This window comes from Urocitellus parryii, chromosome 5, assembly GCF_045843805.1.
Source record: "Urocitellus parryii isolate mUroPar1 chromosome 5, mUroPar1.hap1, whole genome shotgun sequence".
NCBI lineage: Eukaryota > Metazoa > Chordata > Mammalia > Rodentia > Sciuridae > Urocitellus > Urocitellus parryii.
The window spans coordinates 178683514-178739634 of record NC_135535.1 but is presented as its reverse complement, the minus strand read 5'-3'; the positions used below and the strand labels follow the sequence as shown (position 1 = coordinate 178739634).

The window sequence follows — 56121 nt, the reverse complement described above, 5'->3', positions numbered from 1 at the left end:
CAAACCTTTTTTAACTTCCTGATTTATGAAAACTCATATAATGTTTAAATATATTCCCTTGTGGAATGTTCAGTTGTCTCCTCTTTAACAAACACATGTATAAAGATTGATTCCATCTACTGTAATCTAATTTACTAATTCTAACTGCAAAAACAGGATATCAGACCAGTGTAGTTAACAGTATAAGCCATCTCTTCACTATTGAAGAAAAAACCTAGGAACAATCAATATTACATTTTAGACATTATACAGAACCAACACTTTATTGTCTGAACACTTAGAAAAACTTGAGTTACTAATTTTAAAAACATCTTTACTCTCATCGGTTTACCAAATTTAAATTGAACTTTTTTTTTAAGTCACATGAACCAAAAGGTATTTGAATCATTTTCTTACTTAAATTTTAATTTATGAATGCTCATTTATCTATATGACAATTGTGATACCATGTGCATGATAAATGGACACAAGCACATATGTACAAATAACAATACAATACACAAGTGTACACACATACACAAAACAGACAGGAAACAAATGTCTTGTAGCTTTTTGTAGGTAGATTCCCATAGGTAGGAGGCAACAGGTAGATCCCCACCAGTAGGAGGTTTATTAAAACCTCTATTAGATTTAACCATTTAGAAATTAAAAGGGAGCCTATCAGACTTTTACATTTTGACTTAAATATAGGGCAATCCTGTATAGTTGGAAATATTAGATGTAAAGCCTGACAGCTATGGCAGACAAAGAAATCAAATATTCAGATGGCCACTTGTCCCCAGTAACTATCAGACTTATTCACAAGACCACCACATCAATTACCATTTAGGATTTAGTGAAAAGAGATTTCCCAATGAATTTAAGAATCAACTCTTGAAAAGTTGGCCTCTGAACAAAGACAGAGTGCAATATCCTCTATAGTTAGATACAGGACTGATTGGGAAAGTATACTAATTTAGGCATGAAGGATCAAATGTGAATTAACCATAAAACCATGAGCTCAAAAGTGTAGAATTTTAGAAAAACAGATGTGTAAAAAAAAAGATGACACAGCCATTAATCATTCTAGTAAAGGAAGATGCAGAACACCTTTATCAGATCAGAGTGTACTTTGGCATCAGATTACAGTCAATCCTGATACTTAAAAGAATGTGAAAGAATTGAAATCCTCAAGTAAAGAAGACTTGTATATATGAGATCTTCCCATTTTTCTCCCTGTGATATAGTATTTATGGAGGAACTCATTAAGAAAGCGGAGTGGTAGAGAGTGAGAGGAGATAGAGCCAGCCATTTAGGCCCCACAGCAGCTTGAATCTAAAAGTGAGACTTTTTGTTCTTTGGTCTCAAATTGTTTTTTTTTTTAAGAGACAGTGAGGGGGAGAGAGAGAGAGAGAGAGAGAGAGAGAGAGAGAGAGAGAGAGAGAGAATTTTTAATATTTATTTTTTAGTTATCAGCGGACACAACATCTTTCTTTGTATGTGGTGCTGAGGATCTAACCCGGGCCACATGCATGCCAGGTGAGCACACTACTGCTTGAGCCACATCCTCAGCCCCAAACTGGTTTTGAATCATTGCCTCTGCAATTTACATTTCAAATGCAAGCCCAGGAGAAACAGAGATCTGGAAGAAGCTAAGAAGTAAGGAGAGCTGCTGTCTTAAGCTTGAGAGGCAAAACCTCATGCATAGAGCATTTTAGCCTTTTATTTATTTATTTATTTATTTGCAAAACCAATATCTTAAGTTGTGGTTCTATAGTTTATGTTTTCTCTGGAGACCCCTTTTTCTTCTTTGTTTTTCATTCCTTGAGATTTGAACATTACTTTAAGCATTTGTATACAAAGGTTCCTCCCTTTGGAACCTGTAGGTTTGGATATATACTTGCAATCCTTACCTTTCTTTATCTGATGTGATTCCTCAAGAGTGTCCCCTCACCTAATCCTTAAAGTTCCCCCTGTGTCCTGTTCAGGAGCCAACTGCCATGACCTGCATGGGTGAACCTTAGAGTTTGGCAAAGGGCAATGGAAGATGAAGAAAGACAAACAGACACTTAGAGAGAAATCTAGAAACACATGGGACACCATACTATGATGGAGAACCAATGACCCATACCTAGCTCAACACGTTTATTATATAGGTTTTATCATCAAAAGGCTCTCTGTGGAAACGTTTCCTCAAAGAAGGCAGTCATAAAGGTCAAAGCACTCACAATCAATTATAATTATCTTGCTATGCTTATGATTATTTATCTCTGGCAGCTGGTGTCTGAACTTAGAGTGGAGACTCATAGTCCCATGCCTTGCAAAGAACTTCCTCATGCAAGGCATCACCATAGCAACTGGGCAAACTTGTCCTGCTTCATCGCACAGAAATTTCCTAGAGCAGTGTAGCTATAGCCCAGAGGCAGTAAAAGTCCATGATCCAAGTCACTGTTATCCTTCTGTATTTAGGATTTTGTAATGAATGTATGCAGAATTTTTTAAAAAATATATTTTCTAGTTGGTGATAGATCTTTTTTTATTCATTTATCTGTATGTGGTGCTGAGAATTAAACCCAGTGGTGCACCCTTATGAGGCAAGCACTCCACCATTAAGCCATAACCCCAGCCCCTGTATGCAGATGGAAGATTTTATTGATGGAATTTACTGCATCAGTGAAATAATCCTGAGATTTTTACCCTTGATTCAATTTATGTGGTGTATTACATTTATCAGTTTGCCAAGGTTAGCAAAACATATGCCCCTGGAATGAAGTCAATATGATCATGGTACATGATTTTTTAATATAATGTTGAATTGGACATATAAGTATTGTAATGAGGACACTGGTCTCTATGTTCCTCAAGGATATTGGTTTACACTTTGTGCATTTTTATACAAAGTGTGCTTGTGTTTATGTGCACACAAGCCATCACATTTGATGAGAGAATAATACTAGATTTATAGAAGGAGTTTGGAAGCATTCCTTCATTTCCTCTTTAAGGAATAGTTTTAGGACAATTTTACTTCTTTTAAAGTCTAGGAAAACTGGGTTGTGAGTCTATCTGCATTTATTACTTCTTCAACATCATTGCTTTTTATTGATATATTTAGGCTTCTTAAAATTTTTTGGTTCCACTTTGGTAGGTCTTATGATTAGAACTTTCCACATTATCCAATCTACGGACATATAATCTGTCAAAACATTCCATCATGATCCTCCAGATTTCAGTGGTATCTGTTATAATATGCCTTAATTACATCTGATGTAGTAAAATTGGATATTCCCTTTCTTTTGGTTAGTGTGACTAAAGGTTCCTCAATTTTGTCTATCTGTTCAGAAAAGAACCCTTTATTACATTAATCCTTCATACTCTGTTTTCAATCTCTATTTCATCTCTTCCTTGTCAAATCTTGACAAATGTAAAAAGAGCAGACACTTTTTGTCCATCTTAACAAATATTTCATTCAAACAGTATTTTTGGAAGTATCAGTTTTGTGACAAACACTTTATTTAGAATTCCTAAAATGGAATGATACTTTTGAATTTGAAATTTCTAAGTATATTTTTTTTAAATAACTCTGTTACTTGTATTTTCTATTCCCATTCTGATGTTCCATGACCTTGCCTTCATTCTTCAACCCTCTAATCTCACCTCTAACAGAATCTTTTTAATCTCCAAAGAACCATGAAAGTTCATCTTTTACATCATGCTAATCTTCTTGTATAAGACACAATTTCCCTTCATTCCATTCAGGACAAAAGTGGAAATTCATGTCCTCTTTACACTCTTTATGATCCCCTCAAGCACTAAAATCTTGCCCTCTTTAGATATCCTCAACATCATACTCATGCTCTTTTGGAACCATGAAACACCTGGAATCATAGTTTTCCATGTCCATCTTAATTTTCTAACCTGTTGAAATGTGAGCACTTGAAGAGTGGTTCCTTGACTTATCATCATGGGATGTAGAGTGCAAGATATAAGGCAGACATCTAGAATCATGGAATCAAGGAAGGAGAGTCCATGAGCAAAGAATCAGTAAACAAATTGCAGATGGGAGATTCAATAGCCAAGACACATAACCATAACTGGAGGAAGAGCAGGATGTTCTGTGGTCATTGTATGGTCTCTTCCTTCATTCCCAATTCTTCCATAATCTCGTGGTTATCAGGCAATTTCTGACATCCCTGACTGAGAACAAAATTTCTTCTGTGGTGGTGAATTGCTTCCTTAAAAATGTCCTGCCTTTTCTTTTCTCCATTATATGTGACTCTTTGAGTCAGTTCACACATCATTAATTATGAAGACACAAACTCCATTATAAACCTCAAGGGGAGTATTATAGTCCAACATCCTGGAAGCCTATCCTGGTAAGCCAGTCAGCCCAGAAATCTTCCCTACCTCAGCACACTAATCACACCAGAGTACAATCAGTTATTCACTAAGCTGCTTCCCTAGAGGCCCTTTGCTATGTGATCTCATGCTTGTGAGACTACCATCATCACAGCAGAGCAAGAAGGGTGTTGAACAGCAACATTTAGACTAACCAACATCATGGAGTGAGATGCCTTTCACTTAGTGGGTGAGGAATATTTAAATGAGACTCACCTTATAGAAGGAAAGCTTAGCAGGGAGAGTACATTGGTAACACAATGGTGCTCTGCTCATGTAAAAAACAAATGTTCTAACACCAGACAAGGCACCAGGTAAGAAGTAGCTGATCACAATTATTTCACTTACCTGCTGAGAAAGCCATGAAGTAGTCACTTTTCTTCAAGTTGCCATGCTCATCCAGAAAGTGCCCAGGGTCGAATATCTCTGGGTGGGGGAATTCTTTGTTGTCATGGAGCACTGATGTCAGTGAGGTCCATATGGCTGTGCCCTGGAAATAACAAAGACAAATCAATTAAAGCAGGAATTCAGGAGCTGAAAGGCACAATGGAAATTACTTAGCTCAATCTGCTGGTCTGAACAAATGGAAACTGTGTCCCAAAACAAGCAGTGACATTTTCAGAGAGAGTAACCATATGACAAAACTACATAGAGAAAAAGGGAATAAAATCAGCAATATCATTTTACAATGCCTTCTGTCTGATATCAGTTCAAGCAAGGAGCACCAGTCAAAGCTAGAACAGTTAGGTGAGTGATTTCATAAGCAGGATGTTTACATAGTCCTGAAGGACCATGATGTGATGTCTATCTCTTACTTATAAGAGCAGAAGCTCTGTAATGGAGAGATCTGTTGGATACCACATTCTTTCCTGAGAAAATTAGCATAAGCTATATTGAATAAGTGACACGATGTGTTCCCACCTCACCATGTGATGCAGTGACACTTTCATTAACATTTATGTAGTGTTCTTCCCAAATTCATGATGAAAATCTAATCCATAGAAAACTACCATACAAAGCCAGCCTCAGGAATGTTTGACTTCTGTCCTGGATTCCTTGGTAAGGTGAACACGATGAAAGGAAACAAACAAGTACAGGAAAGGGAACTACTACCCCTGATTACAGGAGAGTAAATAGAAAAGATAATCACATTACATGTCTGTTCTTTTATTGGACACTAAATTGTACGAGAAAAATCTACAAGAAGATTGTAAAATTAATGGGCTAATTTAAGCATAGGCTTCTGTTAGTATTATAGTGTGAATGATGTCTGAGTATAAATGCAATGACTACTGTGTAGGAGAAAATTATCATTCTTGAAATGACTTGAGGCACCAGTCTATAAGTAAATAGCTTAATGGACAGTATATATAAGTACATAAATATACTTCTAAATTTTATTTAGATTCCAATTTTTTAAAAAAATATACCAGTAGGAAAAATTCAATCCCCTGATATTTAAAAAAAACATAAAAGCATTTCACTCGCATGCACAAGGCCCTGGGTTCAATCCCCAGCACCAAAAAAATAAATAAATAAATAAAATCATGTATCAATTTGATTTTAAAATTCTTCCTTTAAGTATAATTAAAGTTGTGATATATGACAAGGTTTCCTTAAGATGATGGTGGATATATGTTTAGAAAAAGTTGTTTGAACATATGGAAATTCACAAATTAAAAAATGAAGCAGAACAATACCACCATAAGCAAAAGGTAAAAGAAAAACTGGTCAATTAACTAAGAGCTAAACAAAACAACTTTTACAAAAAGACAAGGGCAAATCTTTGAGAACTGGTTTTTGCAAATTCTCTTCAGATAGGACATAAATCCACAAATTGACCTCATATGATTATAGAAAGTCTACTGGAACAGTGTGTCTCATAAGAGGGTTGAACAAATAAGTCCACAAAATGCAGCCTGCCATGTGTTTTCATATAACCAGTGAGCAAAGAATGTTTAAATTGAAAGAAAAAAAGAATATTTTCACATGAAAAAATATTTGTGAATTTATTATTTCAGTTTCCATAACATTGAACTTGGTCATGTTCTATAGAATGCTCTATAGATTGCCTATAACTGCTTCCATGTTGCAATGGCAGATTTCAGAAATGTCAAGAGAATCCTAGTATCCTGCAAAGTCCATATTGGCTGTAGACAACTACAAAAGAAGTTAGTCAACTCCTATTAGAGTGTCATCTCCACTGACATCTTTGATTTCAGCCTATGGAAGAAAAATAATGCATCTAATTGGAAAATGGCAAACAAGGATTGAAAAATTCTATACCAGACTGTTCCAAGAAGAAGAGCATAAATGATCATTCTCTTGAGGCTACAGTTCTATAAACTTCAAAGATACCAGCCATATCATAACCTGCCATTCAGTGAGCTGAATGGGATCATCAAGGAGGCCCCCAAAGCAGATGCATTGGATAAAGAGGACTGACAATCCCTGATTCTTCAGTCTATTTCCCATTTAGTTACACATAAGGAGGCAATCAACCTTCATTAATTTTATCCTCTCATCCCAATAAGAAATAAACACCATCTCCTCTTTGTTCCTCTGCTAGAAAGAGAGTAAATTCAGGTCCTAAACCTTACACTAAATACAAGAGCAAGCCCCATGACCTTCCTTCCCCTGAAGCCATCAGTCTTCTCCCAAGGACAGCCTTTATAGGTGCAACCTAATGAATCTTACCAGATTTTTCCAATGAAAAGACAATTCTTACTTGTATTATTTTCAATATAATAGTGATATTTTCTGATCTCAAATTTTAAAATCTACTCTGTAACAGAAAGTAGGTTTTCTGGATGAACACAGAAAGCATGTGGTAGAAAGAATGTTAGCGCTTCACAGATAAAAATCATCTCAAGACTTCAGCTGTGGATGATGGAAATGAGGCCCAGTGGTAGAATTTTCCCGGTGTGTGCAAGGTTCTGTATTTGATCCCCTGTGTAAATGGATGGATAGATGATAGATAGATAGATAGATAGATAGATAGATAGATAGATAGATGGATTCCATAAATGGGAGACAGAGAAGAAAGGGAATAGCACAATTTGATTGTGTTCACATGCTGTCCTACTAAAGATGAGGGAAGGAAGTGTTACAACCTTCTTTCCATTTATGGGAAAGAAATGAACCCTTTCTGGAAGAATATAAGCTCTGAAATTTTATATTTTTCCCCATGTGATACCCTGTTCTTCACCAAAAAAGATTTGGTATTTCAAGCATATGACAAAGTGGCCATCAGAAGTAAGAAACATACCTACTTCAAGGAACATTTGTCACGTATTTTTAAGCAGCCAGCACTATCTTGATATCTATTATCTAAGAAAGTTTTTGGAGAAAAAATTATTGACAAAAAATTTGTTATAGAAGTCCTGCAGACACCAGCCGCCTTTGCAACCCGCGGGAACCCTGAGCGGCTTAGCCTGCCCCGCCCGAACCGGCGGCGGGTGCAGAAGTTAAGTCCCACAGACGCCAACCACCTTTGCAACCCGCGGGATCCCTGGGCTGCTTGGCCCGCCCCGCCCGAACCGGCAGTCCTCCGCCATACGGGCTCCCCCGGGAGGCCTAGATCTCGCCCTGGGAGAAGCGGCCCCACCCGCCCGGTTTCTAACCAGGTGGCCTCAGCTACTTGGAGATAAAGGTGCCCTCGTGGCGGGTGCAGAAGTTAAGTCCTGCAGACGCCAGCCACCTTTGCAACCCGCGGGATCCCTAAGCGGCTTGGCCCGCCCCGCCGGAACCGGCAGTCCTCCGACATACAGGCTCCCCCGGGAGGCCTAGCTCTCGCTCCGGGAGCAGCCCCCTGCAAGCTAGGCGAACCTTCGACCCATCGGGAGGTTAGGCCCAGCAACCTGCGGAGTGATAGAGGTGCCCCTCGTGCCTGCTGGGTAGGCGGACCTTTGACCGACCAGCAGAGCAGACCTAGGGCCTGCCAGCGTGGTAGACGGATCACACCAATTGGAGGAGGATCACAGCCACTACATGCCCTGCAAGGGTGATTATTCAACTATACAAGAGCAATATAAATAAATAGAGGGAAAATTTCAAAACACAACAGTTTCACCAAGCAGAAAGAAACGCCAGCAGTATGAAAAGACAAGGAAAGAAAGGACCACAGGCAATGCAGGTCAACTCAACTTTAGAAGAGGTAATAGGTGCAACAGATGGAATGTCAGATAGAGAGATCAGGATATACATGCTTCAGATGATCTGGAGTCTCAAGGAAGACATGAGACAGCAAAATCAGATAATGAAAGATCACATTGACAAACAAATCCAGGAAGTAAAAGATCAATTTCACAGGGAGATAGAGGAAATAAAAAACAAACAAATAGAAATACTAGAAATGCAGGAAAAAATAAACCAACTTAAAAACTCAATTGAGAATACTACCAGCAGAGTAGATCACTTAGAAGAGAGAACATCAGACAATGAAGACAAAGTATTTCAACTGGAAAAGAACATAGACAGCTCAGCAAGTCTGCTAAGAAACCATGAACAGAACATCCAAGAAATATGGGACAATATCAAAAGACCAAATTTAAGAGTCATTGGGATACAGGAAGGCACAGAGCTCCAAACCAGAGGAATACACAGCCTATTCAATGAAATAATACGAGAAAACTTCCCAGACTTGAAGAATGAGACAGAATCCCAAATCCTAGAAGCCTACAGGACGCCGAATGTACAAAACCATAAGAGATCCACACCTAGACACATTATAGTGAAGATGTCCAATATACAGAATAAGGAGAGAATTTTAAAAGCTACAAGAGAAAGGAAGCAGATTACATTTAGGGGTAAACCAATCAGGATAACAGCTGATCTCTCAACACAGACTCTGAAAGCTAGAAGATCCTGGAATAACATATTTCAAACACTGAAAGAAAATGGGTTCCAACCAAGAATCGTGTATCCGGCAAAATTAAGCTTCAGGTTAGAAGATGAAATTAAAACCTTCCACGATAAACAAAAGTTAAAAGAATTCGCAGCTAGAAAACCATCTCTTCAAAAAATCCTTGGCAAAACATTGCAGGAAGAGGAAATGGAAAATAACATTGAAAACCAACAATGGGAGGAAGGACAGTAAAGGGGGGAAAGTAGTCAAAGAGGATAACAAATCAGGTTTAGTAACATCAACAAACAAATATGGATAGAAGTACAAACCATATCTCAATAATAACCCTAAATGTCAATGGCTTAAACTCACCAATTAAGAGACACAGGCTAGTAGAATGGATCACAAAACAAGACCCAACAATATGCTGTCTACAGGAGACGCATCTGATAGAAAAAGATATCCATAGACTGAAGGTGAAAGGTTGGGAAAAATCATACCACTCATATGGACAGCGGAAACAAGCAGGCGTGTCCATACTCATATCTAATAAAATAGATTTCAAGCCAAAGCTAATCAAAAGGGATAAAGAAGGACACTTCATACTGCTCAAGGGAACCATAAACCAACAAGACATAACAATCATAAATATATATGCCCCAAATAATGGTGCAGCGGTGTTCATCAAGCAAACTCTTCTCAAGTTCAAGAGTCTGATAGACCACCATACAATCATCATGGGAGACTTCAACACACCTCTCTCACCACTGGACAGATCTTCCAAACAAAAGTTAAACAAGGAAACTATAGAACTCAACAACACAATTAATAACCTAGACTTAATTGACATATATAGACTTTACCACCCAACATCAAGTAGTTACACTTTTTTTTCAGCAGCACATGGAACCTTCTCAAAAATAGACCATATATTATGTCACAGGGCAACTCTTAGACAATATAAAGGGGTAGAGATAATACCATGCATCTTATCTGATCATAATGGAATGAAACTGAAAATCAATGATAAAAGAAGAAAGGAAAAATCAAGCATCACTTGGAGAATGAACAACAGGTTGCTGAGTGACATATGGGTTATTGAAGACATCAAGGAGGAAATTAAAAAATTCCTAGAGTTAAATGAAAACACAGACACAACATATCGGAATCTATGGGACACATTGAAAGCAGTCCTAAGAGGAAAATTCATTGCTTGGAGTTCATTCCTCAAAAAAAGAAAAAACCAACAAATAAATGATCTCATACTTCATCTCAAAATCCTAGAAAAAGAAGAGCAAAACAACAGCAAAAGAAGTAGAAGGCAAGAAATAATCAAAATCAGAGCTGAAATTAATGAAATTGAAACAAAAGAAACAATTGAAAAAATTGACAAAACTAAAAGCTGGTTCTTTGAAAAAATAAATAAAATTGACAGACCCTTAGCCATGCTAACGAAGAGAAGAAGAGAGAGAACCCAGATTACTAGCATACGGGATGAAAAAGGCAACATCACAACAGACACTTCAGAAATACAGAAGATAATCAGAGACTATTTTGAAGCCTTATACTCCAATAAAATAGAAGATAGTGAAGGCATAGATAAATTCCTTAAGTCTTACGATCTGCCCAGATTGAACCAGGAGGATATAGACAACCTAAACAGACCAATAACAATAGAAGAAATAGAAGAAACCATCAAAAGACTACCAACTAAGAAAAGCCCAGGACCGGATGGGTATACAGCAGAGTTTTACAAAACCTTTAAAGAGGAACTAACACCAATACTTTTCAAGCTATTTCAGGAAATAGAAAAAGAGGGAGAACTTCCAAATTCATTCTACGAGGCCAACATCACCCTGATTCCGAAACCAGACAAAGACACTTCAAAGAAAGAAAACTACAGACCAATATCTCTAATGAACCTTGACGCAAAAATTCTCAATAAAATTCTGGCGAACCGGATTCAAATACATATCAAAAAAATTATACACCATGATCAAGTAGGATTCATCCATGGGATGCAAGGCTGGTTCAATATACGGAAATCAATAAATGTTATCCACCACATCAATAGACTAAAAAATAAGAACCATATGATAGTCTCGATAGACGCAGAAAAAGCATTCGACAAAGTACAGCATCCCTTTATGTTCAAAACTCTAGAAAAATTAGGGATAACAGGATCATACCTCAACATTATAAAAGCAATATATGATAAGCCACAGGCCAGCATCATTCTGAATGGAGAAAAATTGAAGGCATTCCCTCTAAGATCTGGTACAAGACAGGGATTCCCTCTCTCACCACTTCTGTTCAACATAGTCCTCGAAACACTGGCAAGAGCAATTAGACAGACGAAAGAAATTAAAGGGATAAAAATTGGAAAAGAAGAACATAAATTATCACTATTTGCAGATGATATGATTCTATACCTAGCAGACCCAAAAGGGTCTACAGAGAAGCTATTAGAGCTAATAAATGAATTCAGCAAAGTGGCAGGATATAAGATCAACACGCATAAATCAAAGGCATTCCTGTATATCAGTGACAAATCCTCTGAAACGGAAATGAGGACAACTACTCCATTCACAATATCCCCCCAAAAAATAAAATACTTGGGAATCAACCTAACAAAAGAGGTGAAAGATTTATACAATGAAAATTACAAAACCCTAAAGAAAGACATAGAAGAAGACCTTAGAAGATGGAAAAATATACCCTGCTCATGGATAGGCAGATCCAACATCATCAAAATGGCGATATTACCAAAAGTTCTCTATAAGTTCAATGCAATGCCAATCAAAATCCCAACAGCATTTCTTGTAGAAATAGATAAAAGAATCATGAAATTCATATGGAATAATAAAAGACCCAGAATAGCAAAAACAATGCTAAGCAGGAAGTGTGAATCAGGCGGTATAGCGATACCAGACTTCAAACTATACTACAGAGCAATAGTAACGAAAACAGCATGGTACTGGTACCAAAACAGGCGGGTGGACCAATGGTACAGAATAGAGGACACAGTAACCAATCCACAAAACTACAACTATCTTATATTTGATAAAGGGGCTAAAAGCATGCAATGGAGGAAGGATAGCATCTTCAACAAATCGTGCTGGGAAAACTGGAAATCCATATGCAACAAAATGAAACTGAATCCCTATCTCTCGCCTTGCACAAAAGTTAACTCAAAATGGATCAAGGAGCTTGATATTAAATCAGAGACACGGCATCTGATAGAAGAAAAAGTTGGTTATGATCTACATACTGTGGGAGCAGGCTCCAAATTCCTCAATAGGACACCCATAGCGCAAGAGTTAACAACTAGAATCAACAAATGGGACTTACTCAAACTAAAAAGTTTTTTCTCAGCAAAAGAAACAATAAGAGAGATAAACAGGGAGCCTACATCCTGGGAACAAATCTTTACTCCACACACTTCAGATAGAGCCCTAATAACCAGAATATATAAAGAACTCAAAAAATTAGACAATAAGACAACAAGTAACCCAATCAATAAATGGGCCAAGGACCTGAACAGACACTTCTCAGAAGAGGACATACAATCAATCAATAAGTACATGAAAAAATGCTCACCATCGCTAGCAGTCAGAGAAATGCAAATCAAAACTACCCTAAGATTCCATCTCACTCCAGTAAGATTGGCAGCCATTAGGAAGTCAAACAACAATAAGTGCTGGAGAGGATGTGGGGAAAAGGGCACTCTTGTTCATTGCTGGTGGGACTGCAAATTGGTGCAGCCAATTTGGAAAGCAGTATGGAGATTTCTTGGAAAGCTGGGAATGGAACCACCATTTGACCCAGCTATTCCCCTTCTCGGTCTATTCCCTAAAGACCTAATAAGAGCATGCTACAGGGACACTGCTACATCGATGTTCATAGCAGCACAATTCACGATAGCAAGATTGTGGAATCAGCCTAGATGCCCTTCAATAGATGAATGGATTAAAAAAATGTGGCATTTATACACAATGGAGTATTACTCTGCATTTAAAAATGACAAAATCATAGAATTTGGAGGGAAATGGATGGCATTAGAGCAGATTATGCTAAGTGAAGCTAGTCAATCTTGAAAAAACAAATACCAAATGACTCCTCTGATATAAGGGGAGGAAACAAGGACAGGGTAGGGACGAAGAGCTTGAGACGAAGATTTTCATTAACAGGGTTGAGAGGTGGGAGGGAAAGGAAACGAGAAGGGGAATCGCATGGAAATGGAAGGCGATCCTCAGGGTTATACAAAATGACATATAAGAGGAAAGGAGGGGTAAGACAAGATAATTCAAATGGAAGAAGTGATTTACAGTAGAAGGGGTAGAGAGAGAAAAGGGGAGGGGAGGGGAGGGGTGGGGAGGGGGGATAGTAGACAATAGGACAGACAGCAGAATACATCAGACACTAGAAAGGCAATATGTCAATCAATGGAAGGGTAACTGATGTGATACAGCAATCTGTATACGGGATAAAATTGGGAGTTCATAACTCATTTGAATCAAACTGTGAAATATGATGTATGAGGAACTATGTAATGTTTTGAACGACCAACAATAAAAAAAAAATAACCAAATAATAATGCTAAAAAAAAAAAAAAGAAATTATTGGGAATAATTTATACATGAATGATCTTCATATAGTCAAGTAAACATTTTCTTTTCCTTATTCTAATGTCCTTACATTTTTTGAATATTACTTTTATTAAATATTTTGGAACAAATATTTTACAATTTATTTAGATTTAGAGAAAGTATTTTGCGACAATTTTTAAAAATTTTAATCCTCAGGCTGGGATATAGCTCAGTGGCAAAGCACTTACCTTGCATACATGAAGCCCTGGATTTGATTCCCAGTTCCCCCAAAAAAGACAAAAAAAAATTAATACTTTAAAAAGTAATCAAACTGAGGCCTGTAGAATTTTTTGTTAAGTTTTGGTTATTATTAATAAACAATAGCTTGTATCAAATAACTATAGATAGCATGAATTCCAAATTAATTTTCCTCTATAAATCTGACTCATGGTTTGAGATTCTTCTATTGTTTCAATTAAATCTGGTGATGTGCTTTGTTTTGTTGGTTTTTAAATAAATTAAATTAACAACATTTAGATGGTGTTCCCATCGTATGTCTAAGGATGATTTTAAGGTTATCACTTTATGTTGTCAGAATATTTCATCTTTGGAAGGATTTAGAAAATGTTTCATATAATCTTTGAATTACCTATCAAAACAAGCACTTGACACTATGTCTCTTAAGGAAATATTCAAGTTTGTGATATGACAAAACAAAAAAAATTTTTGGTTGGTCGGTATTCTAGATGGTAAATCTTTGTTTATCAACCAAGGTGCCACCATTATCTCATAGACATTGCCCTCTAATAACTTTTAAATTGTTTAAATAAAGTTAAGTTTGCTTTTAAAAAAAAAAGTAAATTGAAAAGAAAAATATTGGAGCTAAGGATTATGTCATAATTATTTTTTAAAAAAAGTAATATAAAAATGATTATGTGAATATCTATAGAAGGTGGTCAGGGAAGACTTTTCTGAGCAGATAACATTGAAACTGATTGAATGACAAAGAGTTAGCCATTTAAAACTAAACTTGCCTAGCATGTGTGAGGCACTGGGTTCAATTCTCAGCACCACATATAAATAAATAAATAAAATAAAGATCCATCAACAACTAAAAAAAGAAAAAAGAAAAGAATTTTTTTAAACTAGGGAGAAGAGCATTCTGAGCAGAGTGTGTCAAGTATGAATGAATTGGTCTTGTCCTAGGAACTAATAGTTGAACAAGACTAGAATTGTAGTAGGAGAGAGGGAAAGTGGTAAGAGATGGAGTTTAGACCTCTTTTTTCTTTTAAGGATTTTTAGAGATTCCTTAAGAGCTATTGGGTTGGACAATTGCAAGTTATCATTGAGGAGGAATAGCATTCAGTGACTTCCCCCAAATAATTAACACAAGTTACAAGTCTAGATTATTGTTTACTTTTTTAAACAAAATGCTCATTATAATTTTTAAAAAGATATAAAGAACATTTATATAGATAAGCATCTTAAAATATAAGGTAAAACTACAAAGCAGTATGACAGGTTTTCCTTTGTCACTTGTAAACTGAATTAGAAGGCAGTCCCCAGAATTGACAGGTGTGGAGATACTGTCATGTTAGTTAACAATCAGGATAATCTGCATTCAACTAGGAATCAAGGGATCTGGGTTCTAATTACCGTTTTGCAAGATGTGATCTTGAATACGTCTCTCATCTGGATATCAAACCCCATCACAGAATGCAAGAAGTTAAATAAGGTCTTTTTAAAATATCCTTCCAACTCTGATATGTTGTAATGCCATGAAATCAGAATAACATGTTCCAGGCTGTTTGGGGTCAGAGATTTTAGAACCTGTATTCATAGTACTTTTAAGAATTTTTACTTTTCAAGTGTTATTCTTCTTTTAAATGTGTTTAAATTTCTATGTGTTTAAATCTATTTTCCGATTTAATAGCTGCTGTATTGTTAGCAATAAAAAAATTTCTCAAGGTAAAAAAAAAAAAATTTGTTATAAGCACTGCAGAAAATACATCCAATATCATATAATCTATCCCCCAGATGCTGAAAATCAATTTGTGTACGCACATTCTTGACCAAAGTTTATATGAAATTAAGAGAAGAAAATTTCCCTTATTTGAAAAAGAACATCTACCAAATTGCACATAAAACAACCTTCTCTACAATGAGATAGTAAGCCTCTAACCATTCCTGTAGATAAGAAATAAAAAAAGAATGACTGCAATTATGTATTCTGTTCAATGTGATGGAGAAATCCAAAAAAGGGCAATAATGCAATAAAGAGAAATCAAGGATATAAAAACAGGAAATAAATAAAATTCACTAAGACAAGAGGATAAAAAACACTGACATTTCAAATGTATCTCATACAAACCATTGGCAATTACTAGGAAAGTTATTAAGTTTACTAGATGTAACATCATCACAATGATAAAATCTAATATAATCCCACACACCAGTTAGAAAGATGAGGGAAAGATGTGTTTAAAACACATATCATGAACAAAAATATTTATTTTACAGGAAAAAATAACAAAATATTTATGAGTAACTGAACTGAAAAAAAATATGACTGAGAATATTAAATGAAGCAAAAATAAATTGAGAACATAATCATGAATTTAAAGAATCAACAGGTCAAGATATCAATTCTTACTTAATTTGTCTATAGGTTTATTGTTCTTATGAGGAAAACCTACAAAATCACTTGGAGAATTAACAAACTAGTTTTTTAATCAGAAATTGAATGCAACACTACTTAACTACTGAGCTACATCCCCAGCCATTTTTTATTTTATATTTTGAGTCAGGGTCTATCTAAGTTACTTAGAGCCTTGCTAAATTGCCAAGACTGGCTTAGAACCTGCACTCCTCCTGCCTCAACCTCCTAAGCTACATGAGACACCACACCCTGTGACAACAAAATTTTCAACCTTCGTATGGAAATGTAGACATTTAATAATGGCAAAAACAATGTTTAAAATGTAAAATCAATTTGGAAGGCTCACATGGCCAGATACAGCCACCTCTTAGAAAGCCTTATACCCAAACTAGAAACTGCACACAGGTCATTAAGTAGCCAAATGTTTTGCAACTTGTCTCATGATGTGTGTTAGAGAATTACAATCCTGCTATGGATTTGGGACCAGGAAGAACACTGAGGCCCAGCCCAGAAGAAACAAGCTTACCTTGGGAATGAGGTAATTTCTGAATTTAACATCACAAGTCACTGCATGGGGCAGGTTGACTGGAATTAGATCAATGTATCTCTGGATCTCATACAATACAGCATCTGTGTAGGGCATGCAGCTTCTGTCCTGCATGCAGGGACTTCGGTGTCTGCCAATCACACACTGAATCTCTTCCTGGACTTTAGCTGGTATGACACAAAAAAGAAATGAGGGGATAGGAGAGAAAGGGCACGTTTGTCATAGCAACTGAGTATAATGAGAAGCTGGACAAAGATGTCTCAACAGCATTATGAATATAAATGATATGCCCAGAGGCACACTTACATATATAAACAGTGCCACTAGTGTGTGTATACACACACACACACACACACACACAAACACACACACACTTCATTAAACTACATTTTAAAGTAGATAGAAGCAGAGAAAGTAAATAAAATAAAAAATAGGACCATACTTATAAATTAGCATCCCACAGAATTAATATAAGTAGAACTAAATAATATTTTCAAAAAAATTAACAGAATATAAACACATCAAGGATTTACAGTTCTGGCAGAAAGAAAATGGGAATCAAATACTAAATTTACATGAAAATAATTTATGTTTAATATATAGTACAATAGATTGATATATATGTATCAAGGTTTTGTATGAGAGCAATTTTCAGTGGAACTCCCATCAAATTCCCACATCATTTTTTGATACTTTTTTTAGTTGTTGACGCACCTTTATTTTATTCATATATTTATACGTGGTGCAGAGAATCAAACCCAGTGCCTCACACATGTCAGGAAAGCGCTCTACAAATGAGCCCAATCCCAGCTCTATCCTCCCACATCTTAGCCACAGACACTCAGCACTCTACCACTTTGTTCTGAAATTTAAAGTCATATTCAAATCATGATTCTCTGTTTCTTGTGTGTGCATTATTACACAACACTTAATGATTTCCAGGTATGTGGAAATGAGAGTTTGCATATCTCAATGAGTTAAGCACAAAATTGGGAAAGGACACACACACACACACACACACACACACACACAAACACACACGATTGCCCACCAGACTCTATTCACAAGGATATATTAGACTGCAATTTTTGCTTATATCAACATCCATAAGGTACGACCTTCTGATAGTATACATATACTTTCTGTTATATGAAATTATGATTATTTTACATTGTTGGTGCTTTCTTGCTCTTCTCCCAGTTGCTCTATGTAAGCTCATCATTTTCCAATATTGAGTTAGGATTACTCAAGATGCTCAGGTAGATGTTTTATACTGCAGGAATCATTGTCCAGCTGTAGGAAACCTCAGACTATTCCTCACATCCCTTTTGCTCCTGAGTTCTCTCCTCTCATCTGCATCATCCACCTTCATACTGAAGGCTGCTGCCTAGGTCCAGCACCCAGAGTCTCCCCAACACTCTCATCCCATTCCTGGAGCCCATGGCTTCCTGACTTATAGACATTTAGATGCAACATTCTCCAGGAATTTTCTGAGATATAGGGGTAATGGTATAATATTTTGGCAAATGTGCAGGTCTGAAATACACCTATTCTATGAAATAACAAGATATTAGTTACTTGTAAGAATTCTGGTGCTGCTCTGGTGTTTCACATAAGTCATGGGATATTTCTCTGAATGTTTTAATGAATTCTTCATCCCTTGTGATATGCAATGCTACAACCCTGTGTTTTGGGTGGATGCTTTTATTTCACTCTCTGTGATGGATGACTGGAAGAATATTCTGCTAAGATGGCAAATTATGAAAGTCTTTACACCACAGTTCTTCCCTCCCTTGAGAGCACATGACTTTTCTGATGTTGAAGGAAGAGCTCAGATTCTCCAAAGCTTCCTTTCAGCCCCACACCTCAATCTTTCTTTGCCACTACATAAGGACCCTTAGGAAATGGATTATCAGGATCACTATGTTCCCTTGCAGTTCTTTTCCTGCAAATAAAATATTTGTCACCTGATGAGTGAAGTAGTGAAAAGAATGGTTTAATACTATTAGCTGACAAGGGATTTGCCTGAGCAGAAAAGCCTCCCTTTTCAACCTCACTCTCCCTTCATTGATTCCTGTTATTTCCAAAAAAGAGAATCTTGTTGGAATTTTAAGAACAGAGTTTGCTTTTCTTTCTTCATAAATTTTCCTCTTCTAATATTCAGGTTACCAAACCATCCTCCTTTTAGATTCCATCACCACCCTTGGATCTGCCTTCTATGATTAAGAAACTTGGTGAAGAGTATATAAAGTGTTTATTGTTTTCGTCCTCTCTTGTTTGAAAGTGAATGAGTCTAACAATTAATTGTGTTGCCATCCTTTTAGTGGAATCCTCACACAAGACTCAAAAAAAAGTATGCTTATTGCTACTGCAGGAACAAAATTCCTTTAAAGGTGATTTTAAAGTTGTATTGATAAAACATAAAATTTTTGACCTCCCCTGAAGAAAGGTTCTTACTCCATGAAACACAAGTTTTATGGAAGCAGTCTGTTGAAATGATGAATTAAAAAATTAGGAACAGATCTGCCAAAATTAAAATACCTTTCTGACATATATACATGAATAGAATACTTCCAAGTGAGGAATCATCTCAGGAAGCTTCATTACATTCTAGGATTTCCACCAAGGCTTGAAGAAGGAGTTTCCTTTTCCCTACCCCAGAATTAGAATTATCAGAATGAGGAGAGGCATCTTCAAGTCTTTATCTGCTGAACCAAGTGGTATTGGGGGATACAAACAGGAGACATTCCCATGCCCGTGGATGCTGGCTCTGCGACCACAAATCACCTCCAATGAAATGCAGACACTGCACCAGGGTTCCACTGCCTCTCCTACTGCCATGCTCTCTTCACTTTCTCAGCCCTCCTCCTGATCACACTTGGTGGCAGAGAAAACTAAACAGTGAAGCTTCTCTAAGACAAACAAGTGAGGACCAAGCACTTCTTCCCAACATCTCTCTCAGTTCACTTGCTCCTCATCTGTGTTCATACCTGTGATATGTGGGTGCTTCAGCAGGAGCAGGAGAGCATATCTCAGTGTTGTGCTTGTTGTCTGTGTGCCAGCACCAAACAAATCAGAGGCAGCAGTTACCAAGTTTTCATATGTATACTCCAACCCTTGATTGTCCTTTTCCTAGGAATGATTTGATACTATTACATGTCAAGTCATTTGCCAATGGATGAAAATACAGTGAACCATATTAACTCATAATGTTGTAAAGTTGGCCAACACAGACCCGGAAGCATGCAGTACTACAGCATTAACAGGTTGTTGTGGCAGAGACTGTATATCCGTTGACCCAAACTTCATTTCATACACTCTATTTCCTACCTGAGATTGTTTGCAGTTTCATCCATGAGCTGTGTAACATGTTTCTTTCCCCAAAACAGAAGGAGCATATCGGGTGGCTCTCACCTTGGACATTAAGGCTTAAAAGTGAAAGCCCCAATCTTAAATAGGGAGTCAAAAATGAAAGGCTTTTTTATTTGTATTACAGAAAGTAGGTGAATGAGTACTATATCGTGGTAGATGTTATAAATCTGAACAGTAGTTTTCAGTTCTTTTCTATCAAAAATTGAAAAAGTCTCAATAGAACCCAAAATTTTCATGAAGTGCAAATTATGAGAACACCATGACAGCAAATCCAAGAAGTTATCAGAGGGAAAGAGAACAGGTTCACCAAGATAGGATGGGCCATCACTAATGTAATGAACAAGGGACAGAACAGATATAATGGTCTAGGGGACAAGAATAAGAATGCACTAATTGAAAAGACACTAAACTATAAAGACAAGAAGTTGAGACATTAATTGTCCAAATGGGATATATGACAGCCCAGGGGTAATGAGATGCCAAGGATAAAGTTTTGGACTGAAAAGACTATGAAAATGAATTGAAAACATCATAGCTGTTTAAATACTGAGTAAAGGGGATCATTATTATAAAAAATACATTATTTGACAGCTAGCTCCAGGGCCAGCATGGTACATTCATAATCTCTATGTGGCTGTGTTATGCTTCATATATGTAATTAACACCATCAAAACAAACTAACCTCTTTCAACACACATACTGGGTAACCAAACTCAGTATATGTCTTGGAAATACCTACTTCATATTGAGCCTGTCAAGTCAAATTTCATCAAGTAAGTCTCAAGTTATCAGTCATAGACCAATGTTAACCGGTGTGCTCTAAAACCAATGTTAATGTTTCTAACACCTAGGATGAATTTGGAGAGTTACTTTTTATAGGCACATATGAAATCACAATTAGCCTTGTTTATATAAACCATATTAAAAATTCTTTTATAATTCTTATTTTCATTTTTTTCTATATCTTCATTTATTTTTATATGTGCTGAAGATCGAACCCAGTGCCTCACATGTGCAAGGCAGATGCTCTACCACTGAGCTATAGCTCCAGTCCCTAGAAAATTCTTTTAAAAATAAATAAATGGGCACACAATCCATGCTACTCAATCAAATATTAACATTGTTTTGGAAGCATTACTTAGTGATGTCACAAACATCATAGACCAGAACATCCCAGAACTGGCATTTCCAAGAAAGCAACTGTCAATCTCACTTAACCCATTTAAAGAAACTTCTAGGGAGCTGTGGAGTCTAGGCAAAGATCTTCACCATCCAGCAGTAGTTCATAAGGAAAGTGTCTGAAAAATTACAGTAAATTTGCATTTCAAATAGAAGCTGACACTCCCAATTCCCCAATTCTGGGACAAACAGTTGTGGGCATAGTGTAGTGTGTTTCTGTGCAGCCTGCTTGTTCCTCACAAAAACTAGGAACAGGTTTCTCCAATAATCAGTGTTGCATCTTTTGATTGTTGATGTCCACACAGAGCCTGGCCACTGCTTCAAACATTATGGACTCCAGTGACATCCCCACTGGCAATACATGAAGAATTTAAACAATGATTTCCTCTTGTTTACTTATTGGATCACAGGAATTAGGGAAATCACCATCAGCCTTCTTTTACTGCTTCTGACATAACAGAAATGTGATTGTCTCCAGAAATATAGATTTTGCAAAAATTATTTGGAACAACTATAAAGTAAATGAAATTCTGTAGCATTCATCATGCTATTCAGCAATTGCTGTAACAGAGAAATGCTCTTGATTAATGAGGCAAACAATTGCAATGGTAAATTCCAATCCTCAACAATAAATTACATAAATTTTTCATTCACATCCTCTACTGACTTCCTTAATTCACACAGCTGTTTTTCTACATTTTCTTGGTATTGACTGATCAAATTATAGTCATTTATTTATTTATTTATTAAATATTTCATCCACTTTAGTATCTTTGGGGTCAGTAGCTAGTGAATTATGAACTTTTTGAGCTATGAGTTACCTTGTATTTTCATATATCGTGTATTCCTGTGTTGTTTTATGCATCTGTTCAAGTGGAGTTCTTTACCACTCTTATGTATAGGCCTTTTTGAGGCACAGTCTTCTCTTGCCAAAGTTTCCTGGACTTCTAGAGATTCAGACCCCTTCACAGTTGGGATATAAACAAACTTTATGTTAATTCACTGCTTTTGCTGTAGCAATGAATTTCTATGAGTGGGACCTAAAGGCCGACCATTAGCCCTTTTCCTACTTAGGGCTATTACTGGTTTTTCTCTTCTATTTATTGTAATATACTAGAGATGAACTCTGGTAATTTATGCATAGAGGAAGGTGACTTTTCATCATCAGTTTTAGTTCACCAGCAGAATTTCTATCCCATGAATTTCTACTTCCCTATAGATTACCATCATCTCGCAGTAAAGAGGAAAACAAACATAGCAATAATAAAAGCAAAAGAAGACAGTAGTACAATTGATGCCTGCTGTCTCTCTGTAGAGTAAATGATGCTGAAGAGATATGCTGAAAAAGTGGTCAGTCTTGAAAATTCAAACATTTTTAAAGAAAAGAAGTAGCCATGACCAGAATATACAAAAACTCTGGAACAACACTAAGAAACCAAATTTAAGAATCATTAGAATTGAAGAGGAGTGAGAACTGTGGGCTAATGGAATTGATAGGCTTTTCAGGTAAATAATAACAGAAATTTTTCCAAATGCAGAGAGCAAGATGGCCATCAAGACACAGGGTACATTCCGAAACCAAAATATACAAGGTTGAAAAAAGAAACTCTCCACAAAACATTATAATGAAAATACCTATCATAAAGACCAAGGATAGAATGTTAGAACACTCAAGAAAAAAATTCATGTGAAATTTAGAAGAAAGGCAATCAGAGTTACTTTTAATTTCTGAGGTCACATTCTAAAATACAGAAGGACTTGGAATGATGTACTCCAAGTGCCTAAAAGAAAATACCTTTAGCAAAATTATCCAGCAGAATTTTAGCAGAACAAAAACCTTCTAAGTTAAGTAGAAACTAAAAAATTAATGACTACTAAGCTGTTACTAGTAAAAATACAGAAAGAAATACTATACAAAAAAATCAAAAACAAATCCAAGTCTCACAAAAGAATAAATTTCATTTGAAGAACAGCTAAGCAAATGAGGAAAAGGACTAAATTAAACATTATAAATAAAGCAAAATGCTAGCAATGAATAATCAACTCTATACAATAACATTGAGTGTAAATGGTCTCAACTCCCCTAATTAAAACACATAGGTGGCCAGAATGGATTTTTTAAGAAAGACCAAATTATATATGATTTGCAAGAGACTCAAATTATAGGCAAAGACATCCACAGGCTGAATGTGAAAAGATGGAAATACCATGCAAATAGAGACTGAAAACATGCAGAAATTGCTATTCTCATATACAGCATCAGAGAATCAAGTGTCATGTGTTTTCAGTCATATGTGAAAGGTACATGGGAAACAGGAAAACATGTTGTGGTAGGATCTCATGAAAATGGAAGGGATATCAGTATAGTAGAGGAAAGTGATCATGGGGAGGGAAGAGGGGAGGAAAAGGGGAAATACTGGGGAATGTTATTGGCCAAATCATAATGTTATACTGTGTGCATGTGCATATATGAAAAAGTGAATCCCACCATTAAATACAACATTATGCAACAATAAAATATGGGAGAAAATAAAAAGCAAAAGAACACTAGATAATAAACCAAGGCCATATTAAGAAATAATTATCATTATTAATAATAACTACATGGTTTAGTAGTAAATATGCCCTGATACTCTTTTATTTCTATGTAGTACTTTGAGTTTCTATAATAAAGAAATGTGCAAAAAAACCTCTTTTTTTTATATTGGGAACCTATTTAAAGATATAGATTGTGACTAATAACAACAAAAAAAGAGATGAGTTTGCATGGGAGTAGACTTTCTCTATGCAATTTGAAGCTTAGAATCAACTCAACCTGGACTATTAACATTGATCATGTTAATAGAAAGCCACATGGTAAATAATAAGAAAAAAATTTAAAACAAAGAAAAAGAGAGTAAATTTAAGTTTCAATAGAAAAATATTGATCAGTTAAGACATTATCAAAAATATGTAATACTATTGGGCACATGCGTATCCATCCATCAATAGAGCTCAACATCTATGAGGTAAACATTGAAAAATGAAGAGAAACTAGAAGAATACGCATTCTTCTCAAGAGAACATAAACCTTTCTATTCTCTGGGACACTCCAGGTGGTGGGACATACACAATCCTCGATAAATTTTAAAAATAACACATCATAGAAAGTCTTCCCTTATCACAATAGAATGCAACTAGAATTCAAGGAGAGAAGGGAAATCTTCCATTAAACAATATGCTCTTCTACAACTAGTGGGTTAAGGAGGGAATCACTAGGAAAACTAGATAGGACCAAGATGCAAAGGAAACAAAATACAATACAACAAAACCCTGACAGGAAGCCAAAAAAAAAAAAAAAAACAATTCTTAGTGGGAAACTTAGAGGGGCAGAACTTACAATGAAAGGAAAGACAAGAGCTCAAGTACAATGTAACTTCTCAACCTGGGACTAGGAAGATAAGAGCAGGCTGAATGCAAAGCCCACAGAAATGAAAAACAGAGCTTCATTACCTCTTAGAAAGGCAATGTGATTGTGAGAGGAGAAAAAAAAAAGAAATGAAAAACAGAGTGGGAAAACAGCTGAACACTCACTCAAACCAAATACTGCTTCTCAGAAACTGTAGGCAAAGGTCCCAAATCATTAGCTGGACTAAGCACAAATAAAGAGAAGACACCAACCACTAAATTCAGACATGACAGCAGGAAACTACTGATTTTACACAAATAAATATGGCAACAAGAGATTACCTTAAATTACTGTACAACAGCAAATAAGATAATCTAAATAACAGAAAAATTTAATAGAAACACTAATTAAAGAACTGATTCAAGGTCAGTATGCAAAATGTGATCAACTGCAACAACTTAAGATAGACAGTTTGTAATCAAACGCCCCCAAAAGAAAGGTGGATTTTTGTGATATACTGGTGAATTCTATCAGAAATTTTAAATCATAGTATGTACACCAATAAAAAACATAAGCACTCAGCCACACAAAAGAGCAAAATGGTGATACTTGCTACAACTTAGATGAGTCTCCAATGTATTATATAGAATAAAAGAAGCCAGAAACAAAAGGTTGCATTGCCACAAGGTCTTTCATTATTTATCCATGGTAGGCACAACCATGCAGACAGAAATCAGAGTACAGGAGTGTGGAAGAGGGGTGTGTTCATTTCATGGTACATATACTTTTGAGAAAAAAATGAATAGTTTTTGAAACTGGAGACATATAAGATCACAGAACACAGTAAATGCTATAAATACCAATAAAGTTAACTTCAAGAAGGATCACTGTATGGTATGTGAATTTCATCTCAATTTTCTAAATGACAATGATGAAACACAAATTTAAAGCAATTCATGTCAGAATTCCACAGTGGGTTTTTCCTACAACTGACAATCTCATCTTGAAATTGATATGGAAATTCAAGGGACCTAGAATTGCCTAAAACTCCTGAACACCAACAACACAGTTGGAGAACTCATATTCCTATTGCAAAACATGAAACACAGGAACACCGAAGAGGACAAGACATCAGGATGCTGAACCTCCTGGCATAGGGTGGACATACCCATCGTGGAGTGCATGAGAGTCCACATACAAAGCCTCACATTTATAGACAACTGATCGTTGACAGGGTGCCAAGGAAATTCAATGGGAATAAATAACCTTTTAACTCATGAAGCAGTGACAAAACATTCCTGCTTGCAGGGTCCCTGACAGATACCAACTCTAACTCTGTGTTATATGTGACTTCATTTAAAGCTGCATTCAACAAGGCTTCTCTCTTCTCTGCACCTACTCTTGTCCACACCACCACTTACAAGACTCAACCCATCTGCAATTTGCTCTGCTCTCCATGATGCACATGTCAAGGTCTGTTTCAGTCCACAGGACATGCAGGTGGTGTACCTGGTGTAAGCTGCTTCTTTCCATGCTCCCAAAACCTGTGCAGAGATGAAATCCATCCTCATGTCATGGCATGGTATTTTATATGTTCTAACTTGATTGGAAATTGTCCCTTCGGCAGCCACAACCTTCCTTTTGTTTCATTATTAATTTGTGTCATCTCTTCTTTCTTTGAGTCAGTCTAACTGACAATTTGTGTATTTATTAACTCTCTCAAAAACCTAGGTGTGCATTCTTTCTCCTCACATAGATTTTTATCTAAAGAATAGAGTCAGCATATTCTAATTATTTAAAAATTGCATGTGTTCCATGATGCTTCGTGGAGATTCATGATACACTGGGTCATCAAAGTGCTTCAGAATCACTATTGTCCTGATCATGTAACATTTCTACAAATTTAAAGGGGTTCACAAAACCACAACATGATCAAGGAAGCAAAAAACTAGGCTGATGGCAACACTGTACCTGAGCCATTTTTATCAGGAAACAGTCAATGAAGTCTCGAGGATCATTAACATCCAGGGATTCTTCATGTTCTTTTACTTTCTCCAAAATATAATTTATAATATAATCAGTATTTTTGAATAAAATGTGATGACTCCCTGGAAGATAATCAATGAGAGCAGGGAAATTATTGTAGACCTAGAAGAGAAAACAATAATATATTTATAAAAAGTACTTAATTAACACAGAGGTGACATGTTGCCAGCTTTCATAAGAACTTATTGCTCTATATGTAAATAAAATTTGGGTCTACCTTGAGGTGTCATTGTTACTGAAAAATATATAATTCAATCATTCTTATACAATGATTTATGGGAGAAATTTCTTACTGGAGCATCACAAGTGATAATCTTTCCTGAAATTTATAAAACTTCTTAATTCTAAAACTTAATTTTATACAACTTCACTTGATTTCTACATCAATTTACCCCAAAACATGAAATATGACAGCATGAATTAATGTGATTCACATTTCACAGATAACAAAAGACATTAAGGGATATGGGGAACATTGATTTAGAACACAACACTAGTCCCTGCTTTTTTATTTCTGTCAATCAGCTTCAGATGTGGAATGAGGTGGCCCAAGAAAACATGGAGCCCAACTGTCAGGTAGAGCAGTCTCTCCTAACCCAGTGATCTTTTTAGCTAGGATAGCAGCTACACACCAAAACCCCTACCCCACTCAGTGATTCCTCAAAGTTTCATTGTCCCTATTATTCTCTTTACTTCCAGAAAATATACTTTTTCTGAATTGAGATATTCCTGCCACATGTTTGGATGAAAAGTCCTCTAAGTGTTGATAGCTGGGCAGGCCTTGTGGGCAATGGGAGCTTTCAAAAAGTCCTAGGATGTCCACTGAGTGACATGGTCATCCCTTGGGCAGTCAACAAGAGCCTTACAAAAACAAGGCTTTTGATATGTAAAGAAATATCCACTCACTGGAGTGGGCTCAAAGCCAGCTCTATACATGCACCTTCATATTCCTGCATGCCAAATAAAGAATTCAAAACCTTTCCCAGATATTTGCTCCATGGCTCTAATCAAGACAGTACAATCCAAGCAATCACATCACCTCATGCACCATATACTATTTTGGATGTGTCTGAAGAAAAAAGACTAAAGTGTTTCTAAAGGAAAATGGATCTTGGCCTCACTTGCGCCCATGCAGAGCTCAGAATCCTGATGTTTTCATTGAACTTGTTCACCAAGGTGAGAAAATCTGGATCTTGGTAGTCAAACCGGTTCTTGAAAATAATGGAGCAGATCACATTGCAAGGAGCGCAGCCCAGGATGAAGGTGGGATCACAGGGTGAGCCTAAAGAATTGGAAATGAATCAAAATACATTCTATGATCATGTATAACTTAAAAGGACAACTATCAAAAAATTGAAAATTAATCAAAATGTTTCAATAAAAAAGAATTGGAAAGGATTTTAAAATATCTTTAAAATTGGCCATGACAGCCTCGCTACCTAAATAAATGAGTTTAATATACTCAGCTCATATCCACTGCCTTGACTTATACACTTTATACTGAAACGTTCTGCTATTTGGGAAGATAAAGACTTATCTTTCTGGGGCTGGGGTTATGGCTCTGTGGTAGAGTGTTCGCCTAGCATGTAGGAGGCACTGGGTTCGATTCTCAGCACCACATAAAGATAAAAGAAAGATAGTGTGTCCACATAAAACTAAAAAATAAATATTAAAAAAAATGACTTAACTTTTTACTTAACAAGTCCAGTATCCAGAGCAGAAACACAGGTATATATGATGTACACATTTTAAACAGTATATTGTATACAGAGCAACTGACAGCAAAATGTTCACATGCATGAAAACAAAGAATTGCCAAGTGCAATGGCACATTCCTGTAATCCCAGAGGTGCTGAAAGATGAGGGAGGAGGATTGCAAGTTTGAGGCCAGCCTCAACAACTTAGTGAGGCTCTAAGGACTTAACAAGGCCCTAAGAATTAGCAAGACCCTGTTTCAAAATAAAAAATAAAAGGGGCTGGAGATATGGCTCACTGGTAAAGTGTCCCAGGTTCAATCTTCAGTACCAAAAAGAACAAAGAATCACTTTTACCTAAAGTAATGCAGTTTACAACACTAAGTTCACATCCACTGCTTTTACTTACACCTCTTTAGCCCTTGGGGTTTTCTGGACTGAGTATTGAACCCAAGGGCACTATTGCACTGGACTAGGTCCCCAACCCTTTTTTTCTTTTATATTTTTAGACAGGGTCTTGCTAAGTTTCTTAGGTTCTCCCTAACTTGCTGAGGCTAGCCTTGAACTAGAGATCATCCTGTCTCAGCCTTTCAAGTCACTGCCATTATAAGCTTGCCCAACCATGCCAAGCCAAGGGCTAATTCTTAAAGGCAAAAGACCATCTTAAACATAATAATTCAAGTATTCAGAACAAAATCACATCTGTCTGTAAAGCCTATGGAAAATACAACAAAGAGATACAGAAGGAGGCTATGATGTGGGCCTGGAAACATTTTTATGTGTAATGAATGGAAGAAAGAATTCTGTGTTGAACCAGTGGAGAGGAACTAAAGTGAGATTGTGGGTGAGTTCATGCATATAGAGGAAAAAATGAGAAAAGCAAAATGTGTGTGATCTTTGAGAAGATAAAGTAATATCAATAAGTGGGTTAGATTTCTTTGCAAAAATAAACTACTTTTATTCAATATATAAAACCCAGGTAAGGCAATCATAAATGCAAAACTAATAGACACATATTATTTCTCATTTAAAAGTTCAAGAAATGAATTTACTGTGGCTCAGTGGTAGAGTGCTTGCCTAGCATGTGTGAGGCACTGGGTTCTATTCTCAGAACTGCACATAAATACATAAAATAAAGGTCTATCAACAATTAAAAATGAAAGAAAGAAAAGAATGGTATATTTTTATCACTTTGAAATCTGTCCATCTTATACATTAAGTATATTATTTTATAGGAAATGAAATCAAAATATAGGAAGTGTTCCTTTTTGTGGGGAATCTATAAGATAAATTGTATAATCAAATAATAGGTACCAATTTATATGTATGAGCTTGCAAATTCATACCTGTGGACCTTAAATAAGGGAGACAAGAATCAAAGCCACTTTGAAAAAATAGGAGGGCATTTGAAAAATAGAAAAAGTTTCTGTTAGATACTATATGCAAGCATTTTAAATATTGCAGGGCTCTAAGCTTTTAGAAATGTGATATTTTCATCCATGGAGGTGGAAGGTAACTTGCAGAGTCTTGGAAATTTGGAGTGTGTATACATGTGTGTCGTGCACTGGTAAAATTGAATTTTTAATCTTTTCTTCCATTTCAATTGAAACAGAAAATGTGAAAAAAAGGTCATTTGGTATCCAAGCTGATAATCACATTCACGATGACAGACACTTCACAAGTGAGTAGAGTTGACAGTAGGAGGAAAATAGGACCATAATTTCTAACACCACATCCAACGAATAGGGGAAGAAACCAATGGAAAACTGAAAACAGAGTTAACATTCTATTAGGTGAGACTATGTAAGGAGACACTGATAGTCTTTAAAATCTAGTTAAAGAAACCATTTTATAAATGTCTGTGTACTTTGTAGATTTATATGAAAACAGATATTTAACCAAAGTATGTGAATCAAAAAACACTAAATATGGGTAAGAAGATGCAGTTTGTGATTATTTATAAAAATCATTCTGCATTTATAATGAAATGATTGATGAGAATTTTATGAAGATAAAGCTAATCAATTGAAAGCATACATTATACCATGACTTGCCAAAGCTACAGCCTGGACCTGAAGAAATCCTGAGCCATGTTGGTGAAGCTGCTCACACAAGTACCGTCCAACTTAAGGAAAGCAGATGGCAACGAGCTGGGATTCCGTGAAGGAGTGGTGGGGTCACTGCCTCCCCATCACTCACCAAGGTTTTCTACTGGCATGATATGGAATAGGTTGCCCTCATTTACACTAAGGGAAAACACTGCTCCTTAACTCTTTAGGGAATAAAAAAACCCACTCACATACTAAGTTCATAATTTTTGATTGGAAAGAAAAATAAAAATATTCAGAACAGAAACAGATCAAAAGAACTTTTACTCCCCAACTGCAGGCCAAAGCACATCACTACCCAGGCAACACTGATAAACAAACATGTCCTGTCCCTTTTTAAAACCATCCCTGTCCCACATGGGGTCACAACCAAGGCCCATCATGAGAGCTCTCACTCAACTGAAATGTTTCCAAGAAAGTAACTAGAGAAGAGGGCACTCTGTTAAGGTCAGTGACACAAACAGGCACCCACCATTGGTTTTCCTCAACTCCTCCACAAGGCAGCGGGCTTCCTCTTGAACATGGTCCTCCTTGCTTCTCTTCCCCATCCCAAAATTCCTCAGGGTCATGAGAGAGAAGCGTCTTATCTCCTTCCATGTCTTTCCATTGCTAAAAACAATACCTACAAGTAGAGGAAAGAGATTAGAAGGGAGATCCAACAAGGCAGGAAAGCTACTGGGGGACACCACAGGGATGGCCAAGCTCTGCCTCAGGAGCCCTTCTGGTCTCTTTTCTTCACTCTGCTCATCCCAATGACCACTGCACAACACACACACACACGTGCACTTACCAAAGTTTTTCTTACTTCTTTTTAAAATTGGGATAGAGTCTCTTCCAGCAAATTCCTCCCCATGATCAACCAAGGCTTCCTTCACAGCTTCATATCCATGCAATACCACAATGGGCTTCATGCCCAAATACAGGGTGAACACATGGCCATAGACTTTTGACAACTGGAAATGGGAAAAAATGCAAATATTAGCAAACCAAATCACTACCTAAACCATGCATCATGCTGATTCTGGCTGATATTATCATCATCATTTTATGGTTTTATTCTACCACACAGAGATGGAAATATTTCTGCATTTCATATGTAAATGATTGATTTCTGCCATTGATGGATAGCTTCTGATGTGCCATATAATTTCAAGGCTTTTCAGACACAGATTAAAATTAATTCTCACATCAATGCATTCAGCAGTCTTATTTGCCCTGTTTCATTAACAATGAAAATGAGATCAGGCGACGACGGACCACGGCAGGGCGCGTCTCCACGGTGACTTGGCGGCCGGGTGTGGAGTTCTGCCAGCAATAGGGAACCCAGCAAGAAGGCGCGCCAGTGAAGGGAGGAGATAGGAGGGTAGAAGGAACTGGAGATTGAACCTAAGGTCTCATACATGCTAGGCAAGTGTTCTACCACTTAACAACCTAAGGTCTCATGCATGTTAGTGTAGGTATCATCTCAGTATGTTGCCTCAAGTTGGTCTCAAATTCCTGGGCTCCAAGCGGTATTACAAGGAGAGGAGGAGTTCACAGTGGATACCTTTGAGACTAGCGCACTAAAGAAAAGCCTTATTAGAGACTGCCAATAGGTGGAATCCCTCCAGCCAAGCCCACACTGACCCTTGGGCCGAGTACGGGATTTCAGAAGGGGAAGGAAGCAGTACAGTCCCGTCCCATCCCCCACAGCGGACACTCCATCCAGGCAGTCAGCAGCCACCATCTGGGAAAGCTGAAGGATACACCACCACTCTCCAACAGCTTGCAACATCAAAACAGCCAGCAGCAGGACCCCGGAGATCCAGGCCGACTGATTCGCGTGGCCTGCCCCGTGGCTACAGAAGGCGTGGCGCCTCAGAGAAGCCATTAATTAGCAAGCAGGGAGGTTAGGGCCTGCCATTAGGTGGAATCCCGCCAGCCAATCCCACACGGACCCTTGGGCCGAGTACGGGATTTCAGAAGGGGAAGGAAGCAGTACAGTCCTGTCCCATCCCCCACAGCGGACACTCCATCCAGGCAGTCAGCAGCCACCATCTGGGAAAGCTGAAAGATACACCACCACTCTCCGATAGATTGCAACATCAAAACAGGTTTGTGGGGGCTCACGCCAGGGGTACATTGGCAGCCCTTAGTGCTGAGTTCCTGCTTTGAGACAGAGGAGAGAAGCAGTCCAGCCTGGTTCCAGACACCAGTCGGACCACAGTGGAGGACAGCAGCCGCCATTTCAGAGAGATGATGTAATCATCCCCATGTTCTACTGATCTCAGCTCATTCAGCTACGGAACAGGTGATTTCAGGCTGGTAGTTGCCTGTGTCTAGCAGACAGATTTATTGCTCATGCTCTGGACTGGGGATCTTGTGGAGAATATTCCTAGAGGCTCGTGCCGGGCAAGGCGTGCGCCGGGCACTGAGCAGCTGGATTCTGGTTCCCGGGGCTAACCTGGCGCAGGTCTAAGGAAACTGCGGAGACTGCCGGTAGAGGCTAGCTCCAAATGGAGCGTGCGCTGAGCTTGGGGCGACTGGGTTCTGACTCCCGGAACAGTTTTGGCCTGGGGCTGGGGAACCCGTGGGGGTCGCTCGATGGAGCCACCTCCCAGTGGAGAGTGTATCCGGATCGGAGAGGCGGGGTTCCGGCTACCTAAGCTGCTTTGGCCCAAGGCTAGGGAACCGGCGGTGACTGCTTCTCAATCAGAGTCCTGCTAGGTGCTGTGGGGCAGAGTGGAACTTCCACCTGCCCCCAGAGCAGGCCAAGTGACCCGCCGGCGTGGTATCATGACACCCCAAACGCAGCTGGAGCTGAAGAGAGCAGCCGCCCACACCTAGAATAGGACCAGCGACCCCGAGGCGCGGTAGTCAAGTTACCTCATTTGGAGTAGGGGCTGTGCGGAGCTGCTATCTGAGCAAACAGGGCAGGCAGACCTGCCGCCCACTGGCAAGTCAGGCCAGGTAGCTTGCCAGCGTGGGGGACACGTAACACCGAGGCAGTCGCGTCACACTGGTTGGAGTGGGGGTGGAGCAGGGTCGCCGCCTGAGTTCGGAGGGGGCTCAGCGGCCTGTTGGAGAGGTAGTCAGGTACCCCTATTGGGAGTGGGTGCTGTGCAGAACTGCGACCCACCGGCCTAGAGGTCTGCCAGCGTGGTAGACACGTCACACCAATTGGAGTGGGGACCCAGCAGAGCCTCCACCCACATCCAGATCAGGACCTGCGACCCCAGGGCGTGGTAGTTACGTTACCACAATTGGAGTGGGGGCAGAGCAAAGCCGCCTCCCGTGCCCGCAGGGGGGGCAGACCTGCGACTGATCAGCGTGGTAGACAGACCACCATAATTAGTGGAGGAGCACAGCCACTACCCGCCCTGCAAGGGAGACTTTCCAACTATACAAGAGCAACATAAATAAATAGGGGGTTAATTTCAAAACCACAACAGTTGCACCAAGCAGAAAGAAACGCGAGCAGTATGAAAAGACAAGGAAAGAAAGGACCACAAGCAATGCAGGTCAACTCAACTTTAGAAGAGGTAATAGCTGCAACAGATGGAATATCAGATAAAGAGTTCAGGATATATATGCTTCAGATGATCTGGAGTCTCAAGGAAGACATGAGACAGCAAAATCAGACAATGAAAGATCACATTGACAAACAAATCCAGGAAGTAAAAGATCAATTTCACAGGGAGATAGAGGTAATAAAAAACAAACAAATAGAAATTCTAGAAATGCAGGAAACAATAAACCAACTTAAAAACTCAATTGAGAATACTACCAGCAGAGTAGATCACTTAGAAGAGAGAACATCAGACAATGAAGACAAAGTATTTCAACTGGAAAAGAACATAGACAGCTCAGCAAGTCTGCTAAGAAACCAAGAGCAGAACATCCAAGAATTATGGGACAATATCAAAAGACCAAATTTAAGAGTCATTGGGATACAGGAAGGCACAGAGCTCTATTCCAAAGGAATAAACAGTCTATTCAGTGAAATAATACGAGAAAACTTCCCAGAATTGAAGAATGAGACAGAATCCCAAATCCTAGAAGCCTACAGGACGCTGAATGTTCAAAATCATAAGAGATCCACACCTAGACACATTATAATGAAGATGTCCAACATACAGAATAAGGAGAGAATTTTAAAAGCTGCAAGAGAAAGAAAGCAGATTACATTTAGGGGTAAACCAATCAGGATAACAGCTGATCTCTCAACACAGACTCTGAAAGCTAGAAGATCCTGGAATAACATATTTCAAACACTGAAAGACAATGGGCTCCAACCAAGAATCGTGTATCCGGCGAAATTAAGCTTCAGGTTAGAAGATGAAATTAAAACCTTCCACGATAAACAAAAGTTAAAAGAATTCGCAGCTAGAAAACCATCTCTTCAAAAAATCCTTGGCAAAACATTACAGGAAGAGGAAATGGAAAATAACATTGAAAACCAACAATGGGAGGTAGGACAGTAAAGGGGGGAAAGTAGTCAAAGAGGATAACAAATCAGGTTTAGTAACATCAATAAACAAATATGGATAGAAGAACAAACCATATCTCAATAATAACCCTAAATGTGAATGGCTTAAACTCACCAATTAAGAGACACAGGCTAGTAGAATGGATCACAAAACAAGACCCAACAATATGCTGTCTACAGGAGACGCATTTGATAGGAAAAGATATACATAGTCTGAAGGTGAAAGGTTGGGAAAAATCATATCACTCATATGGACCGTGGAAACAAGCAGGAGTGTCCATACTCATATCTAATAAAATAGATTTCAAGCCAAAGCTAATCAAAAGGGATAAAGAAGGACACTTCATACTGCTCAAGGGAACCATACACCAACAAGACATAACAATCATAAATATATATGCCCCAAACAACGGTGCTGCTATGTTCATCAAGCAAACTCTTCTCAAGTTCAAGAGTCTAATAGACCACCATACAATAATCATGGGAGACTTCAACACACCTCTCTCACCACTGGACAGATCTTCCAAACAAAAGTTAAATAAGGAAACTATAGAACTCAATAACACAATTAACAACCTAGACTTAATTGACATATATAGACTATACCACCCAACATCAAGTAGCTACACTTTTTCTCAGCAGCACATGGAACCTTCTCAAAAATAGACCATATACTATGTCACAGGGCAACTCTTAGACAATACAAAGGGGTAGAGATAATACCATGCATCTTATCTGATCATAATGGAATGAAACTGAAAATCAATGATAAAAGAAGAAAGGAAAAATCAAGCATCACCTGGAGAATGAACAATAGCTTGCTGAGTGATCAATGGGTTTTAGAAGACATCAAGGAGGAAATTAAAAACTTCCTAGAGTTAAATGAAAACACAGACACAACATATCGGAATCTATGGGACACATTGAAAGCAGTTCTAAGAGGAAAATTCATTGCTTGGAGTTCATTCCTCAAAAAAAGAAAAAACCAACAAATAAATGATCTCATACTTCATCTCAAAATCCTAGAAAAAGAAGAGCAAAACAACAGCAGAAGAAGTAGAAGGCAAGAAATAATTAAAATCAGAGCTGAAATTAATTAAATTGAAACAAAAGAAACAATTCAAAAAATTGACAAAACTAAAAGCTGGTTCTTTGAAAAAATAAATAAAATTGACAGACCCTTAGCCATGCTAACGAAGAGAAGAAGAGAGAGAACCCAAATTACTAGCATACGGGATGAAAAAGGCAATATCACAACAGACACTTCAGAAATACAGAAGATAATCAGAAATTACTTTGAATCCTTATACTCCAATAAAATAGAATATAGTGAAGGCATAGATAAATTCCTTGAGTCTTATGATCTGCCCAGATTGAACCAGGAGGATATAGACAACCTAAACAGACCAATAACAATAGAGGAAACAGAAGAAACCATCAAAAGACTACCAACTAAGAAAAGCCCAGGACCGGATGGGTATACAGCAGAGTTTTACAAAACCTTTAAAGAGGAACTAACACCAATACTTTTCAAGCTATTTCAGGAAATAGAAAAAGAGGGAGAACTTCCAAATTCATTCTACGAGGCCAACATCACCCTGATTCCGAAACCAGACAAAGACACTTCAAAGAAAGAAAACTACAGACCAATATCTCTAATGAACCTTGACGCAAAAATCCTCAATAAAATTCTGGCGAATCGGATTCAAATACATATCAAAAAAATTATACATCATGATCAAGTAGGATTCATCCCTGGGATGCAAGGCTGGTTTAATATACGGAAATCAATAAATGTTATTCACCACATCAATAGACTTAAAAATAAGAACCATATGATCATCTCAATAGATGCAGAAAAAGCATTCAAAAAAGTACAGCATCCCTTTATGTTCAAAACACTAGAAAAATTAGGGATAACAGGATCATACCTCAACATTGTGAAAGCAATCTATGATAAGCCACAGGCCAGCATCATTCTGAATGGAGAAAAATTGAAGGCATTCCCTCTAAGATCTGGTACAAGACAGGGATGCCCTCTCTCACCACTTCTGGTCAACATAGTCCTCGAAACACTGGCCAGAGCAATTAGACAGAGGAAAGAAATTAAAGGCATAAAAATAGGAAAATAAGAACTTAAATTATCACTATTTGCAGATGATATATTTCTATACCTAGCAGACCCAAAAGGGTCTACAAAGAAGCTATTAGAACTAATAAATGAATTCAGCAAAGTGGCAGGATATAAGATCAACACGCATAAATCAAAGGCATTCCTGTATATCAGTGACAAACCCTCTGAAACGGAAATGAGGACAACTACTCCATTCACAATATCCCCCCAAAAAATAAAATACTTGGGAATCAACCTAACAAAAGAGGTGAAAGATTTATACAATGAAAATTACAGAACCCTAAAGAAAGATATAGAAGAAGACCTTAGAAGATGGAAAAATATACCCTGCTCATGGATAGGCAGAACTAACATCATCAAAATGGCGATATTACCAAAAGTTCTGTATAAGTTCAATGCAATGCCAATCAAAATCTCAACAGCATTTCTTGTAGAAATAGATAAAAGAATCATGAAATTCATATGGAATAATAAAAGACCCAGAATAGCAAAAACAATGCTAAGCAGGAAGTGTGAATCAGGCGGTATAGCGATACCAGACTTCAAACTATACTACAGAGCAATAGTAACTAAAACAGCATGGTACTGCTACCAAAACAGGCGGGTGGACCAATGGTACAGAATAGAGGACACAGTAACCAACCCACAAAACTACAACTATCTTATATTTGATAAAGGGGCTAAAAGCATGCAATGGAGGAAGGATAGCATCTTCAACAAATCATGCTGGGAAAACTGGAAATCCATTTGCATCAAAATGAACCTGAATCCCTATCTCTCGCCATGCACAAAAGTTAACTCAAAATGGATCAAGGAGCTTGATATTAAATCAGAGACACGGCATCTGATAGAAGAAAAAGTAGGGTATGATCTACATACTGTGGGATAGGGCTCCAAATTCCTCAATAGGACACCCATAGCGCAAAAGTTAACAACTAGAATCAACAAATGGGACTTACTCAAACTAAAAAGTTTTTTCTCAGCAAAAGAAACAATAAGAGAGATAAATAGGGAGCCTACATCCTGGGAACAAATCTTTACTCCACACACTTCAGATAGAGCCCTAATAACCAGAATATACAAAGAACTCAAAAAATTAGACAATAAGATAACAAATAACCCAATCAATAAATGGGCCAAGGACCTGAACAGACACTTCTCAGAGGAGGACATACAATCAATCAATAAGTACATGAAAAAATGCTCACCATCTCTAGCAGTCAGAGAAATGCAAATCAAAACTACCCTAAGATACCATCTCACCCCAGTAAGATTGGCAGCCATTAGAAAGTCAAACAACAATAAGTGCTAGAGAGGATGCGGGGAAAAGGGCACTCTTGTTCATTGCTGGTGGGACTGCAAATTGGTGCAGCCAATTTGGAAAGCAGTATGGAGATTTCTTGGAAAGCTGGGAATGGAACCACCATTTGACCCAGCTATTCCCCTTCTCGGTCTATTCCCTAAAGACCTAATAAGAGCATGCTACAGGGACACTGCTACATCGATGTTCATAGCAGCACAATTCACGATAGCAAGATTGTGGAATCAGCCTAGATGCCCTTCAATAGATGAATGGATTAAAAAAATGTGGCATTTATACACAATGGAGTATTACTCTGCATTTAAAAATGACAAAATCATAGAATTTGGAGGGAAATGGATGGCATTAGAGCAGATTATGCTAAGTGAAGCTAGTCAATCTTTAAAAAATAAATACCAAATGACCCCTTTGATATAAGGGGAGTAAACAAGGACAGGGTAGGGACGAAAGTTTGAGAAGAAGATTTACATTAAACAGGGATGAGAGGTGGGAGGGAAAGGGAGTGAGAAGGGAAACCGCATGGAAATGGAAGGCGATCCTCAGGGTTATACAAAATGATATATAAGAGGAAAGGAGGGGTAAGACAAGATAATACAAATCGAAGAAATGATTTACAGTAGAAGGGGTAGAGAGAGAAAAGGGGAGGGGAGGGGAGGGGGGATAGTAGAGAATAGGACAGACAGCAGAATACATCAGACCCTAAAAAGGCAATTTGTCAATCAATGGAAGGGTAACTGATGTGATACAGCAATCTGTATACGGGGTAAAATTGGGAGTTCATAACCCACTTGAATCAAACTGTGAAATATGATGTATTAAGAACTATGTAATGTTTTGAACGACCAACAATAAAAAAAATTAAAACAAAAAAAGAAAATGAGATCAGAGAATTCCAAATTCATTTCAAGGGTTCCACAGCTAAGATAAGAGAACAAAATTGGAACATCACTGAATCAACATTTGATGCTCGAGCACTTTATCGAACTCCTGTGCCCACCTTGGAATCAATACCCAAGAGACTGCTCAGGATCACCTACAAAGCTCTTTGCAGAAGATGCTGATAGCCCTATGGTGAACCCTAGAAAGTGGTATTTTTAAGTTAGTTCGCTTGATCCTAATGCCCAGCCATGGTTGGGGTCTGAAGCTTATACACAGAGTACGCACTACAGAGGCAGAACAAAGACATGAGTATCCACTGGAAGAACCATTTCTTCTACCCTTCTCCATTCCCAGCCCCAGGCAAAGAATTTCTGCAGCAACCAAAAGATTCTGATATCATCAATTGGACACTGACTCATTGTGTCTCTTTCATTCCTGTTGCTATATCCGACCTCATGATATTGCAAAAACCTTTACACTATTTCTTTGCTTTCAGGTATAATTGTTGATTCTGCAGAGAAGTTCTATACTCATAGCAATCCTGTGTAAAACATGGAGCTAATATGGCACATGACATCAAGGTTTACAGGGAGTATTTTCATCTGTTAAAAGAGTATTCCTCCAGAAGTACACTATCTTTAAAAACAGCAATCAACTGACTTGCCATCACAAGCCACTGAAGGAGCACAAAGCATACTTACATGCCTTAAGGATTTGCTGATGTCCTTAACATCTATCTGCAGGATATTTCCAATAATTGGAAGAGGAGTTGGCCCAGGAGGGAGCTTCCCCCTCCTTGATCTGTGTCTCAAGAGTGAGAGGAGAAGCAGACAGGAGACACCAAGAATCAGGGCCACCACTGGATCCATTGGAGTCTTCTCTTCCTACTGAGATAACTGTGACCTTGCTATACAAATTTTATAGTCTCCTGCTAATCCAATATGTAACTCTTTGACACATAAACAAACAGTAAGCTGAGTGGACTTTCATCTCTCTAGAGGAGGCTTTCTTCCAACAACAGATAAAACAGAAAATATTGATATTTCTTGTTTTCTAGGAAGCACCCTGGAGATTATGATTTAAATGTACTAGGTTGCTGTCCAGTTATCAGCTAGTAGAAAAAAGAAAGAACAAATATTTTCATGTGCTGTTATGATTGATAAATACTTAAGCTAATAATTTTGTGCAAGAAAATTACTTGTCATGCTAAATTGACACACTTCAGGCCAATTCGGAATCTATGACTTTGAGGAATTCAGTATATTCCATGACTTGTATGTTTTGAAAACATACAGTTGGAGATGCAGTGTCCAGGATAGGACAAGGACACAGAGACTGCTCGTGGTAGACCTGAGCCTAGGAACTACCATCAGTGCATCTTGCACCCTTCCCCACAAGGAGAAACTCACTTCTTATACACTGGTGGTAGGAATTAAAATTAGTAAGGTCATTATACAGAACAGTATAGAGGTTTCTCAAAGCACAAACCAAAAAAAAAAAAAATACTTGATCTATTCCTATAAAATGTAGATATCTCACCTGTGAGTAAACATAAAAGGAAATGAAATCAGCATATGAAGAGATGTTTATAACATGCTCATGTTTATTATGGGACTACCTGCAATAGCTAAGATAAGAAATCAATTTAGACGCCCACTGTCAGATAACAGATAAGGAAAATATGGCATAGATACACATTCTAATATTATAGAGACATAAAACAGAATGAAATAGTGTCCTTTGCAGCACAATAGATGGAAGAGGGAAGGCATTTTATTCTCTGAAATAACTAGACAAAGAAAGATAAGGACTTCATGTTTTCTCATGTGTGGAAGATAAAGAAAATTGACTGGAAATTAGGATCCTAGTTAATTGAGGCTGCCAAATGAATGGGAGAAGGGTTGATAAGAACACACTGCATTTAATCAAAACACCCTGAATGTGTGCATAGAAATATCACAATGAAACCCATTAAGATGGACCACCAATATGTTAATCAAAGAGAAAAAAGAAAAAAGACATTCACTTCTACAGTGTTCACCAATATTTCCCAATTGTGCAACAAGGTTCAGTATTTCATGATTCCTCATAATCACTGACTTTCAAAGTAAACATGAATTTTGTTAATAATTATACAAATGATTGACTAAATAGGGATCAAAACAGTTCAGTTTTATAACCTGCAGAATATGGCATGATCCCAAGTCATGGCAGGGGATGACTACCTGCAAGGCAAAACAAGTAGTAGTCTGTTGCTTGACCCGCAGAGCTCTGAACTCTGAAAAGAAACTGATTGACTTATTTTGGGTAAAAATCACCTCAGTTGCTTTTGTCCCAGGAATCACTTTATTCCTAAGAGATGTGTGTCCCTGATCATCCCTTCTTCTCCTGTTGACCTGAGAATACTGCCTGGTCCTTTCCTTTGATAGATGAAAGAATATAAAATAATTAAAAAATACACGAGTTTTCTGAGATCAAGTGTGTGAACTTTACTTTTAAGCAATGAGGAACAATCACTGACCAAGTGAGATGAAGTGTCACTAATGCAGCAGTGCAAGATCTTCTCTCAGAATCCTGGTTTTCCAGCTCCCCAGTGATTTCCTACTTCCCATGGCACAGAATTCTCATCCCAGTCCAAATACTCAGGAGGGTATCAGCAGGAAGCCCTCAAGATTCACAGTATACAAACCTCAACTTTGCCAGAATTGTGGATTAGAATGTTGTTCTTTTTAATTAACAAAATTTAACTTCTAAAGAAGTTTAGTAACAGCAAACCTAAATGTAAAGTTCCTAGGCACACCCTGCTCACGTCCACTCACAGCTCCTCCCACAATTAGTGAGCCTCAGGAGGGTGGTTCATTAGATACAGTCAAACCAACATAGACACTCACAGATCATAGACTACTTAGGGTTGACTCTTGGTCCTGCAGATTCTGTGGGGTTTGACTAATGTACACTAACATGTAACCACTAGTGTACTGTCATGCAGATTACATTCGCTGTCCTAAAAGTCCTCTTGGCTCTCTCTATTCATCCCTTCCTAGCCTACAAGCTCTTGGCAACAAATGGTCATTTCAGTCTTACCCTAATGTTGCATTTTCCAGAATGTTACATATTTGGAATCCTACAATATGCAGCCTTTTTTGTTTGGATTCTTTCAATTACTAATATGCAAAGAATCCTTCATGGGATTTTCATGCTTTCAGAATTCATTTCCCTTTAACACAAATAAGATTGTATTGTAAATTTACCACCATTTGTTTGTACATCAATCTATTGAAAGACTTCTTGCTGACTTCTGCTTTTTGTCAGTGATGAATCAAAATGCTATATATACACATTTGCAGATTGTTGTGAGAACCCAAGTCTTCAATTCATTTGGATAATTACAGAGAGCACAACTGCTGGATCACATGGTAGATGTGACTACTAAAATGTCTTTCAAAGTCTCATCACCATGGCTGGAGGAGGTGGGTCACTGGTGATGTGTCCTGGAATCATGAGCTGAGCAACTTTCCTCCATTGGACCCTTCCCCCATCATGTGCTGCCTTGGCAAGACTCAAAGTAATGCAGTCAGCCATCTATGGACTGGGACATCCAAAACTGTGAGCCCTAAATGAACTTTCCCTCTTCCAATTAGTTCATGTCAGCTATTTTGGTCACAGTGACACAAAAGTTAACTAAAACACACCAACAGTGATTAATAGTCCCCATTAAACTATATCCTTGCCAACTTTTTAGTTTGATCAGTGGTTTGGTTTTAGCCATTCCATGTGGAATCTCATCTTGTTTTCAGTTTGCATAGGGGATGGTGTATGATTGTTAAGCATTTTTTCACATGCTCATTTGCCTTTGAATGTCATCTTCGTTCAGATGTTCCTTCAGATGTTTTGCCCAATTCTACTTGGGTTGTTCAATTCCATAATATTCCATATAAAGTGTTCTTTGTATATTTAGAATAATGGTCCTTTCTCAGAGATGTCATTTACAAATGTTACTTCTAATGAATGGCTTGTCTTCTCATTTCTTTGGTTATATATTTTGCAAAATAGAAGTGTTCATTAATTAAAAGTAATTAAACAGTTCCTCCTTTTATGGACAGTGTTTCTATTGTGTTTTAAAAGCTATTTTCTGAAGAAGGGCATCTCGATTTTCTCCACATTTTATAGTTTTGTGCCTTATGTGTAGATTTACTATCCATCTATGGTGACTTATCCTTCCTGGTGTCTGTAAGGTCTCCATCTAGATTCACCATTTTATATGTGAATGTCCAGTTGTTCCAGCCACCCTTATTGAAAAAAATCTGTCTTTTCATTAAATTGCCTTTGGGTTTTGTTTTGTTTTGTTTTGTTTTGTTTTGTTGTTTGTTTCTTTGTTTTTGTGAAACCTCAGTTGATTGTATTTATATATCTTAAGCCTTCTGTTCTGTTCATCAATTGTCTACTCTTACACCAATATCATACTGTTGGTCTCTGGGATCTGCACCCAACTTTCTTTCCTTTTCCTCTCTTGCTTCCACATATGAAAGAAAACATACAACCTTTAACCTCCTGACTTTGACTCATTCTGCTTCACATAATGATCTCTAGTTCCATCCACTTTTCTTCAAATGACATAATTCCAGTTTTCTTTATGACTGAATAAAAGTCCATTGTGTATAATATACATATCATATACATTTGTATATAAAATGCCACATTTTCTTTATCCATTTATCCACTGATGAACACCTGTGCTTGTTCCATAGTTTGACTATTATAAGTTTTGTTGCTATAAACATGGGTATGCATATATAACTGTAGCATTATGACCTTAATTCTTCAGTATAAATACTGAGAAATGGTATAGCTGGGTCATATGATTGCTCCATGTCTAGCCTTTTGAGAAAACACTATATGGATTTCCACAGTGGTTGTACTGATGATCTGTGTACTAATGATCTGTGTACTATGATCTGTGGGGCTATTTTAAACAATATATATATATATATATATATATATATATATACACACAAATATAATAGATAGATAGATATACATTCCTATTCATTCTTTTTTTAAGAGAGAGAATTTTTTAATATTTATTTTTTAGTTTTTCGGTGGACACAACATCTTTATTTTTTATTTTTATGTGGTGCTGAGGATCGAACCTAGTGCCCCGCACATGCCAGGCAAGCATGCTACCACTTGAGCCACATCCCCAGCCCTGCTATTCAATCTTTTTGCAAGGGATTGCATTTCTGTTCATTATATACCTATGAGAAAATGCTAACTAGATACATGTTCCCTTTCAGTAAATTATGCCTGAGAAATGTAAAAATGGTTGAATCAACTTATAATTTTTTCTGACAATGCCACTTGCTTCACATTCTGGTCAACATTTTATGTGTGTGTTTAAATTTTAATCATTCTGTTAGCTTATAACAATTATATCTTATGGAAATTTTAATTTGTATTTTCATAAACCCTAATGATGCTTAGCACTTTTTGAGATGTCCTTTGGCACTATCAACTCTTTTGTGAAAGACTATTGTATTTATATTTATAAATATCCACAATTAGTTTCCTTTGGTGTGTTTGGAGGCGGGGGGGGTCTAGGGATTGAAGCCAATGCCTTGTGCAGGCGAGACAATCACTCTAACATCTGAGCTCTATTCCCAGCCTGGTTTCCTTGTTTTTTTAACTTTATTTAGTTAATTATTTTTATGAGGTGCTGAGGATTGAACCCAGGGCCTCACACATGCTAGGCAAGCACTCTACCACTAAGCCACAACTTCATCATCCCCGGCTTCCTTTTTTAACAACCACATGTATTTAGAAAATGTTCTGGTATGTACAGAATTGTTTTACTTTGAAACATTTGAAATGGAAAAAGTGACATTATATGGATTTTTCTGGCAGAAATGCATAAGCTTAATTGAATAATTAGGCAACATCCAACAAGCTCAAAGGAAGGGGTGTTTTATAAACATTCGGTCTATGCTCTTAGATAGTCAGGTCATGGTAAATTGGAAATATTTTAGTATGTATTTCCTAAAAACAAGACAATTTTTCTATATAACAACAATCAAGCCACCAGAATTAAAAAATTAATATTGATGAACTGAGACTTTCTAAACCTTATTCTCTTTGGTGTTTTATCAATAAATCCCAGATTTTTTTTATATCCAATGAAAGTTCATTTCAGAATCCAAAATCACATGGTACAACTGTGTGTCATGTCTCTTTAGTTAACTTCAGTCTAGAACAATTCCTCAATCTTTCCTTGACTCCCATGACCTTGACAATCTAAGAGCCTAGACCCAATGTTTATAAAACACCCTTCCTTTGAGCTTGTTGGATGTTGCCTATCATTCAATTCAGCTTATGCATTTCTGCCACACAGGTCCACATAATGCCACTTTTTCTTCCCCTCTATAGGTGACAATTTTGATTAGTTTCATTACAAATGATGTTCATCTGATTACTAAGGACAGAGAGGGAGATCCAAGATGGTGAACTTGAGGGAGGCTGCAATCCTTGTTGCTCCGTGACTGGGGTTTAAGCAGAGGAAATACTGCTTCTCTGCAAGGCAGCCATTGCAGCCCACTGATTCCCTACTCTCTGCCCCCCGTTCATCTACCCAATTGGCCACACTCTACAAGCATGTTGCCTGCCTTTTGAGCACAAATCCTGACTGACCACTGCCTATCATCAGCCATTTGCCCACCTCTTGCCTGCTCATCACCCACCAACTGATCACCCACCGATCGCCTGCCATTAGCCTACAGATTGTCTGCTCCCCACTACCTCCTGATGCCTGGAAGTCCATTGTCACAGTACCCACAGGTTTGGTTACATGTGTCTCCTGCCATCTTGGGATACCCACCAAGGCCTGAAGGTTTGCCGCCACCACTGCCACCATCTCAGGGCATGGCCACCTCAGTTTAGGGATGCCAGCCAGGGCCAGGAGATATATTCTTGGGGTACCTGCTGGTCTTGTTGCACCTGAGATTTTTCTGCTGGTTGTGCTAGTGGCCACCACCTGGCTGCCTCTTTGCAGAGTCCCTCCTTTGTGTGAGCACATCCCTGGTGGTCTCTCTGAAAGTTGAAAAGGCATTGAGATCTTGGGACCACAGCAAGTCAGAGCCTAGGGAATCTGAAGCTCATCTTCATCAGATTTCATCTGGGTTTGTGTGGGCCAGTCTGGTTGTAGCAAGCCCGTGGAATGCCAAAGACTAGGAGCAGTTCCCCCAAGGAGAGCACAGGTTGGTGAAACTGGAAAAAAAAACTGGGCTGTCTCCAGCTCAGTGAGTACTGAAGTGCACAGGGATGGGGCTGTCTACAATGGGTTAGAAAACTGGAAGAGTGTGTGATAATCTTGCTATCAGCTCACTCACCCATCTGGTCTGGCAGCCACCAGATTGGAGCTACCATCAAACTTCACACAACCCTGGGGAGAAGGTAAGCTGAGAAAATTTTTGAAAGCCAATGGAAACTACCTTTCAATTTTCTATTGAGACATTCCTTTTTGTTTCTTTTCCCCCTCTCACAACTCTACCATCTTTGAGTCCATATATTTTTATGCATCAATTTATTGAAGAGTGGGATGTCTGAATTGTATATTGCAGTTTTGTTGTGATCCTTTTTTTCTTTTTTTTTAAATCTGCAATTAAAGTTCCATGGGAATGCATAAACCCTTTCTGAACACGCTCTAGTCCCACTTTGCTGGAGAAGGTCACAATTAGAAGGGTGCTTCCCAGAACACTAGCCAGAACAAAAACCAACAATAGTCCCTTTAATCAACACAGAAACTTATTCAATTCATATCATCTTTAGGGCCACTGGGCTGAAACTCACACCAACCAATGTGAGGGAGATACAATGTAGAACACCTATGTTCTAGAAGCGATTACTTGCAAAACCCTGGACACTTGAGACACCAAGTTTTCTGGGATTCGAATGCAATCTCAGTCCCTATCTTGAAGAATTATTTTCCTTAGAGCAAAGGAACATCTAGTCATAAAATGGGAGAGCCATCTGCCTTCAAACAAGTGTGGACTTTTAGAAATAAAGCTCGTTTTTATTATAATAATCAGCAAATATTAATTGTATAAAATAGTGGGTTTCCAACATACATATAAAGTACCTTGATAATATTTACCCTCCATAGTTCCTTCTTCTTCCCAGTTGTGTCCTTTCCCTTCCCTAATAACATCCCATAACTTCCATGTCATCTTTTTTATTTTTTATAGATTCCACATACAAGAGAAGACATGTAATATGTGTCTTTCTAAAGACTGGATCATTTTATTCAAAAGAAGATTCTCCAGTTCCATCATTTTTTCCCCAAATGTATGGAAGTCCATGGTTTCTATCTTCTTTTTGACTGAATAATTATCCATTGTGTTTTTATACCACATTTTCTTTATCTATTCATCTACTGATGGGTGTCTAGGCTAATTCCATAATGGCTATTGTGACTAGTTCCCCAATAAATGTGGGTATGCAAGTATCTCTATAGCATGCTGACTTTGACTCCTTTGATACACAGTCACACTGGTATAGCTGGCACCTACATCAGATCCACTTTCAAATTTTTAAGGAATATCCATTACTGTTTTCCACATTGGCTGGGCTTATGTATATTCCTACCATCAGTTTATAAAGTTTCATTTTTCCCTGCATCCTTTGCAAATTGTTTTTTCATTGATAATAACCATTCTACCGGGGTGAGATGAACTCTTAATTTTGTTTTTATTTCCATTTCTCCAGTGCTTAAAGATGCTGAACATTTTTTTAAAAATATGCATATTGGATATGTATACTTCTTTTGTAAAGAGATTGCTCAGCTCTTTTCATTCATTAATGAATTAATTAGTTATTTTCAGTATGTTTTTTAGTTCAATGATTATTCAGCAAGTACTCCTCCCTCAGATGAATAAGCTGGCTAATGTCTTCTCCCAGAGCTGTGGTTGTGGCTCAGAGGTAGCATGTAGGAGGCTGGATTGGATCCTCAGCATCACATAAAAATATGCAAATAAAATAAAGGCATCCTGTCCATCTACAACTACAAAAAAAATTTTAAATTTCTTCTCCCATGTGTAAATTGTCTCTCCACTTTCTTGATTGTTTTCTTTGCTTCCAGAAACTTTTGAATTTGATGTAAAACCATTCGTTAAGCCTTAGTATAATTTATTAAGATATTGGAGTAGTAAGCAGGAAATTGTGGCATCTTCCCACATATTAAAGTATTTCCACTACATTTTACTCAAGTAATTTAAAGTTTCAGGTCTTCCATTAAGGTCTTTGAATCCTATTTAGCTGACTTTTCTGCAGGGTGAGAGATAGGGATCCAGTTTCAATCTTTTCTATTTGAAGTCTGTCTGCCCCAGCAAACTTTACTGAAGAGGCTGTCATTTCTCCAATGTATAATATTAGCTGCTTTGTAGAAAATAAGATAACCATAGATGAGTGAGGTTATTCCTCATTCCTCTGTTGTATTCTATAGGTCTTTGTGTGTAGTTTTATGCCAATATAATGATGTCTTATCACAGTGTTTCTACAGTGTAATTTGAAGTCATAAATTTTGATGCCTCAAACATCCCTCCTTTTTCCCAGAATTCCATTGGCAATTTGGGGTCTTTTAGACTTCCATATAAATTTTTTAGTTCTGTGAAAAATACCATTAGCATTTTAATTGATATTGCAGTGAATCCATAGATTGCTTTTGGAAGTTTGGCTATTTTAATAACCAAGTCTTCTTAACCATGAATATTGGATATATTCCCATCCTCTTGTGTCTTCTGTTTCTTTCTTCAGTATTTGGTCATTTTCATTGTACTGGTCATTCATCTCCTTTGTTATTTTTATTTTGAGGTTCTTATTTGATTTTGTTTGTTTGTTTTTATAAGTCCAATTTTATGGGGATCACGTTTTTTGATGCTCAGTGGGTTCGTTGTTAGTGTAAAAGAAAGCAATTGACCTTGTATGTTGGTTTTCATTCCTGCAACATAAGTGAAGTTCTCAGTTCCCAGAGATTTTTGATAGACTCTTCAGATTATCCTAGTTATAGAATTATATCATCTAAAAGCATGGATATTGTTATTTCATACTTTCCTATTTGTATATATTTTATTGCTCTCTCTGCCTGATTGCTCTGTCCAAGGTGTCCAGGATTCTATTGAATAAAATCAATGAGAGTATACACCCTGTTTTTTATTTTTAAGCATTTTCTTCAATTTTATCTTACTTACTATTTTATTCTTTTTAGTTATGACACAATACCAGGATATATCTTGACATAATCACAAAAGCATAGAACCCAACCCAATCCAATTCTGTCACCCAGCACAGCACCTCCAGACCCTACTCCCGTCCTTCCAAACCATCTATCATACATCATCATCATAGCAACTGGGCAATCTTTTGTAAGGAAAATTAAAAGAGACACAGAGACAAGATGCAGAGACAGGAAAGATGGCAGAATTGCAGAAAGGACAAACTGCAAAGCTTTATTTATATTAATAGGTTACTATAGGTCATTAGTGTTATAACTACATTATTGTTTGGTGTTTCTCTATTCCCAGGAGCTGAATGTCTGAAATCAAGGTCCAGGCTGATAAGACTCTAGCAAAGAGTCTCTTCATGAAGGCATGACCATAGCAACGAGATACTACACCTGTATTAGTTATCTTACTAGCTTCTAGGAGAAGCTTCCAAACATTCCAAGCATGGGAAACAGAGTGCGAGAAACCCGCTGAGAATTTACTCACCAAAGGATCACTTCCCTGTATATTTCCACAGTCAGAATCCCTAAAATCTTGTCCTGCACCTTTGCACAGAAAGTTCCCAGAGCAGCACAGCGACAGGCATTCAAAGACCATAATCCAAGTCACACCTCTCCACATCTCTCCCTTTTTTATTTTTCAAATGGAACTGATGCATGTCTACTCTGAAGTGCTGTAACTTGTATCAGATGAGCTTGCAGCTGACTGTGAGAACAGAACACAGAATTAAGAGCAAAGAAATAAGTCCTAAGAGATTCCACGCAGCATGTTTTATGAATTGAAACCATTCAGGTAATTTAACAGGATTTTCTATAAAACTGGCAGGAAATAACTTGGGAATCTTACTTTTTGTATGACTTGGATGTAATGGTGCATTTGTAAGAGATCTAAACTAACATTGTTATGATTCCAAATTCCTAACAGATGCATCTCTATCATTTCTCAGTTCCATTAGAATCTACGTCATGGAAGAGGTGTTACACAAATAAACTGGCAAGTGACATGGGATTGTAATTGTTGTCTGGCCTAAAGACTTTGTATCTATCATCCACGCCAACTATAGTAGCCTGTAAGGCATTCAACTTAGCTTCAATTTTATTATCAATAAACTCCTGATCTCAGAGGGCTTTTAAAGTATTTTGTGCCAAAGTGTTAGTGATAGGGAGCACTATATACCCATTTCCTTCCCTTTTGTAATTATGAAAAAACATCAGTTACCTGTCCCTTTTCCCAGTCTCATTCTCGCTTCTGAGTAGGAAACCCTTACTGCTATAAGGGGACATGAGCGAGGACTGTTTTGGCTGCTTCACGCTGAGAGGAGGTAAAGTGGGGCAGACATTTGGGTTTTCCTTTTAGGAATTTTTTTTGCCAGTCCAGGGATATATGGTGAAGGTCTGTTCAGAAAATAAAAACAGCTTGTAATGTCATCTTAGAGGTGAGTGCTTCTATAAGAGAAACAAGAAGACATGAGTACTAGATTGAGGTCAATACAAAATAAATAAATATAACAAGGACAAAAGTGACCAGCAATTTTTTACCAGACTGGGAAAGAGCTAAGAAATTATACTTCTGGGAGGCACTAACAGAAAATAGTCATAAAGTTTACAATGATAATACAAATGAAATTAACAAGATAAAACTCATATTGAATTTTTATAATAACTATGACCCAAGAAATATAACTTTTATGATTCCAAATCTTTACTTTAAACTTTAGTTTGATGAAAACCAGAGTGGAAAAATGGCCCCTTAAGAACGTTATTATACAAGATTTGTATACTTGGAAGATATGAATGCTTTTAGTATACAAAGAGGACAGTAACAACACCACAATTACACTGATGTTTTTAGATTTACCAAGTTTAGCTTTTAAGAAAAAATTTAGACTCCAAGCCAACTATGGTAGCCCGTAAAGCATTCAACTTATCTTCAAATATATTATCAATAGACTCCTGATCTCAGAGGGCTCTTGAAGTATTTTGTGCCAAAGTGTTAGTGATGGAGAGCCCATAATAGAGTGTAATACTCTAAAATACCAGTTGCTGTTTAACTAGAATTAAACAAACCCTAATTCCCTTAAGACTAGTTTTTCTAAATCATAAAACTTCACAGACATAAGAAATTATCTTGATAGATAAAAGCAGATTAATGTTTTAAGAAACCCTTATCACTTTAACACACAGAGGATTAAACTTTAGTTTATATCAATACATTAATATTAGACCTTGGGAAAAACCTTGGATAACTTTAACTGATTGTGCTATTTATATATAACCAATTTAGTTGCACACAAACCTTTTGAAATTTACGCTCTACAAATGTTACATAAAATACTCAGACATTTTACAACTTTTTACTTTACCACACAAAAGAATTTCTTATCCAGAAACATTTCTTTTTCCTTCTACTTTCCATATTATAAATCTTTCTACACCTAGAGCTTTCCTTATATCTCTTATCTAGCTGTTGACCCCTCTTTTAAGTTTACATTTTAAAACAGTCCTTATGAAACTTCTGAGTTTAGACAAATTACTCTACTTTAATAAAATGGAATATTTTGTTTTTATGGTACCTTAATTAAAACCTAATTGAAATTTTTGAACTCTTTGTATATAAAATTACACCTGATAGAATCTTAATTCTTAGTACACTTGTTTTACTGAAGACACAGAAACAAATCAATCTCAAACCTTTTTTAACTAACTGGTTTATTAAAACTTATATAATGTTTAAATATATTCCCTTGTGGAATTTTCAGATGTCTCCTCTTTAACAAACACATGTATAAAGATTGATTCCATCTACTGTAATCTAATTTACTAATTTTAACTGTAAAAACCAGGATATCAGACCAGTCTAGTTAACAGTATAAGCCATCTCTTCACTATTGAAGAAAAAACCTAGGAACAATCAATATTACATTTTAGACATTTTACAGAAAGCAACACTTTATTGTCTGACCACTTAGAAAAACTTGAGTTAGTAATTTTAAAAACATCTTTACTCTCATCGGTTTACCAAATTTAAATTCAACTTCTTTTTTTTAAGTCACATGAACCAAAAGATATTTGAATCGTTTTCTTACTTAAATTTTAATTTATGAATGCTCATTCATCTATATGACAATTGTGATACCATGTGCATGATAAATGGACACAAGCACATATGTAGAAACAACAATACAATACACAGATGTATACACATACACAAAACAGACAGGAAACAAATATCTTGTAGCTTTTTGTAGGTAGATTCCCATAGGTAGGAGGCAACAGGTAGATCCCCACCAGTCGGAGGTTTATTAAAACCTCTATTAGTTTTAACCATTTAGAAATTAAAAGGGAGCTTATCCGACTTTTACATTATGACTTAAATATAGGGCAATCCTGTATAGTTGGAAATATAATGTGTAAAGCCTGACAGCCACGGCAGACAAAGAAATCAAATGTTCAGATGGCCACTTGTCTCCAGTAGCTATCAGACTTATTCCCAAGACCACCATATCAATTACCATTTAGAATTTAGTGAAAAGAGATTTCCCAATGAATTTAAGAATCAACTCTTGAAAAGTTGGCCTCTGAACAAAGACAGAGTGCAATATCCTCTATAGTTAGATACAGGACTGATTGGGAAAGTATACTAATTTAGGCATGAAGGATCAAATGTGAATTCACCACAAAACCATGAGCTCAAAAGTGTAGAATTTTAGAAAAACAGATGTGTAAAAAAAAAAAAAAGATGACACAGCCATTAATCATTCTAGTAAAGGAAGATGCAGAACACCTTTATCAGATCAGAGTGTACTTTGGCATCAGATTACAGTCAATCCTGATACTTAAAAGAATGTGAAAGAATTGAAATCCTCAAGTAAAGAAGACTTGTATATATGAGATCTTCCCATTTTTCTCCCTGTGATATAGTATTTATGGAGGAACTCATTAAGAAAGCAGAGTGGTAGAGAGTGAGAGGAGATAGAGCCAGCCATTTAGGTCCCACAGCAGCTTGAATCTAAAAGTGAGACTTTTTGTTCTTTGGTCTCAAACTGTTTTTTTTTTTAAGAGAGAGTGAGGGGAGAGAGAGAGAGAGAGAGAGAGAGGGAGAGAGAGAGAGAGAGAGAGAGAGAGAGAGAGAGAGAATTTTTAATATTTATTTTTTAGTTATCGGCGGACACAACATCTTTCTTTGTATGTGGTGCTAAGGATCGAACCCGGGCCACATGCATGCCAGGTGAGCACGCTACTGCTTGAGCCACATCCTCAGCCCCAAACTGGTTTTGAATCATTGCCTCTGCAATTTACATTTCAAATGCAAGCCCAGGAGAAACAGAGATCTGGAAGAAGCTAAGAAGTAAGGAGAGCTGCTGTCTTAAGCTTGAGAGGCAAAACCTCATGCATAGAGCATTTTAGCCTTTTTTTTTTTTTTTTGCAAAACCAATATCTTAAGTTGTGGTTCTATAGTTTATGTTTTCTCTGGAGACCCCTTTTTCTTCTTTGTTTTTAATTCCTTGAGATTTAAACATTACTTTAAGCATTTGTATACAAAGGTTCCTCCCTTTGGAACCTGTAGGTCTGGATATATACTTGCAATCCTTACCTTTCTTTATCTGATGTGATTCCTCAAGAGTGTCCCCTCACCTAATCCTTAAAGTTCCCCCTGTGTCCTGTTCAGGAGCCAACTGCCATGACCTGCATGGGTGAACCTTAGAGTTTGGCAAAGGGCAATGGAAGATGAAGAAAGACAAACAGACACTTAGAGAGAAATCTAGAAACACATGGGACACCATACTATGATGGAGAACCAATGACCCGTACCTAGCTCAACACGTTTATTATATAGGTTTTATCATCAAAAGGCTCTCTGTGGAAACGTTTCCTCAAAGAAGGCAGTCATAAAGGTCAAAGCACTCACAATCAATTATAATTATCTTGCTATGCTTATGATTATTTATCTCTGGCAGCTGGTGTCTGAACTTAGAGTCAAGACTCATAGTCCCATGCCTTGCAAAGAACTTCCTCAGGCAAGGCATCACCATAGCAACTGGGCAAACTTGTCCTGCTTCATCGCACAGAAATTTCCTAGAGCAGTGTAGCTATAGCCCAGAGGCAGTCAAAGTCCATGATCCAAGTCACTGTTATCCTTCTGTATTTAGGATTTTGTAATGAATGTATGCAGAATTTTTAAAAAATATACATTTTTTAGTTGGTGATAGATCTTTTTTTATTCATTTATCTGTATGTGGTGCTGAGAATTAAACCCAGTGGTGCACCCTTATGAGGCAAGCACTCCACCATTAAGCCATAACCCCAGCCCCTGTATGCAGGATTTTAATGATGGAATTTACTACATCAGTGAAATAATCCTGAGATTTTTACCCTTGATTCAATTTATGTGGTGTATTACATTTATCGATTTGCCAAGGTTAGTAAAACATATGCCCCTGGAATGAAGTCAACATGATCATGGTACATGATTTTTTAATATAATGTTGAATTGGACGTATAAGTATTGTAATAAGGACACTGGTCTCTATGTTCCTCAAGGATATTGGTTTACACTTTGTGCATTTTTATACAAAGTGTGCTTGTGTTTATGTGCACACAAGCCATCACATTTGATGAGAGAATAATACTAGATTTATAGAAGGAGTTTGGAAGCATTCCTTCATTTTCTCTTTAAGGAATAGTTTTGGGACAATTTTACTTCTTTTAAAGTCTAGGAAAACTGGGTTGTGAGTCTATCTGCATTTATTACTTCTTCAACATCATTGCTTTTTATTGATATATTTAGGCTTCTTAAAATTTCTTGGTTCCACTTTGGTAGGTCTTATGATTAGAACTTTCCACATTATCCAATCTACGGACATATAATCTGTCAAAACATTCCATCATGATCCTCCAGATTTCAGTGGTATCTGTTATAATATGCCTTAATTATGTCTGTTGTAGAAAAATTGGAAATCCCCTTTCTTTTGGTTAGTGTGGCTAAAGGTTCCTCAATTTTGTCTATCTGTTCAGAAAAGAACCCTTTACTACATTAATCCTTCATACTCTGTTTTCAATCTCTATTTCATCTCTTCCTTGTCAAATCTTATTATTCCTTTTCTTATGCTCACTTTGAAATTGGGTTTCTCCTTGTTTTTCTAATCCTTGACAAACATCATTATGTTATTTACTGGAGATCTGTTTTTCTAGTGTAGGCACTTATACTTATAACCCTCCCTCTTAAGCCTGCTTTTTATGTGTCCCAAGG

The 56121-nt window shown here is 37.3% G+C and overlaps 1 protein-coding gene across 3 annotated transcripts; it reads right to left on the bottom strand.

The window, feature by feature from the left end:
- Positions 1-4714: 4714 nt before the first annotated feature.
- LOC144254870 (cytochrome P450 2C18-like) lies at positions 4715-40473 on the bottom strand. 3 transcript variants are annotated; one of them, XM_077798585.1, is made up of 8 exons: positions 40306-40473; positions 31593-31755; positions 31275-31424; positions 28122-28282; positions 26926-27102; positions 20006-20147; positions 16995-17182; positions 4715-4864 (listed from the first exon to the last, which is right to left on the bottom strand). In XM_077798585.1, exons 1-8 carry the CDS (start codon positions 40471-40473, stop codon positions 4715-4717), a joined length of 1299 nt encoding a protein of 432 aa, XP_077654711.1. The 3 variants fall into 3 exon arrangements, with proteins under 3 accessions (XP_077654711.1, XP_077654712.1, XP_077654713.1); XM_077798586.1 differs by having other exon boundaries at positions 20006-20141; XM_077798587.1 differs by lacking the exon at positions 26926-27102.
- Between the last annotated feature and the right edge of the window lie 15648 nt (positions 40474-56121).

Coding starts and splice junctions, on each gene's coding strand:
- LOC144254870 (XM_077798585.1), bottom strand. CDS start 40,473: ATGGATCCAGTGGTGGCCCTGATTCTTGGTGTCTCCTGTCTGCTTCTC. Junction 27,103..28,121: donor TGAGCTCTGCATGGGCGCAA/GTGAGGCCAAGA, acceptor TTTCTCTTCTAG/GTCTACAATAATTTCCCTGC. Junction 20,148..26,925: donor TCCTGATAAAAATGGCTCAG/GTACAGTGTTGC, acceptor AATCATTCCTAG/GAAAAGGACAATCAAGGGTT.